Raw genomic sequence first — 67816 nt, forward strand, 5'->3', positions numbered from 1 at the left:
GTCCCGTATATAACTTGGAAGGGACTAAAGCCGGTAGAGGAATGAGGCGCATTGTTATACGCATATTCGGCAAATGGCAGCAGGTCGACCCAGTCGTCCTGGTGGAAATTTACATAGCAACGCAAATAACATTCTACCACCGCATTTACTCGTTCTGTTTGACCATCCGTTTGGGGGTGATAGGCGGAAGAAAGGCCCTGCTCTTCCACTCCCATTAACTTTAGGAAGGCCCGCCAGAATTTGGCAACAAACTGGACCCCCCGGTCGGAGAGGACCTTCCTCGGGATCGAGTGTAGCCTGAGGACGTGTGTGATGAACAGTTTAGCTAAGCCCTGGGCTGAAGGAAGGCCTGCACATGGAACGAAGTGAACCTGTTTGGAAAAGAGGTCTGTGATAACCCAAAGAACCGTTTTTCCCCGACTCGGAGGTAGGTCGGTGATAAAATCCATGGCGATGACTTCCCAGGGACGGGAGGGGCTCTCAAGCGGTTTGAGAAGCCCTGGGGGTTTTCCCATCCGTTTCTTGGCTGTGGCGCAGGTGGGGCAGCTGCGCACATACAACTCTACATCAGATCTCATACCGGGCCACCAGAATTGTCTTCGAACCAGGTGAAGCGTTTTTATGAAACCAAAATGACCCGCTAGCCTGGCACCATGTACAAGTCCCAATACTTCCTTGCGAAGAGAGGAGGGGACGTACAGTTTCCCCCCTTGCACCCACCAAGTGTTGGTACGTTCCAGACCAGTGGGGAGGAGATGATGCTCCTCCTCCTGCAAGGAGGCGTCCCGGAGTCGCTGTTGGAAGGCTTCCGGGATGCCTTTGAGTGTAGGGGGGGTCTCCGGTGGTCGGGCTTGGGACCGGGTGGTGACGGCTAAGCTAGGAACTTCCCCTCGCTGCTCGGGAGTGAACAGGGAGTCGACTGGGCGATCGAAATCGTTGCGATACTGGGGAAGTCGTGACAAAGCGTCGGCTAGGGCATTTTCTTTGCCAGGGACATGTCTGAGAGTGAACCGGAACTTAGCGAAGAATTGGGCCCACCGAACCTGTTTGGCATTGAGTTTTCTAGCCCCCTTGAGGGCCTCAAGATTCTTGTGATCGGTACACACTTCGAATGGCAGTTCGGCCCCTTCCAAGAAGTGTCGCCATATGGTAAGGGCATGTTTGACCGCTGCTGCCTCCTTCTCCCAAATGGCCCAGTTGATTTCAGACTGGGAAAACTTCTTGGAGAAATAGGCGCATGGTCTCAACCGTCCCCCCTCATCCCTCTGCAATAGGGCCCCGCCCATGGCTACATCCGAGGCATCCACTTGCACCACAAAAGGCTTGGTGCAATCTGGGTGAGCCAAAACGGGTTCGGATGAAAAAAGTAGCTTCAAACGTTCAAAAGCTAGCTGGCACTGGGGGGACCATTGCAAACGGGCTGAGGGAAGCGCGGCGCTAGCCCCCTTGTCCTTGGTACGCAACAGGGCAGTGAGGGGAAGCGCAACTTGGGCAAAGTTAGGAATGAAGTTCCGGTAAAAATTGGCAAACCCCAAAAACTGCTGAAGTTGGCGGCGGGTAGTGGGGGGTTCCCAGTCCCGCACTGCCTGGACCTTGGCGGGGTCCATTTCCAACCCTTGGTGGGAGATCACATACCCCAGAAATGTAATGGAGGGTTGGTGGAATTCACATTTGGACACCTTAGCATACAGTTTGTGCTCCCGCAGCCGCTGGAGCACCTCTCGCACTAGGCGCACATGGTCTTCCATGGTTTCAGAGTAAATAAGGATGTCATCGAGAAATACCACCACCCCCCGAAACAGCAAATCATGCAAAACCTCATTAATTAATTGCATAAAGACACTCGGAGCCCCCGAAAGTCCGAACGGCATGACTAGGTACTCAAACATCCCAAAACAACTGGAAAAGGCCGTTTTGGGTTCGTCTCCTTCTTTGATGCGAATGCGGTGGTAGGCTTCTACCAAGTCCAGTTTGGTGAAGATTCGGCCCTCCTTTAATTGTGCTAGAAGGTCAGGAATAAGAGGGAGGGGGTAAGCATTAGACTGGGTGACTGCGTTCAGTCTGCGAAAGTCAATACACAGTCTTAAATCTCCCGTCTTTTTCTTTACAAAGAAAGCTGGGGCTGAATAAGGAGCCTTGGAGGGGCGTATGAAACCCCTCGCCAGATTGACATCCAGATAGTCTCGCAACACTGTCTTTTCACTAGGGCTCATGGGGTAAACCTTTCCCTTAGACAGTTTGCCTTCCCCTACAATCTCGATGGCACAGTCCGTTTCTCTGTGGGGAGGCAGTTCGTCGCACTCTCTAACATCAAAAACATCAGTAAATTGCGAGTACTCAGAGGGTAATTGAGGAGAGACTGGGGCGGGGGACCCTACCAGTGCGGCGGCTGGAGTCCTGAGTACCCGTTCCTTGTCATGCAACCCACAGGGGTTTTCGGGGAAGGAAAGCACCCGTTTAACCCAATCAATGGAGGGATTGTGCCCCCTTAACCAGTTCATCCCTAACACCACAGGGGTTACAATAGGGGCGATAGTGAAATACAACCGTTCCCAATGTTCCCCCACGGACATAATCACGGCTGCAGTTCTGTGGGTCACCGGGCCCCGTTTAAAGTCACTCCCGTCCATTTGGGAAAAACGGAGGGGTCCCGGAAGCCGCTTGCGCCGGACACCCAACTTCTTGGCAGTTTCCTCATTTATCATGGTGCGGGCACACCCCGAGTCGACCAACGCGGGGACCTCTAACGGGGGACCCCCTTTGGGTAGGGACAGATGGACACGCACAAATACATTGTCCTCTTGGGCGCTTACCATCGGTGGAGCTCCTTGCACAACGATAGGGACGGTCTGCTGCGGAGCCCCCTCTACAGCAGACCGACGGCGTTTTTTGCCGGCTGTTCCCACTCTTCCTCCTCGCTGGAAGAGGGGGACGGGGTAGTGGCCTCCGGGGAGCCGTCCGAATCAAAGACGGTATTTGTAATCCGGGACCCCGATGGGACCGTAGAGTCGGATGCCCCATCCTGGGGACGTGCGTGGAGAGCGGAGGGTGCGCCGGAGCGCCGGCTCAGTGGTCCACTTCTGCGGCGAGGCTGGCTGTCGGCGGCCGGTTTCGTCGGCTCGGCCTGGGTTTGGCGGGGAGGGGTCGGACGGCCTGAGCGAGAGGGGCATTGCGATGCAAAGTGACCCTTTCCCCCGCAGATCAGGCAGACGCCGGCCTCGAACCGCTTGCGGCGTTCCGCGGCCGAGAGGACCCCGCCACCCCCTTGCCGGAGTTCCCGGCCACGGTCACCCCGGGGCCTGGGGTCTCGCCCAATCCGTTGCTTGGACAAGTTCAGGAGTTGTTTGCGATTCTCGATGTCAGCAGCATGGCGAACCCAACCTTCCACATCCGGGGGGTTCCCTTGCATGAAGGCCCAATGTTGGAGGTCTGGGTTGAGACCCTCCCTGAAACATTGTACCAAGGTAGCCTCACTCCAGTCCAGAATTCGGCTAGCCAGTGACTGGAACTCACTTGCATACTGCGCCACCGACTTAGTCCCTTGGCGCAGTTGCATCAGGGAGGCTTTAGCCCGCTCACCTAGAGTCGGGTCCTCAAAACGGTTTCGGAGTGCTACCATGAACTCGTCCAGGGTTCGCAGCACCGGCGAGCGGAGTTCATACTGCAACACCATCCAGGCAGCCGCCTCCCCTTGCAGTAAGGAAGCCACGTACTGCACCCGGGACTCCTCAGAAACGAAGGTTCGGCCTTGTTCCCGCATAAAAATGTCTACTTGGACCATAAAAAAGGTCAACTGGTCTCCCGACCCGTCATACGTGACTTTCAGGTCCCGACGGGCCGGGGGGGCAGGGGTTGCGGGCGGAACTACTGGCGCCCCGTCTGGGGGAGCACCGGCTGGAGGTTGCAATTTCAGCGCATCTAGGGTCGTGGCCATCTCACCCATTACGCGTTGCATGATCTCCATCTGTTCCTGCATAGCCCGGCGGTCTTCCTGCCACTGCTTTCGTTCTTCCTCCATGAGGGCCTCTTTGCGGGCCGGGTCCCCTTCGAGTCCCGTGCTGGGGAAGGCCAACCGGCGATCCTTCGCCGCAGTCCGCGAGAGCGACCAGCCCTTGGGAGAGTCCAGCCAATAAGTGAGCCCCCGGGGACGTCCGTCCCGATCTTGGTCGGGGGCGCGACCCTTCGGTTTCTTTGGCTTGGCTCCCTCCTCTTTAGGGTCCGGCTTCTCCGGCTCGTCCGGTTCCTTGGGGGCATCGGGGTTAGGGGTGGTGTCCTCGTCGGCTGACATTCTGTCCAAAGCGGTACAGCTGCAGTCCGAGAGGCAAGGACTTGCAACTTAATGTGAGAGATCCCCCTCTCTGAGTTTGCTTCTCCAAATCAGTTGCTCAGACGTTGATACAGAAACAATCGATTTATTGAAGCCTTCAGGAGATGAGACAGGCACAGGTAGAAAGTTGCAAGTGAGGGGCTATACGGGTTTACAGAATATATTGACTCCAGGGCACTGGGGCACTGGGGTTCACACTTATTGTTATGGGAAGTTACAAGCTTGGCATAATACAAAACATCAGACAGATCCCAGGAAGTCTGGGCGGCTATCACACTTCCAAGGCCGCATCGGCCTGAGGGAGTACTGGCAGGAAGAACAGCGGGGGGGGGGAAGATACATGGGCCATCAGGCCTGGCGCCTGAGACCAGAAGGTGTGAACTGCTTTTACGAGTTCACTGATAACACAGCAGGTGATGGAAAGCAGAGACACAAAGACAGAGACCCTCACAATATGTCTACGTTTTCCAGACATTAAAATCACATTCCTATTTATATATCTAATTCCCAACCGTGCCCCCTGCCTGCGGATACTTAAATCCTCAGAATGGGGGCATACTCACCCCAAACAGATGTTTCTTCAAACTTGGGGTACTCCCCAAGTTTGCAAGAAAATCTGAAAAGTAAAAAAAAGAAAACATAGTGCATGATATTAGCAGTGAATCCACTGTAGTCATTCATTCCCATCAATCAAAATCCCATGGACTAGGTTTTGTGATGTGTGCCCCTACTCTATGACACAAATGAACTAAAGGAACTGAACACATGAAGCTGCCTCCTACTGAATCAAACCCTCGGTCCATCAAAGTCAGTATTGTCTCCTCAGACCAGCAGCGGCTCTCCAGGGTCTCAGGCAGAGGTCTTCCACATCACCTACTGGCCTGGTCCCTTTAACTGGAGATGCTGGGGACTGAACCTGGGACCTTCTGCATGCCAAGCAGATGCTCTACCACTGAGCAAACTGCAAAAGCACAGCAAGCCAAAGAATTCAGATTCTGAAAAAAAGAGAATAATGTAGGATTCTTCGTGCAATGGTTCACTTTGGAAAGACGTGGTTCAGAATGCCAATTTCAGGGCAGACATTGGAATGAGAGTTATTTCAGAAGCATTGCCCCCCCTTTTTTTCCCAGCACAGCTGGCAGAAATGTGAATTTGACACTTCCTGAAGGGCTGAATTAATTTATGTTTCCCTTCCTGAACTCATTCTCAATTGAATGTGCTGGTCCTTCTTGGCATCAAATCTGATTGGCTTTGGGACACCAACCCGTTCGGTATACGACCCCCGATTGGATGGGGTCGCTCCCCTGACTAATTCCAGGCGCATAATATTTACCCTCTGTTCTCCCCACTTGCTCTCAGTGATGTCATCACAGAGCCCAATCTCATTGGCTGTTGAGAGTGGTAACTCATCCTACCCACTGCTTGGTTCCGGATTGGCTGGGGCCAATCATGTGAGCAATCCGGGAAGGAGAAAGATTCCGCAACTACGGGCAATAGGGGATAGGAAATACCAAACAGTGTATATGTGCATACAATGAAACATACAATGTTTCATTGTATGAACATCCATGATAGATAGATGATAGATAGATAGATAGATAGATAGATAGAGATAAAGATATAGATAGATAGACAGATAGATAGAGAGAGAGAGAGAGAGAGAGACAGAGAGATAGAGAGAGAGAGAGACAGACAGATAGATAGAGAGAGAGAGAGAGATAGAGAGATCGATAGATAGATAGATAGATAGATAGATAGATAGATAGAGATAGAGAGATAGAGAAATAGAGAGATAGATAGATATAGATATATAGATATAGATAGATCGATAGATAGATAGAGATATATAGATATAGATAGATATAGATAGACAGACAGATAGAGAGAGAGACAGTTAGATAATAGATAGATAGAGAGATCGATAGATAGATAGATAGAGAAATAGAGAAATAGATAGATATAGATATATAGATATAGATAGATTGATAGATAGAGATAGATATAGAGATAGATAGATAGATAGATAGATAGATAGATAGATAGATAGATAGATAGATAGATAGATAGACAGACAGATAGATAGAGATAGATATATAGATATAGATAGATATAGATAGACAGACAGATAGAGAGAGACAGTTAGATAATAGATGATAGATAGATAGATAGATAGATAGATAGATAGATAGATAGATAGATAGATAGATAGATAGATAGATAGATATAAATTGGATGTTCATACAATGAAAGCGATTACAGGAAATATTTCCACGCTACCAAAATCATGATTGTAGACCTGAAATTCAAATATTACCTTCAGTGATAGAATCTATTTAGTATTTTAATACCTTGGCTTGCTAACCTCTTGTGTGCAAATGAGTTTACCCAGCCACAGCTTCGGCAGTCCCCTGAGAAGCAAGGAAATTAGAGTCTCTCCAGTTTTAATAACGAACACAGCCTGCATATTCTTATTTTTATAGACGCCCTGGAGGAGAAAGGTGAGAGGAGTCGGCCCGGAATACTGATGAGTTGTACGGGAGCGTTCACAGTCGGAATGAGGAACTTTAATCTAATGTACTCCGCTAAGGAAGGGCAGTGTTACTCCAGGAACTAAATAAATGCACTGTATAAGTGAGTAAGGTGGACGAAGTAAAAGAAAACCCTTTGGCTAATCTGTTAATCAGATGGCAGACCTTTTAATGGTTTTGCTATAATAATTGGTGAGAAATGGGGGGGATATCTTTATCTAGCTATTCATACCCAGCCAGTTTTGATAAAGATTGTTTTTTGTTTTTTTAAGGGACTTGTTTAAATATCATTGAGATTTTTTATAACAATTACATTAATTTTTTTTAAATATCAGCTACATTGCAAAGACATTTAAAGACGTATTAACACAAGCTAAGCAGACCAAGGCCCATCAAGTCCAGCAGTCTGTTCACACAGGGGCCAACCAGGTGCCTCTAGGAAGCCCCCAAACAAGACGACTGCAGCAGCACCATCCTGCCTGTGTCCCACAGCACCTAATATAATAGGCATGCTCCTCTGATCCTGGAGAGAATAGGTATGCATCATGACTAGTATCCATTTTAACTATTAGCCATCGATAGCCCTATCCTCCATGGACATGTCCACTCCCCTCTTAGAGCCTTCCAAGTTGGCAGCCATCACCACATCCTGGGGCAGGGAGTTCCACAATGTAACTATGCATTGTGTGAAGAAATACTTCCTTTTATCAGTTTTGAATCTCTCACCCTCCAGCTTCAGCAGATGCCCCTGCATCCTAGTATTAGGAGAGAGGGAGAAAAGCTTTCCCCTGTCCACTCTCTCCATATCATGCATAATTTTATAGACCTCTATCGCAGTGGTTCTCAACCATTTTTGCTCCATTCCCTCCTTTCACCATTGTTCAGAATATAATTCCCCCCTTCCCAAGATATAAACTTTATTGAATGTCGCAGATTAAATTAAAAACAAACTACAATTTTACAGATTGTACATAATCTACAGGACATCACACTTGGCTGAATAGTGGTCCCAATTCATAGAATCATAGAATAGAATCATAGAATCATAGAGTTGGACGGGACCACCAGGGTTATCAAGTCCAACCCCCTGCACAATGCAGGAAATTCACAACTACCTCCCCCCACACCTAGCGACCAGAAGATGGCCAAGATGCCCTCCCTCTCATCATCTGCTTAAGGTCACAGAATCAGCATTGCTGACAGATGGCCATCTAACCTCTTCTTAAAAACCTCCAGGGAAGGAGAGGTTACCACCTCCTGAGGAAGCCTGTTCCACCGAGGAACCGCTCTGACTGTTAGAAAATTCTTCCTAATGTCTAGACGGAAACTCTTTTGATTTAATTTCAACCTGTTGGTTCTGGTCTGGCCTTCTTGGGCAACAGAAAACAACTTAGCACCATCCTCAATATGACAGCCCCTCAAGTACTTGAACATGGTTATCATATCCCCTCTCAGTCTTCTCCTCTTCAGGCTAAACATCCCCAGCTCCTTCAACCTTTCCTCATAGGACTTGGTCTCCAGGCCCCTCACCATCTTTGTTGCCCTCCTCTGGACACGTTCCAGCTTGTCTACATCTTTCTTAAATTTGCGGAGCCCAAAACTGAACACAGTACTCTAGGTGAGGTCTAACCAAAGCAGAGTAAAGAGTTACCGCGTGATCTGGACACTATCGCGTGATTCCCCCCCCCCGAACCCTAAAATCCCCTCCTTGTTGAGAACCCCTGCTCTATCGTGCCTCCCCTTGACTGCCTTCTACGTTGATTCTTTGTCATGTGGAAGAGGTGTTTTGCACAATGAAGAATTCTACTTCCATTTTCAGGCAGGCTAAAAAAATTAAATAAATCCCTGGCATTTCAAGGCAGCCTGTTGCCAAGTGTTCATTAGGCTTGGAGACATTTATCATGTTTGTTTGCAAACTGGCGATCTGCTGGCAAGCGAGACAAAAAAGACTCACTCCTTCCTGATACGCTGCAGCAGCATATGTCCTCCAGCCACGCAATCTGGAATCCAAGACGAAACTCAGCACTTTGAGGATTCCAGTCTTCACATTTTTTAAATGGATTTTTAATTAGGGGAGTTCACATAGAGGAAAATGTCAGATAAATGGTGTGTCGAGATGGGATCGAATGTTTTTCAAGGACAGGGTCACCATGCCATAGGGTCCACCCTCCAAAACATCCGTTTTCTCCAGGGGGACTGATCTCTGTAGTCTGGAGATGAGCTGTAATTTCGGAGGATTCTGTCCTCCCCAGGGTCCCTCCCCAAATCTCCAGGAGTTTCCCAACCTGGAGCTGGCAACCCTACCCCTCACCACCCCCACCAGGGGCCAGGGGGGACCTGGCAACCCTGCCCCAGACCTGATATGAGCTATTCTACTCTGCTAGACCAGCCTTACAATTAGTGCTGGGCTGGTAAGGAAGAATTATCCTTGGCCTTTTATGCATGGCTGTTTCTTTTGCGGTCACGCCAACCTCCAGAGGAGGAGGAGGAGGAGGAGGAGGAGGAGGAGGAGGAGAGTTAGTTTTTATATGCCAACTTTCTCTACCACTTAAGGGAGACTCAAACCAGCTTACAATCACCTTCCCTTCCCCTCCCCTCCCCACAACAGACACCTTGTGAGGTAGGTGGGACTGAGAGAGTTCGGAGAGAACTGTGACTAGCCCAAGGTCGCCCAGCTGGCTTTGTGTGTAGGAGGAAGCCCGAGGAAGCCCGTTCCACTGAGGAACCACTCTGTTAGAAAATTCTTCCTAATGTCTAGACGGAAACTCTTTGGATTTAATTTCAACCCGTTGGTTCTGTTCCGACCTTCTGGAGTAACAGGAAACAACTTGGCACCCTCCTCTATATGACACTTCAAGTACTTGAAGATGGTTATCATATCCCCTCTCATTCGTCTCCTCTCCAGGCTAAACATCCACAGCTCCTTCAACCTTTCCTCATAGGACTTGGTCTTGGGCAGAGACCAAGAGAAACTTGGGCAGAGAAGATGTGATAAGCATCTCTACATAATTTCCCTCCCAGTTTGCGCCATCCTTCTCAGAACAGTTTTTAAAAACCAGGCCCTCTCAAAGGGTCTGCGAACTATTCATTCCTAAAAATACATCCTCTGCCCTAGAGACCAATAAGGGTTTTGTTATCAAGATTTTTAAAAAAATAGAATGGGAGGTATTTTTATATGTGGGAAATTCAGAAAATATATGGAAATTAACAAGCTCTCGGAAAAGAAACGGTTCTCTAATTTGAAATGAAGATGCACGTTCTACTTTGCCAGATGTTTATAAAGCTTTGATTGAGGTCCTAATTGACAAGAGGTAATTGCTTAGTCTCCTGAATATACAGTGAAATGCATTCTTTCCCCAGCTTCGCACGTTTTGCTGATGAAAAGGCTCGGAGGCAAAAAAAACCAATTAAAAAAAATCTGATTGGTTTCAAGACAGGGTACAGATGAAGACACTTTCGAGTCCTGGATTGGTTATCTACTATAATTTAAAAGTACCACTCAAGAGAACTTCATGAAGAATCATACTGCAATATGAAGTAGATGATGATGGAGCTAGACTGGCGGGCTGTCCAGGAGCGTTCAATGAGATTTAGACGAGCGAGGGCGGAGCGGAATTGCATGCAAAAAATGCAATTCCTGCTGGAAATTGCACCTGAGTTTTTAGTTCCTTGGTTGATAACTATGACCTATCACCCCCATGTATTGTCTCTGCCCAGGGTTGCCAGCTCCAGGTTGGGAAATACCTGGATATTTTGGGGGGATGGAGCCTGAGGATGGCGGGGTCTGGAGAGGGGTGGGACTTCCTTGCCATAGAGTCCAGTGGCCAAAGTGGCCATTTTCTCCAGGGGAACTGATCTCTGTCACCTGGAGATCAGTTGTAATAGCGGGAGATCTCCAGCCACCTCCTGGAGGTTTATTAATTAAAGAAAAACCTTGTGTTAGACATAGCGGGCACCAAAAATTGTAGCACTGTGGCTAAATGAAGCTGACAAGTCTTATTTCATGTCCACAACATTGTTACATTTTGACACAGGAGAATAGCATATAATAACAACCAAGAGAATCCACCAACAGAAGGATTCCTACGTGTCCTGAGACAAATGTAGCCTATGGGATAGTCAAGTACAATATAAATCCTGTACAATAATATCACAAAGATAAACAGCGCAAAAATCCCAATTTGTGGGAAAGCGAATGGTGAGAAGGGCATCCGGTATAATGACCCATTTCATATCATGGTTTCTTCAGTCACCAATATATTCGCTCACCAGCCTTTAGCTGCAACCCTATCTCTGCCCCATTTCCACATCAGTGGATGCCATGAATAGGGTAAACTGCAGGGCAACACAGAATGCAGGAACATTAGAAAACAGGCAAGTTGTATTAGCTATTATGTGGGATACTAGAGAGCTACGGTTTCTGTTTTTGGCAGTAGGTCTTCTTTTAGGCATAACACCTTGTTGGTTTTTGTACTGTTGCGGCTGCTGCAGGAAATCAGTGGCAGCCTACTAGCTAGCTGGGGTGAAGAAAATATCCATGCTGTCTTTCTGGAAATGAAAACAGACCTTGCTCACCTGCGTGCATACCACAAGTGATGCCAAAAAGAAAGAAACAAAGCAATGCTGAAAATCTTACAACAAAGACTGTTACCGTATACGGAACGAGAAATGCCAGATGTTCATGCCGGATTCACAAAAGGAAGAGGCACTAGAGACCATCTTGCAAATTTATGTTGGTTACTGGAGCATAAGAGAGAATTTCAGAAGAAAATCAGCTTCACAGGTGTGGATCATGAAAAGCTATGGTTGACCATGTGGATCATGAAAAGCTATGGTTGGTGTTAAAAGAACTGGGTGGGTTACAACATCTTATTGTTTTGATGCGCAACCTATACTCTGGGCAAGAGGCTACTGTTAGGACAGGACATGGAGAATAAGAATGGTTTCCCATTGGTAAAGGTGTCAGACAAGGATGTATTTTATCCCCCTATCTCGTCAATCTATATGCAGAATATATAATAAGGAAAGCTGGATTAGATTTAGATGAAGGTGGAGTGAAAACTGGTGGGACATTAACAATTTGAGATATGCAGATGACACGACTTGAAGCGACTCCTGATGGTTAAAACAGAAAGTGCCAAAGCAGGACTACAACTGAACATCAAGAAGACCAAAGTAATGACTACTGATGAATTACACAACTTGAAGGTTGACAATGAAGTAACTGAAATTGTTCAAGATTTTCTATTCCTTGGCTCCATCATCAGCCAAAAAGGGAGACTGCAACCAAGAAATCAGAAGGAGATTGAGACTGGGAAGGGCAGCCATAAAGGAGCTAGAAAAGATTCTGAAGTGTAAGGATGTGTCACTGGTGACCAAGATGAAGATAATTCATGCCACTATATTCCCTATTACTATGTATGGGTGTAAAAATTGGACAGTGAAGCAAGCTGACAGGAAGAAAGTTGATGCCTTTGAAATGTGGTGTTGAAGGAGAGATTTACGGCAAAACCATGGACCACCAAAAAGACAAATTGGTAGATTAAATCAAGCCTGAACTCTCCCTAGAAGCTAAAAAGACTAAACTGAGGCTATCGTACTTTGGTCACATTATAGGAAGACAAGAGTAACTGGAGAAGACAATCATGCTAGGAAAAGTGGAAGGCAGCAGGAAAAGAGGAAGACCCAACATGGGATGGATTGACTCTATAAAGGAAGCCATGCCCCTCAGTTTGAAAGACTTGAGCAAGGCTGTTAATGATAGGACATTTTGGAGGTCATGAATTCATAGGGTCAACCTGAGTCGGAAGCGACCTGATGGCTCTTAACACACATACACACAAACAGACAACCTCACTTGCCTGCCCGAGTAGGCCCAGCCTACCAACTTGGCAACCGCCACCCGTGTGCTCTGAACTGGGTAATAAGCAACATAAGGGGATGGGAGAATGCCTCCTTCCTTTTCAGTCAGGGTGAATCTGAAGCACGGAGGCTCATTCCAGCCTGCTTCTTGGTTTTAAAAGAAGCTGACTAAAGCAGTATGTAAATACAGCGCTCCTCAGATAAGACAGAAATAAGTGGCAGAATCACGGCTAATCACACATATTGTTCCGCTCTCAATAAGGAAGGGAGCACAGTAGGTGCTGAGTAAATCAGAAGAGAAACCACAAATGCTATATGCTTACACTGAGTCTTATAAGATCATCCATTGCCTCAAGACAAAATATTAAATATATACTGTACTACACTAGACTTACTATAATAGCATATTCTTTACATAGCACCACCAGAGCGTGATATAGTGTGATCGGGCCTGTCAAACAATTAAAAACTTTCCAGCGGATGATTGCTCTGCTTTTCAGCCAATCGACAATGAAATTCACACACCTTTACGTAAGGAGGCGGGTTAGAAATTAAAATAATAAATAAATTAATGAACATAAGAAAAGCTTAGCTGGATCAGACCAAGGGCCATCAAGTCCAGCAGTCTGTTCACACAGTGGCCAACCAGGTGTTAAATTATAAATTAAAACTGGGATACAGATACCTTTTAAAAGATATTCCCCCCACAACAGCATGATACCCCTTATAGTAAATGGAGGACGAACCAGGTTGGTTTCCCCGCTCCTCCACATGAAGCCTGCTGGGTGACCTCGGGCTACTCACAGTTCTCTTCGAACTCTCTCAGCCCCACCCATGTCACAAGGTGTCAGTTGATTCAATGTGAGCAAGAGTATGAGATTCAATGTGAGCATGTGAAAAGTGATGCATATCGGGACAACCCCCCCCCCCCCAACTTCACATACGCACTGATGGGATCTGTGCTGGCAGCAACAGAACAAGAAAGGGATCTTAGGGTGGTAGTGGATCGCTCGATGAAGATGTCAACCCAGTGTGCGGCTGCTGTGAGAAAGGCAAACTCCATGCTGGCCATAATTAGACGAGGAATAGAGAATAAAACTGCTGATATCATACTGCCCTTGTACAAATGGTGAGACTAGACTTGGAATACTGTGTACAGTTCTGGTCACCACACCTAAAAAAGGATGTTGCAGAGCTTGAGAAGGTGCAGAAAAGGGCAACCAAAATGATCAGGGGACTAGAGCAACTGCCATATGAGGAGCGGTTAACACACTTAGGGCTGTTTAGCTTGGAAAGAAGGTGGTTAAGGGGAGACATGACAGAGGTGTATAAAATTATGCATGGTTTGGAGAAAGTGGACCGGGGGAAGCTTTTCCCCCTCTCTCATAATTCTAGGGGTCATCTGCTGAAGCTTGAGGGTGAGAGATTCAAACCAGATAAAAGGATGTTTTTCTTCACACAACGCATAGTTAAATTGTGGAACTCCCTGCCCCAGGATGTGGTGATGGCTAGCAACTTTGAAGGCTTGGACATGTTCATGGAGGAGAGGGCTATTCATGGCTACTAGTAAACATGGATACTAGTCATGATGCATACCTATTTTCTCCAGCATCAGAGGAGCATGCCTATTATATTAGGTGCTGTGGGACACAGGCAGGACAATGCTGCTGCAGTCGTCTTGTTTGGGGGCTTCCTAGAGTAACCTGGTTGGCCACTGTGTGGACAGACTGCTGGACTTGATGGGCCTTGGTCTGATCCAGCAGGGCTTTCCTTATGTTCTTATGTGGGGAGAGGAAGGCGATTGTAAGCCGCTTTGAGACTCCTTAAAAGTAGAGAAAAGCGGGGTATAAAAACCAACTCTTCTTCTACAATGCCATCATGTGCACGGACATAGCTGGCTTGGGAAGAGGAAATCCCCTAGTGAACTTCACTCCTGGGTTAGGGGAGGTTCACCAGGCAGGATGTCAGCTCGTCTCTGGCTTCGGCAACAGGATTAGCTGTGATGGACAGCTTCGATTTCCTCAAGCGCCTTGCTTGCTGGCCAAGCTGGTTTTCATTAATACTCCCATCCTGCTGGGAGGAGGAAGGAGGGGAGAATCCTTTCCCTTTCCCGGTGGAAATCTTTCCGAAGTCATTAAAAGGAATGTCAAAGGCACTGAACGATCTGAACCGAGATACTGCCTGCCAGCCTCCCTTATCTTTCCCAGCAGTGTCTACAAGGACTTGTTTAAGGTTTTACAGGGAGATTGCTTTCAGAACTAAGCATTTAAACAATCAAGGCGCCGAACAAGAAGCATTTGCATTGAGTAGAGATGGATTAATCCCCAAGCTGGCAAAATCCACTGGAGGGGGGGGGGTGTCTCCTTGGAGTCACCCCACACACCACAAATTGCATTAAGAATAATCGTTTGCATTGATATAGTCCAAAGCACCCCACAGATGATATCGGGCTGATTTGTTACAGATCGCTCCACAGTGGTTAGAGAGCTGCAAGACCAGCAAGTAGGCTTGCTAGTTGTGGGTTGGGAAATACCTGGAGACTGGGGGGGATGGGACCTCAGTGGGGTACAATGCCATACAGTCCACCCTCCAAAGCAGCCATTTTCTCCAGGGGAACTGATCTTGGTCATCCAGAGATCAACTGTAATTGCAGGAGTACTCCAGGTGCTGCCTGGAGGCTGGCAACCCTACCACTGTGCCATTTGTCCTTACCACATCAGAGGCTTGGTATTTCCTCCCAAAACACCCAGAGTGGAGAGCCAGCATGGTGTCGTGGTTAAGAGGCTGAGGAGTCTATTCTGGAGAACCAGGTTAGATTCCCCACTCCTCCACATGAGCAGCAGACTCTAATCTGGAGAACCGGGATGGGTTCCCCACTCCTCCACATGAAGCCTGCTGGGTGATCTTGGCCAGTCACAGTTCCCTCCGAACTCTCTCAGCCCCACCTACCTCACAAGGTGTGTGTTGTGAGGAAGGGAAGCTGCTTTGAGATTGGTTCTTGTAGGTTATCCGGGCTGTGTGACCGTGGTCTCGGTATTTTCTTTCCTGACGTTTCGCCAGCAGCTGTGGCAGGCATCTTCGGAGGAGTAACACTGAAGGAGAGTCTCTGAAGATGCCTGCCACAGCTGCTGGCGAAACGTCAGGAAAGAAAATCCTGAAGATGCCCGCCACAGCCCGGATAACCTACAAGAACCAATGAACTCTGACCGTGAAAGCCTTCAACAATATTTTGCTTTGAGATTCCTTAAAGGTAGAGAAAAGCAGGGTATAAAAACTACTACTACTACTACTACTACTACTACTACTACTACTTCCTCTTCTTCTTCTTCTCCTCCTCCTCCTCCTCCTCCTCCTCCTCCTCCTCCATCATCTCCAGCTCAAAGCTCACCTCATCCTTGAAGCTTCTAGCTTGACCCCATATTCTTCCTCACCCGCCTCAAAGCCTAACCCCATCTACCTCCGTCTCTTTTTTGTCCTCCCCCGCCAATGAGCTCCTCCCTACCTCTCAGCCTTAGGATTGTTAAATTTTCCAACCAAAGGTGCTCAAGGAACCATCCCAATGGTTCCCTTTGAACAACAAAAACTACTGAACTATGTCGCTCACGTAGCTCAGCCAAACACAATGTACACCAAAGGCCCTCCAGATCGAAGCTCGACGGCCATCGGCCGACTTCCTTCTCGCTGCATATCATTAACATTATTGATGGCGTTGATTGACTGCAAAGGTCGAGGGGAAGGGGCGAGCCCATTCCTATGGGATCGGGCTTTAATTACGAATCTGCATAGCCGAGTGGAAAATTAAAGGGCTGTCTTTGTCTTGGGTTTATTAAAAATGGAGCGGGTTTTTGTGTGTGTGTCAGATGCCGACTAGCAGGCAGAGGAGCTTAAGACGAATGATGGCGTTCGGGGAAGTTACGCAGGATAAGACCCGCTGATTAATGATGTGACACATTGTGCGCGACATTGCCGTGCGCGAGGAACAACTGGCAGCGAAGGGCTGTCATAACACTCAGATTAGTCGGCTGAGTTTTTAATTAACGCAAGCTGATTGCTACGAACGATGACTTGCTCCGACTCTATTTTTTTTAAGGATTATATTTATGTGGAAAATAGACAGTCCCGTTACATACTGAAGCTGCCCCATAATGCGACCTCACGCACACCCCTATTCCACCGGCCATTGCTTAGAGACGCATGATCAAAGAATGCGCAGAGCAGGACACTATTAGTGGTGGCCCCACATCTGGTGGAATAACTTCCCAAGAGAAGCCTGCCTGTCTTCCCTGCTCCCTACGTTTAATTGGAGGCAGCATGTGAAGATTTTTTATTTCAGAAAGTATGACCAGGTTGATGCAGTTGCCATTCTTCCCTCTTTTAAGCACTGATAACCCACGAGTGCCCGTTTAAATGCTGCACCCTCAGCAGCATTAAACGGAAGATATAGGGCAAAAACGCATGGTCACTTTAGCCTCCTTTATTCCCTGTTTCAGCCAGGATTCATCCAGGATCGAATGCAGGTTCGGCAAAAACGCATGCGTTCGATCCTGGCTGAATCCTGGCTGAAACAGGGAATAAAAGAGGCTAAAGTGACCGTGCGTTTTCTCCCATAGAAATCTACCATATTCTGACAGATTTTGCTCATGCAATTCAAAGAAAATGGACACATTATCTCATAAGATGATGGAATGCCCCCTCTTTAAACACCACCGAGATAAATGGATTACCCCCATATTGGCGAGAATTCTTGCCCCCATAACAAAAGACAAAAATAGTCCCCTTTTTGCTGATGGATGGAGATCCAAATATAACATTGGCTGCGGCCAAATCTCCATCATATTTTCCTCTAAGAAATAATTACTCAGGATCTATGGGTCATAGGAGAAAAGAAGGAAAGGATTACCCGCGAACGCCATTTTGGATTGCTGCTGTTCCCAAGAGGTTGCTTTTTGGTAGTGTGTTTTGATGATCCGGTTATTCCAATGGCTGGTTATAAATTGCTGGAAATATTTTGTAAGTCGCCCTGATGGGAGGGGCTGTGGCTCAGTGGCAGAGCATCTGCTCGACATGCAGAAGGTCCCAGGTTCAATCCCTGGCATCTCCAGTTAAAGGGACTGGGCAAGGAGGTGATGTGAAAGACCTCTGCCTGAGACTCTGGAGAGGTGATGTGAAAGACCTCTGCCTGAGACTCTGGAGAGCCACCGCCGGTCTGAGTAGACAATATTGACTTTGATGGACCAAGTATAAGGTAGCTTCATGTGTTCATGTGACCGGTTACTGAAAAAGATCCAGACAGTAAATAAAAGCGAAGCCGGCACCAGGATGTTTTGGAAATTAATGGCTAAAGTACGGAGCCGGCCAATGCCGAAAGTGCCCATCATTTTGGCACCCACCCTCTTGCATCTCTCATACCACTGTTGCAAAGCTCGCGAAAAGTAATAGTCAGCAATGCATCATTCCAACAGGAACCTCATGCGCCAGTTATATCGCTTCCCTGAACTCGGAGAAGCTTCATCGATCCGTGTAGAATTTAAAGTATGATTTACACATGGCGGTGCGGCAGATTTGAATGGAGAATTGGCGTGTGAGATTTCATGCTTCTGGTGCAAGATAAGTTATCTCTTGGACAGGTGGCAGAGTAGATAATTCATACCCTATATTTCTGATTCTGGAGCATTTATTAAAGCATTGTTTTTAACAGAATCCCAGGTGAGGTAGGTTCGATTCACCCCCTGTTGACACCTGGCAGTCACGCAGTAGCTGAGGAACAAAGAGACACGATCGATTTGTTGCTGGAGAAAGTGTAAGCCATGGTCAATTATTTACTATTTGGGGCCCCGCTTTTTGCCAAGTAAACATTTGGATGGGATCTAGACTAACACTTTCACGCATGCCGAATAATGCACTTTGAATCCACTTTCAATGCACTTTACAGCTGGATTTTACTGTGGGAAACGGACAAATCCACTTGCAAACGATCGTTAAAATGCATTGAAAGTGGATTCAAAGTGCATTATTCGGCATGTGTGAAAGTGCCCTAATAAAGTTTTCCATTAATGGAAGGTACTTCCGTCAACAGGACAGAACTCTCCTGCCTCCTGCTGCAGTCCACGGGTCGAACCAAAATGCTTGACGATGCTCCAGGGGGACAAATGCCCACAGAAAACTGAAGCCCTCAAGAATGGCATGACTGGCAAATTGGGGGTCTGCACTGGGAAGCGGAAATTGGTGGAAATGGTGCTCCGTTAGTGGAAAATTGAGTCTGGATCCAGTCCTTGGTTTGGGTTTTGAGAGTAAAAACAAGCAAACATTTTAATCTCTTGAGCAAGTTTGCAGGGAGGGAAGGCAGCGTGGTATAGCTTGATCTCGACAGATCTTGGAAGTTAAGCAGGGTCAGCCCTGGTTAGTATTTGGATGGGAGATCATCGAGGGATACCAGGGTTGCTGTGCAGAGGACGGCACTGGCAAACCACCTCTGTTAGTCTCTTGCCTTGAAAACCCCATAAGGGGTCACCATAAGTTGGCTGAGACTTGACGGCACTTTACACACACATCGAATTTGTACCCCATATCCCTGGCCAAAAGCCTTGAGGTGGAAAGCCAGCGTGGTGTAGTGGTTAAGGGGGGTGGTTTGGAGCAGTGGCCTCTGATCTGGAGAACCGGGTTTGATTCCCCACTCCTCCACGAGTGGAGGAGGCTAATCTGGTGAACTGGATTTGTTTCCCCACTCCTACACATGAAGCTAGCTGGGTGACCTTGGGCTAGTCACACTCTCTCAGCCCCACCTCACTCATAGGGTGTCTGTTGTGGGGAGGGGCAGGCGATTGTAAGCTGGTTTGATTCTTCCTTAAGTGGTAGAGAAAGTCGGCACACAAAAACCAACTCTTCCTCTTTTTCTGAGATTTGTATCTTGCTTTTCTATATAAATAAATAATATATAAAAATATACCATGCAGCTTACAGGAGAGCTGGATGGCTCCCGAGTAAGCACTGTGCAAATGGTGGCAATTTGGTCTCCATCATATTTCTGGCAGAAGACCAGAGTCAAACTGCCCATTCCTATTAGTCTGAAGAAACCGCAAATGGGCTTCCACTTTTGATCTAATTTGGGCGACTCATGTTATTCTAATGCATTTGTTCTTCTTGAATTCTTACAGCAATCAGTGGGGACAAATGCACATCCTCTTGCCCTCCCAGGAAAATGAGCTCCGTAAAAGGGATTATTGCACATTATTGGGGGGTGGGGAGGGGAACGGGACAAAACACCCTTCCAAACACTGGTTTGTCTCATCCGCTTTTACAACCGCAGGGGGTGGGGCAGAGAACGTACAAGAACAGAATGCTTTTTGAAACATCCCTGGACATGCTGTAGAATCACATTTGATGGTTGTCATTTACATGGTAGTCATTTAGATAGAAAGCCTACTGCGCAGAGTAACAGACAGGATGCAGGCAGCAGTAGGAATGCCACATTAATTTTTATTACAGTTATTACTGGGGAAGAGAGGAGGAAGGAAACCACAGGGCTGCTGCTTTCAGAGGAAGCCAACAAGTCAAGCACCATCCATTGGCCCATCAAGGTCAGTACTGTCTACTCAGATGAGCAGCGGCTCCTCAAAATCTCAGGCAGAGATCTTTCACGTCACCTACACCCTGATTCTTTTAACTGGAGAGGCCGGGGATTGAACCTGGGGCTTTCCGCATGCCGGCCATGAAATGGACGAACCTCAGCAGCAAAATAGACCTACACGAATACCGAACAGTAACACTTATTTAACAATGCTGTGTTGGGTAATCACCAAGACGGATTCATTTGCTCTCTGTTTATATGATTTGCTGCTCGGCAGTGGTTGGCAGGGAGACCTCCCAAGGACTACCAGGATCGTGATGCAGAGGCAGGCAATGGCAAACCATCTCTGAGCATCTCTTGCCTTGAAAACCCTATGGGGTTGCCATAAGTCAGCTGTGACTTGACGGCAAAAAATAAATAAATTACAACGCTCTACTCACTCTTTTCATAAAGTTGGCCTCTAAGTTTGAAGATGGCCCAGGCTAGCCCGATCTCATCAGATTGAGGGAGCTAAGTAGAGTTGGCAAGAGTTAGTACTTGGATGGGAAACCACCAAAGAAGTCCGGGGTTGCTACGCAGAGGCAGGGAATGGCAGGCCACCTCCGTTCCCCTTACTTTGGAAGAAGAGTTGGTTTTTGTAGGCCGACTTTCTCTACCACTTAAGGGAGACTCAAACTGGCTTACAATCACCTCCCCTTCCCCTCCCCACAACAGACACCCTGTGAGGTAGGTGAGGCTGAGAGAGCTCTAACAGAGCTGTGACTTGCCCAAGGTCACCCAGCTGGCTTCGTGTGTTGGAGCGGGGAAACATATCCAGTTCACCAGATTAGCCTCTGCTGCTCGTGTGGAGGAGTGGGGAATCAAACCCGGTTCTCCAGATCAGACTCCACCGCTCCAAACCACCGCCCTTAACCACTACGCTGGCTCTTAAGGGGTTGCCACAAATCAGCTGCAACTTGATGGGGCTTTCCACCGCCAAGTTTGAGGCTGGTCCTGTACCTCTTAGAATCATAGGGCGAAAACGCATGGTCCCTTTATCCTCCTTTAATCCCTGTTTCAGCCAGGATTCAGCCAGGATCGAACGCATGCGTTTCGCCTAATGTGCGTTCGATCCTGGCTAAAACAGGGATTAAAGGAGGATAAAGCGACCATGCGTTTTCGCCCATAGAATCATGGAAGGGACCACCAGGGTCATCTAGTTCAACCCCCTGCACAATGCAGGAATTTCCAAACTATCCCCCACACACCCCCAGTGACCAATACTCCATGCCCACATCTTGATTGATGTGAGTTGCTTTGGGAGAAGATTGTCTGAAAAGTGGGATAACAACATCTAAAACATACCCCAGACTTCCTATTCATATATATGTGTGTTTTCAAGGAGGCAAGAGCTGAAAATCTCAAAAATACTTCTTGATATAACGTCATTCTCCTACGAGTTTAATACCATTTGAATTACAACATGCTGACAAGCTATGTAATTGCCTCTCGTGCCAACTGAGACACATGCCTTAATTTGAGGGATCCTTTCATTTGGTTTTCCTTTGCAGCGTAAGGAGTCGGAGACACCCTCCCATACACAGCAAGGTTAAAAGTAATCGAAACACAAGGGCATAGCGAGAACCTGACGCAGCTCTGGAGATACGCAGGCCAAGTATTGCCTTCTCCATTTTAAAGATTCGCTTTAAAAAAAAATCAAAGTTTATTAAATCAAAGCATATTAACCAGGCAATTCAATCCAGCGGCTCATTTCATTTCCGGGAATAAGTGGATTATGTGGACGCTCTGTTTGCCACCTTGTGTAAGACAGGCGTTCTAAGAACCCAAAAAGTTGGCACGAAACTCCAGCACGGCCGTTCAAGTCCCTTGATGCTACTTCTCTGTCATATCTCAAGGTGCCTGCCTGGAAGTCAGAACGACTTCCATCAGAGCTCAGAACAGATGAACGAAAAATGCACGATGGTGGCATGTATTCACTAAGGACCCTACTAGATGTGATGACTGACGCCTGGCTTCCACTGAAAACAGCAGCCTTGTGGTTTTCTTCCTCCTCTCTTCCCCAGTAACAACTATAACAAAAACTCATGATAGCCACTGCACTGTGAGTAAGCGTGGTGTAGTGGTTAGGAATGGTGGACTATCATCTGGAGAACAGGGTTTGATTCCCCACTCCTCCGCATGAGTGGTGGGCTCTAATATGGTGAACCAGTCTGGTTTCCTCACTCCTCCACATGAAGCCAACTGGGTGACCTTGGGCTAGTCACAGTTCTCTTTGAGCTCTCTCAGCCCCACCTACCTCACAGGGTGTCTGACGTGGGGAGGGGAAGGCAATTGTAAGCCGGTTTGATTCTCCTTAAAAAGTAGAGAAAATCGGCATATAAAAACCATCTCCTCTTCTTCTTCAGTTCTCCTGCGTTGGCTACTGCATGGGGTTAGTCAAGGGGTTGCAACCTTTTACAATCAACAAGCCCAACGATGTAAAAAAATCACAGTAAGGTATCAACAAAAAGCCGGTAGAAGAAAATAAAACTGAAAATATACAAACTTAATATCAATAACAAACATGTTGATTAATGATCCACAGACTTTCTGCAGCCCAAACACTGGTTGTTGTCAGACCTTTGTTAGGAAGTGGCGCACATGAAGCCTCCACAAAAACTCATAAAACACACAGGAGTGCCCTGCATGATTGTTTTAACACACCAGCTTAAATATGTGCTTGGATCCCTGGCAATGATTCACCTCCATCATTTCCCTTTCTGTGAAGCATCCCTACTACTTCTAGAAAAATATTTTCCTGCCATTCCCTTCATGTACTGGTTACTCCAAAATCCTACCTTCCCTTTCAGTATGTGTGTGTGTGTAAAGTGCCGTCAAGTCGCAGCCGACTTATGGCGACCCTTTTTGGGGTTTTCATGGCAAGAGACTAACAGAGGTGGTTTGCCAGCGCCTTCCTCTGCACAGCAACCCTGGTATTCCTTGGTGGTCTCCCATCCAAATACTAACCAGGGCTGACCCTGCTTAGCTTCTGGGATCTGACGAGATCAGGCTAGCCTGGGCCATCCAGGTCAGGGCTCCCTTCCAGTATACCCTCACTTAAATATCTTATTTGAAGAAGACAAGGAGGAGTTGGTCTTTATATGCCGACTTTCTCGACCACTTAAGGAAGTATCAAACCGGCTTACAATTACCTTCCCTTTCCCTCCCCACAATGGACACCCTGTGAGGTAGATGGGGCTGAGAGAGTGTGACTAGCCCAGGGTCAACCAGCTGGCTTCGTGTGCAGGAGCGGGGAAACAAATCCAGTTCACCAAATTAGCCTCCGCTGCTCATGTGTAGGAGTGGGGAATCAAACCCGGTTCTCCAGATCAGAGTCCACCGCTCCAAAAAATATGTCAAGAGACATATTTGGTTCTGTAGTGAACGACATTTGGCTCTAGAGCCTTCTCCTCCTCTCCCCCCCCCATCAAAGCCAACTTAAGGTGACCCCTTATGGGGTTTTCAAGGCAAGAGGAGTTCAGAGGTAATTTGCCATTGCCTGCCTCTGCATAGTGACCCTGGACTTCCTTGGTGGTCTCCCATCTAAGGGCTAGCCAGGGTCGACTCTGCTTAGCTTCCGAGATCTGATGAGATCAGGCTAGCCGTGGGGTGGGATTTATTCAGTCTCCTTTTGGCTTTTGATCACAGGAAGACTCGAACCTGCCGAAAATGGGTCAGCAGCTTCCTCATCCGGCAAACTCTCCCAGTGGCACAGAAGTTTCCTGGATATAGTCACTCACTCCTAGACCCATGGCACGTTTTCCAGGAATAAGGGACAGGAATGAATATTTGCACCCATGCTGCGTTGCGTCCTAAAACGAGCGATTCTCCAGCTAAAGCAATAGCCCGCTTGGGATAAATCTCTCTTAAACATTTCCCATCCTCCCTTTGAATTAAGAGCTTCTTATATTCAAATCGAAGAAGAGCTTCTAAATCATTTTGGACACGCTGTAATTTTTTTGATTAAAAAAAAAAAGCTGAAAAAACTTAAGTCGAAAAGTAATAAACTGCTTTGTCATCCGGCCAGCGCATCCGTAGGAACAGAAGGCGGGTTGTTCATTTCTGTCAGATGTTATATTTGTTTTGATGTAGCACGTCATCCCCCGAATTTCCATGCTGCTCGGGCTTAATGGAACAAAACCATTTGAGGGGCTCGCCGTTCATCACACTCAGCAATCAACATTAAACGGGCCAAAATCGACAGCCTGGCGGTTGCCGCATGCGTTTTGCAAATTCACCGCGAGGTAGTTGTCAATAAACATTTGCTTCGGAAGAGGAAGGCACTCCAGAAGCCCGGGGGGGGGGGGGAAGAAGGGCTGAAATGCATGACCGTTGGGCTGCCGTCAGGATAAATTACACCGCGAGTAAAGAATAAATCCCGATTGGCAAATCAGCAGCCGTCTCTGACTGGTGACATATAAAGCAGCAAGATGCAGCGCAGTCCTTGGGAAATTACAGATTAAATTATTTACAGTTCTGTTGGGAAGAGTCTCAGTTGACACTGGTACAGGTAAAATCGATAGAGGGTCAGAGAACATCCTCTTGCCAGGAGGACTTTCATCTGCTGGACATTTGCGTGAAATGGAATTAATAATACCCCCGATGTCAGGACTGGGGTGTTGCTAATTAACACTCGCCAGGGTCAGGGCTGAAAGGATGTGACTGGCCCAAGGTCGCCCAGCAACCTTCCAGTGGGGATTCGAATCCGGGTCTCTCAGATCCTAGTCCGACGCTTTACCCCCTACACCACACTGGCTCATTTCTCAGACTAAACTCACCTGACAGGTTGTGGAGATAAAACAGTGGGGGAAGAAGAGAAGAATGAGAACCATTTTTGGGGGGAGAAAGGGGCGGAGGCTGAAAGTGATAAATAGAAACCACAGCAAGAATCTCCAACATGCCGCCAAATTGGTCCCCTTTAAACAGAAACCCCATCGCTAACATGATGCCATTTCTCTCCTTGGTTTACCAGGATTTATATCACATTTTACGAGCTTGTGTACCATCTCGAACAGATCCGTTTTCTGTATTCTATAATCATCTCTCCAGGGAATGGTGATTTCTTTTTTGCTGTGTTCCAGCTGCTCTTCAGAAAATGCTGCTATAATAAACAATAAAGCACCTCGGTCTCTATTGTACCGGTAAGAGACAACCCCTCATAACTCCCCCCCATTGTGTTTTAACTCTTATCACTATAAATTTTAAAAGGTGGCTTATTTAATGGATATCCGCCTTCTTGGAGTTAACCAAGTGGTTCACCCGCTTTAAAATAAAACCACCCAACGTTTTAAAAACCAAGAAAAACAGTATCCGGACATCTATCAGACCACATGGTAACAGAGTCTCGTCCTCGGCTCAAAATCGATGCCTGCTGATGTTGCTCCCTCAACTGTTGGTGGAGAGCGAACCATCACAGTACGGTTTGGAAATGCGCAAAAAAGCAAAACAAAAAAACCCCCCATCACTGCTCAGTTTCCCAAAGAAAGGGTGGTTTTCTCCGGCCCTGATGGACCGTCTCCACTTAGTAATTACGAAATAGAAATGTTGCCGCTGTCAAATGAGATAATGTGCCTCGTGCATCAGGACACATGCTGCTTAAAATCAAAAGGGGAAGGGGAGAGTGGCGGCAGAGAGAAGATGCGATGATTAAATTTGGAGGCATTAATCACTTTGAATCAAAGCCCGAATTCCGCCAAACTACTTTCCTTCCTACGGAAGTAATACTGCACTGAGGGAAGGCGGCACGGTATAGCCCAATTTCTTCAGATCTCGGAAGCTAAGCAGCCCTGGTTAGTAATTGGATGGGAGACCACCAAGGAGGACCAGGGTTGCTATGCAGAGGAAGGCCCTGGCGAACCACCTCTGTTAGTCTCTTGCCTTGATAACCCTATAAGCGGTCGCCATAAGTTGGCTGCGATTTGACATCACCTTACACACACACACACACACGCACCCAATACTGTACTACATGCACAGGGTGTCCAACAAGCTGCTATTATGCTGATATTACAGTCTCCCATCACACTTTTCAGTGTGGTGTAGTGGTTAAGAGCGGAGGTTTGGGGCAGTGGACTCTCCCAACCGGGTTCGATTCCCCACTCCTCATGAGCAGCAGGCTCTAATCTGGAGAACCGGGCTCAATTTCCTGCTCCTCCGAATGAATGGTGGACATTAGCTGGTGAACCGAGGTTGGTTACCCACTCCTCCGCATGAAGCCAGCTGGGTGACCTTGGGTAAGTCATAGTTCTGTTAGAGCTCTCTCAGCCCCACCTACCTCACAGGGTGTCTGTTGTGGGGAGGGGAAGGGAAGGTGCTTGTAAGCCAGTCTGATTCTTTCTTAAGTGGCAGAGAAAGTCGGCATATAAAAACCAACCCTTCTTCTTCTTTCCCTAATTTGCCTGACTCTACCTGGGGCCAAAATCCTGCTTGTTACTACTGCACTGTGTGTCCTCACAGGCACAGACATATCCTACAACTTGGTCAAGGTTCTCATCTTGGGCAACTCTTATCGCACTCTGGGCAAAGAGAAGGGCTTAAGTCAGCGCTGGCGTGACTCAGCTGGGCCTTCCCCCTCTGGGGAACATTCAAAGGGGTGGGAAGAGGTCTCTGGCTAGTCACAGCTCTCTTAGAGCTCTCTCAGCCCAACCTACCTCACAGGGTGTCTGTCGTGGGGAGGGGAAGGGAAGGCGGTTGTAAGCCGGTTTGATTCTTCTTTAAGTGGTGGAAAAAGTCGGCATATAAAAACCAACTCTTCTTCTTTGTCGTCCCCTTCCCTGGACTCTGGCATGTGACTTTTGCTTTTCAAAGGCTCCAGGACAAAGAAGTCTATGTAAACTAATGGGAAATATATTACATTCCCCCCATTGCCAGGCAAGAGTGACAAAGTGATCCCATTATTTTTCTTGGAAACTCATGTCTTGCACTCCCCGCGCGCACTTTCGCTGCATTCCTGAGCAAAATGGAATGATTTTATTACCCGTGTTCCGCATGAGCTCCGGGATCTCATCAGCTTCCGAAATGGTACCGCACGGCCTTCTCGGGCAACGTAGATTAACCTGTCTTGTGCTTCAAGGGGAACAATGAATACATTTCTTATGGCAACCGCAGAGTTTTAAGGCCATTTAGGGGGGGGGGGGGGGAAGACATATAAATGTAGAGCCTGGCTTTATTGATGCAAAACCTGGCGATCCTGGGGTCTGAAGGCTACTCCATGCATTACATGGTGGCAAACTCATATTTACACTCCCTAACAGGCAGTTTTGGCTCTCCAATGAAGTCTATCCACACAAAAGCATACATTCAGCGTGGTGTAGTGGTTAAGAGCAGCGGACTCTGATCTGGAGAACCAGGTTTGATCCCCACTCCTCCACATGAGTGGCAGACTCTAATCTGGAGAACCGGGTTGGTTTTCCCACTCCGACACACGAAGCCAGCTGGGGGATCTTGGGCTAGTCACAGTTCTCTCCGAACTCTCTCAGCCCCACCTACCTCACAGGGTGTCTGTTGTGGGGAGAGGAAGGGAAGGAGATTGTTGGCTGGTTTGATTCTTCTTAAACGGGAAAGTCGGCATATAAAACAAAACAAAAAGTTCTTCTACATTACATTTCTCAGGTTTGCTTTTAGAACAACAAAAAAATCTTAGGCATACTTCTAAAAAAACAAACGAATGCTATGGCATCATTTGGATGTTCTGGAGGAAAGCAGCCCAGGCAATAAAGGGCATTACAACCTGAATGGCCTATTTTTCCCCCCCCGTTCGGAGAATAGCACATGGTCATTCCTCTCCTGGAAGCAGGCTACCATATTGCCGGTGTCATTTCAGAATAATTAATCCCTCTCCTTTGCCAAACGTCTGGTCAGTCTCCCTCTGTCCTCTTAAAAATCCATAATAAAAGCCAAGCCACACCTCTGTGTTCTGCTACTATGTCCCAGAATGGCAAAAAAAAGAAAGAAAAAATCCCCAGCACCCCACATGGAAGAAACACTGGCAGTTTTAATTAGCACTGTGGTTCAGAGCAAGCCGTTACAGCGCAGATAATATTGTAATAACCCTTCCTCTTGTTAAATATAGCCACAATATTGTTCAATGCAGAGCAGGGCATTCGCACAGGTAATAATCGCTGCCTGGACAAGTCGGAGGAGAACTGTTATCTCAGGAAGAAGATTTAAATCACATTCATCTTTACCACGCAAGGAAAAAGAACAGGGAGACCAAACCGGGCCTAACAGGGCCGAGCGGAGAGGAGTCCCAAGCAAACACCTTCTGGCGCAAGACTGCTGAACGAGTCCTCCCCCACCGACAAAAGAAACACTTAGCCTGGTTCAGGCTGGATGCGCCCTACTTGGACGAGAGCGGAGCTGTGCCCCAAGACAAGGGCCAACGTCTGGGTCGCGGGAGCGAGTTCCACCCGAGCCGGTGAGCTCTGAAGAGACAGCAGTTCTGTTGCCAGGGTCGCAAAGAGGTGCCTCTCCTGCCAGAAGAGCCTGGATATCTTGTGGAGTTGCCTGAAACAACCTGCGAAAACCAGCCAGACCACAGGTTGAACAGGTGTCTAAGGAGAACATAAGAAAGGCCATGCTAAATCAGACCAAGGTCCATCAAATCCAGCAGTCTGTTCAACAGTGGCCTCTAGGAAGCCCACAAACAAGACGACTGCAGCAGCATCCTGCCTGTGTTCCACAGCACCCAAAATAATAGGTATACTCCTCTGATCGTGGAGATAATAGGTATGCATCATGACCAGTATCCATTTTGACTAGTAGCCATGGATAGCCCTCTCTTCCACGAACATGTCCACTCCCCTCTTAAAGCCTTCCAAGTTGGTGGCCATCACCACATCCTGGGGCAGGGAGTTCCACCATTTATGCCTGCAGGTTGACCGCAGCAAGTTAAAGGAGGAGGAGGATATAGGATGCCAGTAAACGCCCCCATTCAGACATTTCAGAGAGGGACTCCAGTCTTCCGAGGGAGCTGCCAGTTTGGGGCTACAGCCCTTGGCTGCTCTCTGGTGGACTGCAGGGGATTGTCGCGTTTTGCCAGCAAAACAGCATCCAGGGCTCTTCAAGACTGCCAGACCTCACAAACAAGACACTCAGGACTGATCATTAATACAAATGACATTCTCTGGGAAATCACACACACACCCCGTGGAGAAAGGGCTGTCGAGCCACAGTCGAGCTATGGAAACCCAGTAAGGTTTTCAAGGCAAGAGATGTTCAGAGGTGGTTTGCCAGTGCCTTCCTCTGCACAGCAACCCTGGTATTCCTTGGTGGTCTCCCATCCGAGTACTGACTAGGGCTGACCCTGCTTAGCTTCTGAGATCCGACGAGATCAAGCTAGGATGGGCCATCCAGGTCAGAGCATAAAGCAAAATGTGTGTGTGTGTGTGTGTGTGTGTGTGTGTGTGTAAAGTGCCATCAAGTCACAGGTGACTCATGGTGACCTCTTACTGGGTTTTCAAGGCAAGAGACTAGCTGAGGTGGTTTGCCATTGCCTTCCTCTGCATAGTGACCCTGGTATTCCTCGGTGGTCCTCCCATCCAATTACTAACCAGGGCCAACCCTGCTTAGCTTCCCAGATCTGACAAGCTCAGGCTTGCCTGGGCCATCCAGGTCAGGGCACCACCCAGTAGAGTTCATAAGAACATAAGAAATGCCCTGCTGGATCAGACCCAGGCCCATCAAGTCCAGGAGTCTGTCCATACAGTGGCCAACCAGGTGCCTCTAGGAAGCCCACAAACAAGACGACTGCAGCAGCACCATCCTGCCTGGCTGCCCTTGGTGCTATGTTTGAACGAAAACACCAACACCGGACTAAAGAATGGAACAATATGTAATGAAATAGACAAGAAACAAACACAAAATATTACAACGTATAGCAATCTATACAGGGTCTAAGCACGCATGTAAACAAACATTACAGTACAGCCTCACGTGGGGGTAAATAAGACAGAGAAATCCAACAAGATGTGAAGAACACTGGTGGTCAGGTTAAGTGTGGATGCTGAACACTCATCCAACATGGATCAAAAGGTCCAAGACGGTCGTTCCGGATACAAATTAGGAGTCTGTTTCTGCCAAAGGCGTCATCAGTCATTCGATCTCAGAAGAGACTGTGCATAGTATTCAATTCTTTCACGGGACATTTAAGCCTCTGGCCATATTAGACTCAAAGTATCGCCCTTGGTGCTAGGCAAAGGGACCACACCCCGACAGTCTCCCTCCGGGAATGGAGGTCTCACAGAAGTTTCCGCCTCTGCCCCCGTCACTTCTCCTGGTCCTTCTCTTGCAAGGTGGTTGCGTACTTCTGCAGCTGGGTCCAGCTTTCGGACATCTGCTGGCTGGTGGCTGACGGCTGCTGTAGGCTGGCAAAGAGACAAAGACAGTGACCACGCAAAGCTGCCTTCTACTGACTCAGACCCTCGGTCCATCAAAGTCAGTATTGTTTACTCAGACTGGCAGCGGCTCTCCAGGGTCTCAGGTTGAGGTCTTTCACATCACCCACTTGCCTGGTCCCTTTAACTGGAATGCCGGGGATGGAACCTGGGACCTTCTGATGCCAGGAAGATGCTCTACCACTGAGCCACAGCCCCTCCAAAATCTCCAAGCCACTCCCCTTCTGCTGGAGGATGCTAAAAGTATGTTTGCAAGGTATGTGTGTTAAGTGCCGTCAAGTCATCTACTTGCCTAGTCTGTTTAACTGGAGTAGGGGTTACTGGGGGTGTGGGGGAGGTAGTTGTGAAATTCCTGCATTGGGAAGGGGGTTGGGCTAGATGACCAACTCTATGATTCTAAGTTGCTTCTGACTCATGGCGACCCTATGAATCAAAGTCCTCCAAAACATCCTATCTTTGACAGTCTTGCTCAGATCTTGCAAACTGAGGGTCATGGCTTCCTTTATTGAGTCAATCCATCTCTTGTTGGGTTTTCCTCTTTTCCTGCTGCCCTCAACTTTTCCTAGCATGACTGTCTTTTCCAGTGACTCTTTTGTCTTCTCGTAATGTGACCAAAATACGATGGCCTCAGTTTGCAAGGACATACACACAAACCTTTGGGGTAGAAAAACTGCTGCAACGCATGCGTGTGATTTGATGTCCAAGAAAAACAGCTTCCAGGAAAAAGGTTAAACGCCAGGACACTGCCTGCTGTTCCTCTGCTTCTGGTGTGGTGGTTAAGAGAGCCAGCGCGGTGTAGTGGTCACGGACAGTGGTTTGGAGCAGTGGAGTCTGATCTGGAGAACCGGGTTTGATGCCCCACTCCTCCACATGAGCGGCGGAGGCTGATCTGGTGAACTGGATTTGCTTCCCCACTCCTACACACGAAGCCAGCTGGGCGACCTTGGGCTAGTTACACTCTCTCAGCCTCACCTACCTCACAGGGTGTCTGTTGTGGGGAGGGGAAGGGAAGGTGATTGTAAGCCGGTTTGATTCTCCCTTAAGTGGGATAGAAAGTCGGCATATAAAAACCAACTCTTCTTCTTCTTCCCATCTTCCTTTGATCAGAGGGGGAAGGATGAATTACACATGTTTCCTCTTTTTAACATTTGTTTGCGGGGGTGGTGGTTTAATGGTACAACACTTTTGACTACGTAAACAGGAAAGCATTTTGCAAAACAACAACAAGAAATTGATCATCTACGCAGTGGGCCTTCCAAGCGGCAAAGCTCATGTCACAGTGCCATCTAGTGATCGTATGGAGCAACTGCACCTACCCAGAACGAGCGGCTGGATAAACACAATATTAAAAGTATGACCTTCCCTGTAATTCAGGGTCAGAAGCCCATCCCATGGAGAAACCACCACAATCTCCCTGACTAGGTCTTCAACAGCATATCCATTTAACGGTATTACGCTGCTAAACAACCCCTAGGTGTGGCATGGTTGTTCTCTGGAACAGTGCTGAGGACATAAGGAAAGAACAGGTACTAATCTGCAGGAATCTGAACACATGAAGCTGTCTTAAACTGAATCAGGCCCTTGGTCCATCAAAGTCAGTATTGTCTACTCAGACCGGCAGTGGCTCTCCAGGGTCTCAGGCAGAGGTCTTTCACATCACCTACTTGCCTAGTCCCTTTATCTGGAGATGCCGGGGATTGAACCTGGGATCTTCTGCATGCCAAGCAGATGGTGAACACATGAAGCTGCCTTATACGGAATCAGACCCCAGGTCCATCAAAGTCAGTATTGTCCACTCAAGACTGGCAGAGGCTCTCCAGGGTCTCAGGCAGAGGTCTTTCACATCACCTACTTGCCTAGTCCTTTTAACTGGAGATGCGGGGGTTTAACCTGGGACCTTCTGCATGCCAAGCAGATGCTCTTCCACTGAGCCACAGCCCCTCCCCACATCCTTTCCTCTATGCTTCAACTTCAGCATGTCACTCTGTTGCCTGAAACAAGATCAGCAACTTTGCAACATCTTAGTAAGTATAATGTAGCCAGCTAGAATTTATTATTATCTTTGCCTATTTGACTATGTCACCTGCATTTTAGAAGAAGAGTTGGTTTTTATATGCCAACTTTCTCCACCACTTAAGGGAGGCTCAAACCGGCCTACACTCGCCTTCTTTTCCCTTCCCCTCAACCCTGTGAGGTAGGTGGGGCGGGAGAGTTGTGACTAGCCCAAGGTCACCCAGCTGGCTTCGTGTGGAGGAGTGGGGAAACCAACCCGGTTCACCAGATTAGCCTCCGCCGCTCATATGGAGGAGTGGGGAATCAAACCCGGTTCTCCACACTCCATTGCTCCAAACCACCGCTCTTAACCACTATACCACGCTGGCTCTCCAGTACAAAGAGTGCTTCGGTTTTTACTGTTAGCATGATGGAATACATTTCAGGCCTCAGGACTTCCAGGGTGTGCAGGGTCATCATCATCATCATTACCTTTATTAGGTATTTACATCAGTATACCATAAACAGAATTACAAAATCGGTTAAAACAGATTACATTAAAAGGACATTACTTAGAAGTACGTACAAACTGCTCGCGAATCCTTTGTGCAGACAGGAGAAAACCAGCTACTTGTTGGGTAACGGTAGGGTTTCTATCAGATAAAAGGGTCATGCAGCTAATAATGGCAACGCTTTCGCAGATCAGATTTTACGTCTTCCTTATGTGCCAACGAAAGGGTTTAGTTTAACGCCGGAAGACAGATGCTGCTGCAGATCTACTCAGGGAAAGAACGGTGACCGTAAGCAGCTCAGCTGGATAAGACCGCTGGCCCATAGAGCCCTGCTTCACATGGTGGCCAACCAGATGCCCTGGGGACAGCCTATGCGCACGACACGGGGTCCAGAGCTTCCCACTGTGGTCGTCCCTCCCCAGATGTTTCCAGATGATATTCCACATCACTTATCAGAAGGGCTCTGCAAGATCTGGATCCTCTCTCATCCAAGAAGCTTACCTGTTGCTCAGGAACGAATCGCATCGCTTGTCCCAGGGCAGGTGCTCCAAAGAGTCAGGCGGACGCTCATCTTCCTGCGAGGAAGTCTCCGGGCAGGATGTGATGTCAAACAGGAAGATGGTGCATCGGTCACTTCCGCTCTCTGCTTTAGTGCTTCCAGGTTGCTCATATCCTGAAGAGGGGGAGGGAAGAAGAGTTGGTTTTTATATGGCGGCTTTCTCTACCACTTAAGGAAGAATCAAACCAGCATACAATCACTTTCCCTTCCCCTCTCCACATCAGACACCCTGTGAGGTAGGTGGGGCTGAGAGAGCTCGAAGAGAGCTGTGACTAGCCCAAGATCACCCAGCTGGCTTCATGAGGAGGAGTGGGGAATCAAACCTGGTTCTCCAGATCAGAGTCCACCGCTCGAAACCACCGCTCTTAACCCCTACACCACACTGGGAGACATTCCAGATGTTTCCTTTCTACTCTGCCCGTTCCCTTTCACTTGGAATCAAGCCCCACCTAGGAGGATCAGGTGTTGGCCGCCAGTATTCACGGTAAAAGCGGGGTGCCAGGGTGCTGTCACTTTGTAAGGAGGTGGGAGGATGAAGTGGCAGACTGTCGCTTCTGTTGCGGTATCTGTCAGCCTGACGGTGCCGCCCCAAGAGAACGTCAGCACCTGGAATGGGAAAAGGGGGCTCTTGCATCATCTGCCGCGACAGTGGATCGCCGCTCCTACAGTGGCGATCAGCACTACCCTGGACATGCAAGAAAAGGCCATGAGAGCCAGGTCCCCGACTAGTCCCTTCCTGCCCTCCCTCTCATGATCGGCCTGAGGTCATAGAATCAGCATTGCTGACAGATGGCCATCTAGCCTCTTCTTGAAAACCTCCAGGGAAGCCATCTGAAACACTCACCGCATTGGTTAAGGATGGAATAGTTGCTATGGTGCTGATAGCCTGACTTGGATCCTCTGGCCTACAAAATAAGAACATAAGGAAAGCCCTGCTGGATCAGACCAAGGTTCATCAAGTCCAGCAGTCTGTTCACACAGTGGCCATCCTGGTGCCTCTAGGAAGCCCACAAGCAAGACAACTGCAGCAACATTGTCCTGCCTGTGTTCCACAGCACCTAATATAATAGGCATGCTCCTCTGATACTGGAGAGAATAGGTATGCATCATGACTAGTATTCATTTTGACCCGTAGCCATGGATAGCCTTCTCCTCCATGAACATGTCCACTCCCCTCTTAAAGCATTTAACAACATTTTGCCTTTTTGTTTTGCCTTTTCATTATACTTGTACTTTTCCTGCAGAACCTTACGGGGCGGAAGAGCAGGAGACAAAGACATACATGCATAATAAATGTAGTTCCCCAGTCACCTGGTAAGTAACAAGGTTAAAAGGTAAAGGTAGTCCCCTGTGCAAGCACTGGGTCATTACTGACCCATGGAGTGATGTCACATCCCGACGTTTACTAGGCAGACTTTGTTTATGGGGTGGTTTGCCAGTGCCTTCCCCAGTCATCTTCAGAGTTTCCTTGCGTGAGCAAGGGAAGGGCCATAGCTCAGTGGTAGAGGATCTGCTTGGCATGCAGAAGGTCCCAGGTTCAATCCCCGGCGTCTCCAGTTAAAGGGACTATGCAAGCAGGTGATGTGAAAGACCTCCGCCTGAGACCCTGGAGAACTGCCGCCAGTCTGAGTAGACAATACTGACTCTGATGGACCAAGGGTCTGATTCAGTATAAGGCAGCTTCATGTGAGCCCACCCACCCTAAAACACCTTCTTCGGGCATGCCTTACGTGTATACCAGAATCTTGGTGCTGAACTTCTTGGCCCTCGAGGTTATCAGGTGGAGAGACCCATCTGTACACAACACCAGAAGCCGCACTTTGGCAGGTGTGGTCTTGTTGCCGGGCAGCCGGGAGCGCGGCATGAACTGGATGCTGCGGATCACGTACCGAGCCGGAAGCCTGGTCACAAACAAGGAGACCCCTGGGGGAATGTTCCAGCATGGCACAGTGAGGACGGAAACGAACCAGAACCAACGGGTGAGATTAAATCAAAAGAGTTTCCGTCTAGACATTAGGAAGAACTTTCTCAGAAAATCACAGAAGGTTGTAAGAGACCACAAGGGCCATCCAGTCCAGCCCCCTGCCATGCAGGATCCCACGATCAAAGAGCTCCCGACAGATGGCCATCCAACCTCTGCTTAAAGGCCTCCAAAGATGGGGACTCCACCCCCACCCCCGAGGCAGCGCATTCCACAGTCAAACTGCCCTCACTGTCAGAAAGTTCTTCCTAACGTTTAGGTGGAATAGTTTTTCTCTTAGTTTAAATCCATTATGCCGTGTCCTAGTCTCTGGAGCAACAGAGAACAAGCTTGTTCCCTCATTAACATGGCATCCCTTCAAATATTTAAACATGGCTATCATGTCACCCCTTAACCTTCTCTTCCCCAGACTAAACAAACCCAGCTTTTTAAGCCTCTTCTCATAGGGCATGGATTCCAGACCTTTGACCATTCTGGTCACCCTCCTCTGGACACGCTCCAACTTGTCAACATCCTTCTTAAATTGTGGAGCCCAAAACTGGACACAGTATTCCAAGTGTGGTCTGACCAATGCAGAATACAGTGGCAGTATTACTTCTTGATCTAGACACAATACTCCTATTGATGCAGCCCAGAATTGCATTGGCCTTCTTAGCCGCCATATCACACTGTTGACTCATATTCAGTTTGTGGTCCACTAAGACTCCCAGATCTCTTTCACATGTACTGTTGTGAAGCCAACTAACAGTTAGAGCGGTTCCTCAGTGGAACGGGCTTCCTCAGGAGGTGGTAAGCTCTCCTTCCCTGGAGGTTTTTAAGCAGAGGCCGGATAGCCATCTGTCAGCAATGCTGATTCTATGACCTTAGGCAGATCATGAGAGGGAGGGCATCTTGGCCATCTTCTGGGCATGGAGTAGGGGGTCACTGTGTGTGTGTGGGGTGGGGAGGTAGTTGTGAGTTTCCTGAATTGTGCAGGGGGTTGGACTAGATGACCCTGGTGGTCCCTTCCAACCCTATGATTCTATGAAAGCGTCGCCCTCCTAAACAAAAGGCTAAGGCCAGAACTAGCTTGTTTGGCTGGCGGGAAGTGATTTGACAATTGTGTTACACTTTTAAAGTTGGTTGGATAAATATTGCCACGGCAGTGATTTCCATCCTCCGCTTACAAGGAACCCTTCTACCCTAGAATGTCCCCCCAACACCTCCTTGAGGCTGTTTACTGCAGCCTTGTCTGTAGAGGAGAGAAGAAGAGTTGGTGTTTATATGGAGATTTTCTCTACCGTTCAAGGACAATCAAACCTGGTTTACAATCTCCTTCCTCTCCTCTCCCCACAACTGACACCGTGTGATTTAGGTGGGGCTGAGAGAGCTCTAAGAGAACTGTGACTGGCCCAAGGTCACCCAGCTGGCTTCATGTGAAGGAGCAGGGAAACCAGCCCAGTTCACCAGGTTAGAGTCCTCCACTCATGTGGAAGAGTGGAGGATCAAACCCAGTTCTCCGGCTTAGAGTAAACAGCTCATGTGGAGGAGTGGGGGATCAAACCCAGTTCTGCAGATTAGAATCCGCCGCTCTTAACCACTACACCGTGCCGGCTTATGAGGCATCTTAAGAGCAGAATGAACCATTGATACAACACGGTTGGGTTATTTCTATGTTCCTTTGAGGCAACGGCCCCTTGTCAACCTCATGGAAGCTGGTAATCATGCGTCAGCTCACCTAGAGATTTGTCCCAAACAGTAATGGCCCAATCTTCACAAACAAACGCCAGGTGAGAAGAGCATGGGGTAACGGTGGACAACACAATTGGAGCAGCGCACGGCCAAACGATGTCAGGTTTCGGATCAGCGTCTAGAGGGAACAATCATCAAAAGGAGCACCTTTTCTATGAGGGAAAGCTGAAGAGTCTGGGGTTTTCCAGAAAGAAAATGAAAAAGGAGGAGAAGACGAAGAAGCCAACGATGAAGAAGACGAAGAACAAGATGAAGAGCTGGTTTTTTATATCCCAATTTTCTCTATCAAAAGGAGTATCAAACCAGCTTACAATCGCCTTCCTTTTCTCTCCCCACAACAGGACACCTTGTGAGGTAAGTGGGGCTGAGAGAATTCGGAGAGAACTGTGACTGGCCCAAGGTCACCCAGCAGGCTGTATGTGGAGGAATGGGGAATCAAACCTGGTTCTCCAGATCAGAGTCCGCCGCTCATGGACAGGAGTGGGGAATCAAACCCGGTTCTCCAGATCAGAGTCCGCCGCTCATGTGGAGGAGTGGGGAATCAAACCCGGTTCTCCAGATCAGAGTCCGCCGTTCATGAGGAGGAGTGGGGAATCAAACCCGGTTCTCCACATTAGAGTTCGCCACTCATGGGAGAAGTGGGGAATCAAACCCGGTTCTCCAGATCAGAGTCCGCCGCTCTTAACCACAACGTGTCATGTGCCCATTTAGAAGATTAAGCCTGGATTGGAAAGGAAACAGGAGGGAAGCCGGCCAAGATGGAAACCGTCACTGTCCTCAACCATTGAGCAAAGGTGCCCCGAGAGCCCTTCCTGAATGAGACCGCAGGGTGCCCATGAGTGAATGCTCGTCTTACCCACTTTCTCCTTTGGCGGACGACTCAGCAGATAGAAGCAGAGATTGTGGCTTGTGCTCCAGTGAACGCTGAGTGCCACGGGAATGTCTGGGAAGAGGAAGCAGAGGAAACAAGTAAAGGCAGGCTCGGGGGGGGGGAAGAGACATGGAGTTCCACAGTCACCTCCCCACCAAGATAGCGAGCAGAGCAAAACCAAAAGAAAGCCGGGGAGGGGGGGATAACTGAGGCCTGGCTGTTTCCCTCACCAGCATCCCTCCGATGACATCAGGTCTTCGTTTTGATTATGCGTGCCGTTTCCGACCATCAGAGGTCACCTCGCTCTCCCTGCCTTTCCCCCAGGTTTTCAGGGACCTGTTTTATCTCAAATTTAAAAATGTGGGCAAAATGCAGGGAAAGGCAGGGGGAAAGCAAGGTGACCTCTGACAGTCTGAAATGGCACGCATAATCAATTCAATTTAATAACCTTTAATAGGCATAGTACAAAAACAGCTCATACAGATTCTCATGAAAGAGAACAATTCACACAATTCACATAATCAAAACTGCAGACATCTAGGCCTCCTGAGAATATTCCCCTTTGAGTCAGTAGACCCCCCACCCAAGACAGGGGTCAAACTGGGGGGGGGCAGCAGTGAGAGGGGAGAAGGGGCAAAAACATCCCTCCCCTCTTCCGTGAGTAGAAAATCAGCTTAGAATACAGGTCTTAGTGCCTGCCCGGCCTTTATTTTCCTCCGCGGTTTTCAACACTCAAAACCACACGACGGCACAGGTGAGACCCCCAGGAAGGTGCCCCCCGCCGTCCAAAATTACCTGGCTCGGTTTTGTTTTCCGTTCCGCTGGGCAAGGTGCGGCCTGGACCGTGAAAATGGAACATGGCTAGGCTGACGGAAGAAGAAGAGTTGGTTTTTATATGCCGACTTTCTCTACCGCTTAAGGGAGAATCAAACCAGAAGGGCGAGATCGTCGTTAATGACAAGAGACACAAATCTGGCGATCAGCTAAGACGTTCTGCCCCTCAGCGTGCCCCGGCTTTCGGAGGGGAAGGGAGAGGGTGACCGGAGACAGAGACTTCTCTGCGGTGGCCCCTTCAGTACAGAATCCCCTGCCTGTTAATGGTTCTCCTAGCACCAAGCTTTGGGCACTGGTTAAGAACTTATTATTTTCCCAGTCATTCTGTTATTTTGTTTCCTTCATCGCCAGTGCTATTTAATCTGCTGCTTAAAAAAACAACAACAACTACTTTTAGTCATTGGCCTGGCTATATGACGTTTGAATCCTCTGCATATGGTGTTTTTTTAAACGATCATTGTGAACATACAGCTTCTCCACCAGGTGCCTTTTAAAAAAAAAAAACAGAAAGCGACTCAAAATTTGTAAAATTCATTAAATGCATGAGAGGCTGGTGGAAGCAAGACAAATCCATTGGTACAGGAACTGCTTGCAGAATAATAAGAAGAGTTGGTTTTTATATGCCAACTTTCTCTACCACTTAAGGGAGACTCAAACCGGCTTACAATCACCTTCCTTTCCCCTCCCCCACAATAGACACCCTGTGAGGTAGGTGAGGCTGAAAGAGCGTGACTAGCCCAAGGTCACCCAGCTGGCTTCGTGTGGAGGAGTGAGGAAACAAATCCAGTTCACCAGATTAGCGTCAGCTGCTCATGAGAAGGAGTGGGGAATCAAACCCAGTTCTCCAGATCAGATTCCGCTGCTCCAAACCACCGCTCTTAACAACTACACCACACTGTGCAATGGCACAGACTTGTGGAAAAGGGGTGGGGTGGGGAGAGAGAAGGGGGAGAGACCTTGTCAATTTTAATTCAGCAGCAGAAAAGAACTGGGGGGGGGGAGATAACCTTGCTGCATAGCTTTCCTCTGTGCTCCGTAGATGGAAACTGGAAGGAAGCGCCTAAAAAGAACCTTCCCTCCCCAATACTGTTTAACTTCAACATCGTGGTTAATAAGTATTATGCAGAATACTTATGATTTAAGCTGAGATTAATAGAATGATCACTGTTCAACTGTTGTCGTTATTATATCACATACTGCTTATAACTATTGTGTGTGTGTGTGTGTGAAGTGCCGTCAAGTCGCAGCCGACTTATGGCGACCCCTTTTGGGGTTTTCATGGCAAGAGACTAACAGAGGTGGTTTGCCAGCGCCTTCCTCTGCACAGCAACCCTGGTATTCCTTTGTCGTCTCCCATCCAAATACTAACCAGGGCTGACCCTGCATAGCTTCTGAGATCTGACAAGATTAAGCTAGCCTGGGCCATCCAGGTCAGGGCCTTTTAACTACTAATGATGTTTTATAGTATATGGCATATAACATTACTGCCAGTTATACTTTTATCTTGTCTTCAGATGTAATGGATGCAGTTGTAACTGCTGTCAAGTTATGGGTTTTTAATTCCTCCCCCTCCCTTTATTTTTTCTTTGTGTTCTGTTTTTATATGTGTGTGTGTCTTAACTGCTGTCAAGTCACTTCTGACTCATGGCGACCCTATGAATCAATGTCCTCCAAAATGTCCTATCTTTGACAGCCTTGCTCAGATCTTGCAAATTGCTGTGGCTTCCTTTATTGAGTCAATCCATCTCTTGTTGGGTCTTCTTCTTTTCCTGCTGCCCTCAACTTTTCCTAGCATGATTGTCTTTTCCAGTGACTCTTCTCATAATGTGACCAAAGTACGACAGCCTCAGTTTAGTCATTTTAGCTTCTAGGGTCAGTTCAGGCTTGATTTGATCTTTAACCCACTGATTTGTGTTTTTGGCGGTCCACGGTATCCATAACACTCTCCTCCAACACCACATTTCAAGGGAATCTACTTTCTTCCTATCAGCTTTCTTCAATATCCAGCTTTAACACCCAAACATAGTAATAGGGAATACGATGGCATGAATTAACTTAATCTTGGTGGCCACATCCTTACACTTCATATATCTATAAAAATAAATAAATATATTTGGACAGCTGGGGGGGCGGGGGGGGGAGAAGGTTCCCTCCCCTTCACCTGAGTTTCTCCTCCTTGATCTCAAGCTCATTCTTTGCCTCCAGATACTGCTGTAAAGACCTGTTGAACATCGCTTCCAGCCGTTCCCACTGGCAGTCCTTGATCACGTGGTTCTGTCCCAGGCCCACCGTGGCGCCGTCATCAATCTTCATTAAAGCGTCGTAAAGATTCTTAAATGGGCTGCCTGAGTTTGAAGACATGCAAGGCTGCGTTAAAAAATAAATAAACAACAGAACAAGATCAAGCATCTATTACGGCGTGTGCTTTTGTGAGACCGACCTCGCCTCTTTGGATATATTGGAAGAAGTGAGCTCTGAGTCATGGAAAGCTCGTGCTGACATAAATTCCATGGTTGGCCGCCTTTAAGCTACAACTTAAGTTGCACTTTAGCACTGAGGGGCTCCTAGCTTCTCTGAAGCATGACCCTTTTAACTCCTCAGGGGAAAAAATCTTAAATGAGAAACTGTCATTGTTGGGCTTCTCGCAGGATATGTTATTAGATCTCGGGAAAACTGAAGTTTCGCCACAATTAAAAAGCGCATTAAAGAGCTCGATTATAACAGCACTACTTTTTGTGCCCGCCACGTTTGTCTCAGTTTTTCGGAATACCACCACCACGCGGTTTGCCCGCTTACACTTACTATCTGACAACTCCTCATCTTTCTAGAGCCTTCTGTTTAACTAGACTGAATGCGAACCCCTCTATGGTTATGCAGGGCAGGATTGTGAATATACCATACCCAGACAGGACCTGTCCTTGCTCTTCTGGTTCCATCGATTCATTAGCTCATGCCCTTTTGGAATGCCGCTTTTATGAGGAACTTCGATCACATTATATCTCTCCCCGTTTAACATATAAATCTAATGCCTCTATCTCTGACATAATGCCTTTTGTATTAAGTGACAGGGATTTTAAGGCTTCATTGTCAGTGGCAAGAATTTATTTCAGTCCTTATATCCCTCAAACATTAGATTTACGCTCCTCCTGATCAATGGATCAAGGAGCTTCTAAGGGATAAAGGAAAGGAAATAAATTCTGTGTGCACGAAAGCGCCCGTCAAGTTGCAGCCGACCTCTGGTAGGTGGCGCTGAGAGAGCTCTAAGAGAACTGTGACTAGCTCAAGGTCACCCAGCTGGCATTATGTGGAGGAGTGGGGAAACCAACCCGGTTCACCAGATTAGCCTCCGCCGCCCATGTGGAGGAGAGGGGGAATCAAACCTGTTCTCCAGATCAGAGTTCACCTCTCCAAAAAACGTGAGGGAACGGGAAAGGTTAAACAGAGTTCTAACCTGCAGGAGGCTTGGGAGATCTGACTTTCATCACCAGAGCAGGAGGACTCAGCTTACAGTCTCGGTTTAGAAGCTGTTGCATATCCTGCAGTGGAACAGAGTCATTCTATGCAATCAGATTTCCAGGGTTCTTTGTCTGATCTCTACCGCCCTGTATGACCCACCAGGATTGCCAGAGCCAATACAGCTGTACTTAATGTACATGAATGAATGAATGAATGAATCTGCCTTGTACTGAATCAGACCCTTGGTCCATCGAAGTCAGTATTGTCTACTCAGACCAGCAGCAGCTCTCCAGGGTCTCAGGCAGAGGTCTTTCACATCACTTGCTTGCCTAGTCCCTTTAACTGGAGATGCCGGGGATTGAACCTGGGACCTTCAACGTGCCAAGCAGATGCTCTACCACTGAATTGTATAGGGCCATAGGCCATGACAAAACAAATATGACACGTTAGAACATAAATATGCATAACAAAAATCAAGCTATAAAATCAGAATTACAATAATATAAACGACCTTAAAATAATTAATTTTGATAGGACAATACAGACTACAACCGCAGGCAAAATCAGTTTTACATAACTGCTCTTGAAGAGACAGCCTTGGCCCTTATTTTCTTTGCTGCCAGGGCGTACGGGGCCATTCGGTAAGATGTATGAGCATCAACATCTGATGGCAGAAATATTATTTTCTCTTTGTCAGAATAAAGGCTTAGACTAGCTGATATTCCAGAGAGAAACCTGCTCCTGGGTTGGCACTTAATATACATGAAATTGCCTTATGCCGGGTCAGATCATCGCTCCATCTACATTGGAGGGTTTTGTTGCTGTTGTTGTTTGATCTACCCCTACTTGCTTGCATGATCTACCCCTGCTTGCTTGCATGACCGTAGGGAAGGGCCATAGCTCAGTGGTAGAGCGTTTGCTTGGCATACAGAAGGCCCCAGGTTCAATCCCCGGCATCTCCAGTTAAAGGGACTAGGCAAGGAGGTGATGCGAAAGATCTCTACCCTGAGACCCTGGAGAGCAGCTGCCAGTCTGAATAGACAATTCTGACTTTGATGGACCGAGGGTCTGATTCAGTAGAAGGCAGCTTCATGTGACCAACTCTATCAGGTGACGCTAAGGCCAAGGGACCTCCTCGGTGCTGCAATTAACAGGATGCCCAGCCCAAAACCATGTAAGTGCCCAGCGTTCCCAGAATTCCTCTCCAGCTCCAAAGCACAGAACACAGTAGGCGAACGAGGCAATTATATCGATCCACTCTGTGTAATCCGCTTGGAGTCCAAGTGGGAAAGGCGGACTATAAATAACGTAAATAAATAAAATAAATAAAAACAAACTAGGGATTGACAACTAGATCTGGTCCCTTGAGGGATGGTGAGCGCTAGGGCTGTCGATTTGGTTCGTCCAGAACCGAAAAACCACCGAATTTCCCCCGATTCGTCGGTTTCCGGTTCGGGACGAACCGAATTCAAAAAAGGTGGGAAACAGGGGGAGCCAAATTCCCTGACTTCGGGGTGTTCGGGAAATAAATTTGGCAAATTCGGGGTTCGGCTCCCCCCCGCGCGCCTTCACAGGGCTTCGCTGAAGCCGGGCGGGGGGGCCTTTAAACAGATCTGCGCCTCCCAGCTGGGAGGGCAGATCTGTTTAAAGAGCCCCCCGCCCGGCTTCAAGGGGCTTCCCTGAAGCCGGGCAGGGGGCTCTTTAAACAGATTTGTGCCTCCCGGCTGGGAGGCACAAATCTGTTTCCCCCTCCCCCGCGCGCCTTCAGGGGGCTTCCCTGAAGGCGCGCGGGGGGGCCTTTAAACAGATCTGCGCCTCCCAGCCGGGAGCTCCCAGCTGGGAGGCACAGATCTGTTTAAAGGGCCCCCCGCCCGGCTTCAGGGAAGCTCCCTGAAGGCCTGCGGGGGGGGGGGAATTTTCCTCCGAACTCTGGATCTCGGCCCAATTTCGGGGATCCGAAGCGGGGGAGTTCGGACAACAGCCCTAGTGAGCGCTACCCGCACCCCAATATTGCTATTGCACCTTTAGCAACCTTTATTGCAATATTGCTATTGCACCTTTAGCAACCTTTACTGCAATATTGCTATTTCACATTTAGCAACTTTTATTGCAATATTGCTATTGCACATTAGCAACCTTTATTGCAATATTGCTATTGCACCTTTACAACCTTTATTGCAATATTGCTATTGCACCTTTAGCAACAGGAAGACTCCTCTGGGGAATGTGAAGGAGCCTTGACCTATTGCTTTTCAATTCCTTCTCAAACTGGCCCTTTGGGGAAATTAGCTGTTGATCGAGGGGACTCTAGAGTTTCCAGAGGCTGTAAGCAGTTAAAATTTGGGTACCATGACTTGTTCTTCTGTGCTTTCTCCCGGGGGGTCCAGGCTTCGGAAATCCACATTCCTTTGCTAAGGAAATCAAGAAAGGCAACAATTAGTATCCCCAAACTACCGTATATACCTGTGTATAAGCCGACCCGCGTATAAGCCAAGGTGCCTAATTTCTCCCCAAAAATGGGGAAAAATTAGGCACCTGCGTATAAGCCGAGGGTCGGCTTATAACCCCTCCCCCCCCCACAGGCTTACCTGACCGGGCTCCTGGCGGCAGGAAGCGGCGGATTCGGCGGGGGCGGCCTTCCTGTAGCTGCAGGAGGCCCCCCCAGGCCGCTCCTGGCGGCGGGAAGTGGCGCGGGCCCGGCGGCACGGCCTCCCTGCGGCCGCAGGGGGCCTCTGGAGGCTGCTCCCGGCCGGGAGAAGGCGGTGGGGGCGGCTGAGCGGTCTCCCTGCGGCCGCAGGGGGCCTCTGGAGGCCGCTCCCGGCCAGGAAAAGGCGGTGGCGGTAAGTTCCCCCCTCCCTCCTCCCTCCCCTCCCCTCCCATATTGACCCGCATATAAACCGAGTTCGTCTTTGTCAGCCCTTTTTTGGGGCTGAAAAACTCGGCTTATATGCGAGTATATATGGTATGTTCTTGCCCATATACAAAGTGAACGCAGGGTACCCAGTTTCCATGTAAGACCATATTTTGAGAATCTGACCTGCTTTGGGAGGGATGCTTTCTGGGAAGAAGAAGAAGAGTTGGTTTTTATATGCCTATTTTCTCTGCCTTTTTAAGGAGAGTCAAACTGGCTTACAATCGCCTTCCCTTTCCCTCCGCACAACAGACATCTTGTGAGGTAGGTGAGGCTGAGAGAGTTCGGACAGAATTGTGAACGGAGCCTTGTTTACTCACCGTGACGGCTCCTTCTGTTCTGGGTTGAAGGGCATCTTGTCAATCGCGGGTATTACCATCACGTGCCCAGGGAGGCAGGACTAAATGTTTTTTCTTCAATTTCCTGTCTCCCTGGGAGGGAAACCCAGTTTTCGGACTCGCCGAGCTAAGGAGACAGGTAAGTGACCGCAAACAACAAGTAACACCAAGCACTTATACAAACTATGAACTCCTGAGAAAAAACATTAACATGTAAATCAGGAGCAGTAAAGGTTCCATAGTTAACTGTGGAAAGAAACAAGATGGCGGACATAGGGAGAAAACCTGTCGCACCGGTAAATGAGATAACCCCCAAACATCTAATTAACCTGATCAATAGATATCCTTAAGTCTTGGAAAATAATGGGCGGGCAAGATGCCCTTCAACCCAGAACAGAAGGAGCCGTTTACAGTAAGTAAACAAGGCTCCGTTCTCGGTTCTGGGTGGAAGGGCATCTTGTCAATCGTGGGATATCCAAGAGCTATAACGCTGGGTGGGATTAAGTCTCATCCAAGACCTGCTGCAGGACCCTCCTACCGAAAGCTGCGTCAGCAGAGGCGATGGAGTCAATTTTATAATGTTTAATGAACGTAGAGGCCGTCGACCAGGTGGCCGCCCTACATATCTCCTCTAGGGATGCTTGCCTATCAAAGGCGGCAGAGGTGGCTGCGCTATGCACAGAGTGTGCGGTGATTCCCATTGGAGGGGAAATTTTACATGCCTTATAGGCTTCAGTAATGCACTGTCTAACGCTGTGCTGATAGCGGAGCTGGACATTCCCCCCCCCCTTTAGATGGATTGGTTAATGATATAAACAGAGCTTCTGATTTTCTAATGGGGGCAGTGCTCTTAAGGTACACTTTTAGGACCCTTCTCAGATTTAGCTTGTGCCACTCCCTTTCTTTGGGATGGGAGGGATCCGGACAAAACGACGGGAGATGAATCTCTTGAGAACGATGAAACAGAGAATTCACCTTGGGGATGAAGGATGGGTCCGGTCTGAGGACCACTTTGTCTCTGTGAAACACACAGAGGCCTTCCCTCATGGAAAGCGCCCTCAGCTCAGAAACTCTACAGGCAGAGGTCACCACAATAAGAAAAATGGTCTTCATTCTCAACAACCTTAGGGGAATTTCCCTAAGTGGCTCGAATGGGGGGCGTGTCAAGGCATTGAGCACTACATTGAGACGCCATGTAGGGAAGCGATGGACCACAGGTGGACTAGTTTGAGCCACCCCTTTTAGAAAGGCTATAATGTGTGGATGTCTGGACAGTGATATTTCGTTAGACAGTGACAATACAGTGGAAAGAGCCGCCACCTGTCTGCGAAGGGTGGAGGCCTTGAGGCCCATTGCTACTCCTTCGTGTAGGAAATCAAGGACTACCGGTATCCCTGGAGAAAGAGGGTAAAAGTGCTTGCGCCTATACCACAGAACAAAGGCTTTCCAGGAGGTATTATAGATCCTCCTGGTGGAAGGTCTTCTGGCCTCTATCATGGTGTCCACTACTGCTGAAGAATAATCTTCCTCTAAAAGGGACTTCCTCTCAATTTCCACGCGGTTAAGAGCAGCCATTGAGGGTCTGGGTGAAATAGGGGACCCTGATGTAGTAGATCCGGTGTGACCGGAAGTTCCCATGGTGGATGGATTGACAATTCCCGTAGGCTGGGGAACCAGGGTCTTCTCACCAAAGAGGAGCAATGAGTATAACAGTTGCACCTTCCTTCCTTCCTTATCTTTCTTATAATCCTCGGGAGAATGGGAATTGGCGGAAATGCAAAGAGTGTCTCTTTGGGCCAGGGAGACATGAGAGCATCCATGCTCTCCGCTTCCGGGTGGAAGTAACGAGTCAGGAACCTTGGGAGAAGGTGGTTGCTCCCTGAAGCGAACAGATCTACTTTGGGTTGTCCGAAAGTCTGTACTATCTGTTCGAAAACCGGCCGGTTGAGTGACCATTCTCCCTCGTCCAACACTTGTCGACTCAGCCAGTCAGCCTGGAGGTTGAGGACCCCACAGATATGCTCCGCTGCCAGAGAGAGCAGGTTCGATTCGGCCCAAGCTAGAATGGCCACCGCTTCCTGGTGTAATTTGGAAGACCTCGACCCCCCCTGCTTGTTGAGGTAGGCCTTTGCTGAGGTGTTGTCCATTCGGACTAGAACATGTTTGTGATGTATGATGTGTTTGAAGTGTTTTAGGGCAAGTCGGATTGCCCTGAGTTCCAATAAATTTATGTGTAATTTCTTTTCGCCCACGGTCCAGAGCCCCTGGGTTATGAAGTTTTGGCAAGTGGCTCCCCACCCCTCTAGACGGGCATCCGTGTAAATTTGTATCTGGCTTTCCATGACAAAGTGCATCCCCCTGTTCAGATTGGTGCTCCGGCACCATCAGAGGAGTGACTGTCAGAATGTCCAGGGAAGCGGGATTGATTTGTCCCTGCTCTGAGTAATGAGGGCTTGATGAGGTTGTAAGAGACTCTGGAGTGGCCTGGAGTGAAATCTGGCCCATGGTACCGAGCTGAGGCAGGCTACCATTTTTCCTAATAACTTGGCCAGGCTCATGAGTCTGCCCTGACTGGATCTGATTGTGGCTTGGTACCATGGATCGGATCTCGGCAACTTTGTCCTAGGGCAAGATCACTAGATTCCTGTGGGTGTCCAGGATGACTCTCAGGTGTTCTAATCTTTGTGTTGGGACAAGATGGCTCTTCTCTGTGTTTAAGAGAAAGCCGTGGTGAGTGAGGACCTGAATCATTCTGGATGTGTGGACCAAGGCTTGTTCTCTGGTCTTTGACCAAATTAGTATGTCGTCTAGGTAAGGAAAAAGAGTTACTCCCTCCTGTCGTAGCAATGCCACCAGCGTCACCAAAATCTTGGTGAATACGCGGGGGACGGATGCCAGGCCAAACGGGAGGGCCCTGAACTGGTAATGCTTGTTGGAATAGCAAAACCTGAGAAATTTCCTGTGACTCTGGTGTATTGGGACATGTAGGTATGCTTCTTTGAAGTCTAATGAGGTCATGAAATGGTCTATTTGTAGGGCTTCCAGGATTGTTCGAAGGGTTTCCATGCGGAACTTTCTGTATCTGACCTTCTTGTTTAGATGTTTGAGGTCTAAAATAGCCCTCCAGTCCCCATTTCTCTTGGGGATTGTAAAGAAAATCAAATAAACCCCTTTGCCCAGATCTGCTAGGGGAACCGGTTCTATGGCCTGAATGCTCTGGAGGTGTAAAATAGCCTCCAGGGTTCTCTGGTGCTTTTCTTTTCGTACTGACCTTGGTGAATTTACAAATATTTCGATTGGGAGACTCGTGAATTCTATTAGGTATCCCGCGGATAAGACCTGAGATACCCAGGCATCCGTGTAAGACCTTTCCCACCTGGAGTGGAACAGCAGGAGCCTGCCCCCGACCTCCGGGAACCTGGTGTCACTGTTTATTGTTCTTGGAGAATTTGTCTCCTCTGTTATTTGAAAATTGTTGGTGTCCCTGGGGGGGATGAATTTTTTTGCCACCCCCTCTGCGAAAGGAGTTCCTGTTGCTGTTACTCCAAGAGCCCCTACGATTGTCCGGTCTAAAAGGTGGCAAAGTGTGAGAGGATCTGAAATTGGGAAATGACGACGAAGGTTTCCCCTCTTTCTTGAAAGACTTTGGGAGGACCTTCTTCTTGTCTTTATTTTTGACTAGAATCTTTTCTAGTCTGTCCCCGAATAGTTTCCCCCCCTGTAAAAGGGTATGATATTGGCCGAGAACTGCCTATTGGCCAGTGGTTTATCCAACTCGGCCTGTACCTGGTTCTCGAAGAACTCAGGGAAAGGAATTTCCCAGATGTGGGGTTTGATGCTAGGAAAAAATTCCTTAGTACCCTTCTTTCTAGATTTTGGTTTGGACTCAGCGATGGGGTCTGGGTTCTCATTGAGATCTAGTGCTATCAAGGCCTTATTTAATCAACCCTGAAAATCCTCTGCCAGAAAAAGGCGAGTATGCTGTTCTTCTAATAAGATGGGGTTGTCCTCATCAGAATCCACTTCGCCGTCCTCTTAGCTCTCCGGATCAGAAACTACAGAGGAGAAATCCTCCATAGGTTGGAGAGGTTGGGAACCAGGCTGTGCCTTTAAAGCCACCTTGGTGCGCCTATGTGAGGATTGTCCTTCCTGACCGCCCTGACCCTGTTGGAGGGGAGTGGGAGCAGAGTGGGAAGGACCTGGGTCGTTACCCTGAATGATTGGTGTAACAGACTCCCTGAGGGCGTTCATCATTTGTGCCTGTCGGTCTAGCACTCCATTAAATAAATCCAAAATTTCCCTCCTTGTAACAGGAGCATCGTGCTCTGATTGGAATACGTTACCCCCCTGCTATCCGTCTGTTAAAGGTGAAGCTCCTTCCATCAGTGGGCTCCTGGCGCCTTTTCGCGAACTTTGCCACCATATGCGCCATTTTGAGGTAGCTCGTCCGAGCGCGCCTTCTTTGCAGCCACCAGGCCCTTGGAGCCGCGTGCGGTGGAACCGCCGTTCCGTCCGCCGGCAATATCTTTGCGCCGTCGCCCTGTCGAAGCGAGGAGGGCCAGGTCATGATCCTCCTCGAATAGAAGATCTGAGTCAGAGTCCCTCCTGTCGTCCGCCATCTTGCTCAGCAGAGCGAAGTGGGGGGGGGGGCAGAGAAGAAAGTTGAGGAGATTGGGAAAGACGGAGGAAGGAGGGAGGGGGGATCGCGTACGCGATCGCAGATGTAAAAGGAGAAGGACAGATAAGCACACAGGAGGAACGGAGGATAAAGGCACAGGTCTAACACACAAAAGGATTTTAAGTAACGCGGAGTTCACTAACGAAGCTGCCACCCTAACCGAGGCAGGACGGAAACTGGGTTTCCCGCCATGGGAGACAGGAAATTGAAGAAAAAAATATTTAGTCCTGCTTCCCTGGGCACATGATAGTAATACCCGCGATTGACAAGATGCCCTTCCACCCAGAACCGAGAATGGCCCAAGGTCACCCAGCAGGCTTCATGTGGAGGAGCGGGGAAATCAAACCCGGTTCTCCAGATTAGAGTCCGCCACTCTTAACCACTACACCACGCTTCATGGTGTCCCACCAATTAGAAAGTTATTTAGGGCAGCCTGGGGGAGCATAGTATCTCCCAACTAGGGTTGCCAGCTCCAGGTTGGGAAATACCTGGAGATTTTGGGGGGTGGAGCCTGAGGAAGGCAGGGTTTGGGGCGGGACCTCAGCAGGTTATAATGCCATAGAGTCCACTTTCCAAAGGAGAACTTGATCTCTGTCGCCTGGAGATCAGTTGTAATAACGGGAGGTCTCCAGACACCACTTGGAGGTTGGCAACCTTATTCCCAATTCCAACACCAGCCCTGTGCAGCAACAATATACATGCAAGAGAAAAAAAATGATACAGAGAATGAGCTGGGGAGAATTCATACTCAGGGAACACAAGAACAAATGTACCGGGGTAAATATGCTGACTCTCCGGTCCCTGCTAGATGCCGGAGTTGAACCGGGAACCGGAGTTAAGAGGGCAACTGTTTGTACATGTTCTATCTCCTTCTGCCAGGAATCCTTGGGCAACCGGTAGATCTCCAGCCATGCCTCCAAGCTGCCTGCGTTGAGAAATCAGAAGGAGGCATGTTATGCAACTGGGAAGAAGAAAGGTCTCTTGTAGAGGGAATATCTTGCTACATGCTCCAAAATGCAAGAGCCAGCTTGCTGTTACCCACTCCTAGAGGGTAGATATTAATTGATTTGCAGTCAAAGACCAATTAACACACACTATATGTAACTATGTTACAACATTTCAAAAACAGGATATAAAAACATATCAAAATTAAAATGAGATGGTGTGTGTGTAAAGTGCCGTCAAGTCGCAGCCGATTTATGGCGACCCCTTTTGGGGTTTTCAAGGCAAGAGACTAACAGAGGTGGTTTGCCAGCGCCTTCCTCTGCACAGCAACCCTGGTATTCCTGGGTGGTCTCTCATCCAAATACTAACCAGGGCTGACCCTGCTTAGCTTCTGAGATCTGACGAGATCAGACTAGCCTGGGCCATCCAGGTCAGGGCAAAATGCCAGAGCCAGCCAAAGGCTTTTGGAACCATAGGCAAACGATGACTTTGCCCCCTTCCTTCAATAGAGAGAAAACTGAGCGGCGGAGGCTGATCTGGTGAACTGGATTTGTTTCCTCCCTCCTACACACGAAGCCAGCTGGGTGACCTTGGGCAAGTCACAGCTCTTAGAGGTATCTGTTGTGGGGAGGGAAAGGTGATTGCAAGCCGGTTTGAGTCTCCCTTAAGCGGTAGAGAAAGTCGGCATATAAAAGCCAACTCTTCTTCTCTCAAAAGATAAGCAGAGTCAGCCCTGGCTAGTACTTGGATGGGAGATCATCAAGGGAGACCAGGGTTGCTACGCAGAGGTAGGCAATAGCAAACCACCTCTGAAAGCCTCTTGCCTTGAAAACTCTACAAGGTCTCCGTAAGTCAGCTGGGACTTGATGGTAAAAAAAACCCTACAACCCTCTGCTTAGGGTTCCGCTGGGAGTTTGGCAGGAACTCCAGGCTTCTACCAATTCTAGGGAAAGCCGCTTCAAGCATTCAGGGACAGGGTTAGTGTACCCTAACATGCCACTACACCACGTCGGCTCTCTTTCGCTCGGAAGATTATAATGAGCAGTTGGAAAAGGCGTAGAGTCAGCAAAACGGAGGGGCTGTGGTGCCTTGCAATAGGAAGGGAGGTTCCTCCGTCAAACCTCACAGGTTTTTCGGGTTGAGCTTCTTCTTCTTTCTTTTGAAAGCAAGACTGCCCTAATAATTTCTACGGGTCTGAACAGGTCGAGTACGAACCGGCAGTTTCTGCTACAACTTGCCTTGCAATAGGAAACCGGCGTAATCACCCCTGGGAGAAAGCTCCAGTCCGCCACACGTGTTTCTCTTGCTGATGTCCTCCTGACAAGAAGTAAACAAAGAAGAAGAAGGGTTGGTTTTTATATGCCGATTATCTCTCACTTAAGGGAGGCTCAAACCGGCTTACAATCACCTTCCCTTTCCCTACCCCCACAACAGGCACCCTGTGAGGTAGGTGGGGCTGAGAGAGCTCTAAGAGAGCTATGACTAGCCCAAGGTCACCCAGCTGGCTTCATGTGGAGGAGTGGGGAAACCAGCCCGGTTCTCCAGATTAGAGTCCGCAGCTCATGTGGAGGAGCGGGAAATCAAACAACAGCAGAGGCCACTCAGAACCAGCCATTCGCACTGATGATGCACACTGGCAGGAGGAGGCAACAGGTGAACTGACACCGAACCTTGTTGCCGCTGAAGGGTGGGAGCTAAGTGATTCCTGCAGTGCTGGTGGAGGTGTTGGGGGTTAGCTCTGCTCATTCCTGGCCACTACAGGCCCTTTGGGGCAGCGGCCTTCCGGGGACATTCCCAGAAAGCTAAACGGCCGATCCGCTACTGGCTCAGGCCCTTAATACTTAAACTATTCCGGCTTTCCAGCTGTAGGCCAAACGAGACCAGGGAAATGAAAACAAAAAATGGAATAATCACATGTCCGGATAAATGAAAGTGTTGTGGGGTAGAGTGTAGTGTAGAGGTTAGTGGTAATGGTTAACAGCGTGGTGTAGTGGTTAACAGCAGTGGTTTGGACGGTGGACTCTGATCTGGAGAGCCTGGTTTGGTCCCCCACTCCTCCACATTGAGCAGCGGAGGCTAATCTGGTTGCCTGGATTTGTTTCCCCGCTCCTAGACACGAAGCCAGCTGGGTGACCTTGGGCTAGTCACAGCTCTCTCAGCCCCACCTACCTCACAGGGTGTCTGTTGTGGGGAGGGGAAGGGAAGGCGATTGTAAGCCAGTTTGATCCTTCCTTAAGTGGTAGAGAAAGTCGGCATATAAAAAACAACTCTTCTTCTTCCTTTTTAACATAGGATGACTACAGGTAGGGCTAACACAAAAAGAACGTCAGTAACCAGGCAAAAAGACAAGGTTTGGATATCGAGCAGTTGTGACGGAGAGGGTTTTGACTCAGTGCTGTGGGCCTAAAGAAAGCACTCACCGCTTCATTTATGGCTTTTACATGCAGGAGGTTCTCCTTGTAAAAATAAAAGAGATGGGCGACACCTGGAACGGAAGAAAAGAAGGATGACTGCAGTATGCTATCTCCCCCCTCGCTACATCCATTGGCGTAACATGCTCTTTTTCACTACGCAAAAGTTCAATTGTATATAAAAACAGTGACCATTCACAACAGCATTAACAGAATGGAACAGGATCTTCCAAGACACACTAATCCAGTGGTTCACAAACGTTTTGGGCCACTGCCCCCTTGGTTCCACAAACTCAACCCCAGCGCCCCCTACCCTATCCTATAAAAAGCACTAATCAAAACAGGGGTTTGTGTGACGCACTAAAGAAGATAAGAACTATAAAATTTCAAAACAGTGACAATTAACTGCACATCTATTCAAAATCAAATTAAAACTTTTAAGTTGAAATTTATTCAACAAAACTGATGAACTTGATCCAGTGGTACCAGCTTTTCAAAGTCTGGGAAAAAAACTCTGATCGTTTCCACCAGATTTGCCAACATGGTGCCAGAGCTTGATCTATTGTAAAGTAGTGAACGACACAGTCGAAGGGGCCCACCTCTAGCGCCCCCCTGCTGCCCCCTTGCCTCTTAGTGCCCCCCTAGGTAATCCCCCCCCGGGGGTGGAACTGCCCACTTTGGGAACCACTGCACTAAGCTAATCTAAAACTTGAGGAGCATTTAAGAGTGACACCTACCCATCTCATCCACTGTGCCAAGGACTTGGGAGTTACCGTCAATATCCGAGAGGTGGAGGGTACAAATTTCAAGCTTGGCCATCTCCCAAGCACAGAGCTTCTCATGGGTGGCGATGCTGAAGACAAAAAGTCCGGTAGGGAGTCCGATGAAGATGTATTCTCGGGAGGCTGCCAGGCAGTTTGCCCTCCCCACCAGCTGGGAAGATGAAAAAATTGAGACAAAACGATGACCGGCTCAGCAATTTCAACAAACTGGCCTGACCCCCTCCCCAAAAAATGCTACTTGCTGATGTCCTCTGGCTATGCACAATGATAAGCATTGGATCCCTCTGCAGAGAAAAACTGGAGGGGAAGGATACGGTGGCTGTACCCTTGTACAGTTTATTGCCTTTTAGACCTTCTAAGCCTGTGTCTATAAATATTTGCTGCATTTCACACATCAGATGAAAGCTTGTCTTATATTCAGTCTGTCAGACCTGAAAGTGTCACTATACTCCTCTTTGGATTTAGAAGAAGAAGAATTGGTTTTTATATGCCGACTTTCTCTACCTGTTACCATCCCTTCCCCTCCCCACAACAGACCCCCTGTGAGGCAGGTGGGGATGAGAGAGCTGTAAGAGAACTGTCACTAGCCCAAGGTCACCCAGATGGCTTCATGTGGAGGAGTGGGGAAACCAACCCGGTTCACCAGATTAGAGTCCGCCACTCATGTGGAGGATTGGGGAATCAAACCCAGTTCTCCAGATTAGAGTCTGCCACTCTTAACTGTAACAGGCCAATGCACAAATGCAGAAAGAATATAGAATTTTCCCATTTGAAATCCATATAGACTTCATATATAAGGAGAAAACAGGTTTTTCAGAAGCCTGACTCTCAAAGGAAATGACTCAGCTTAAATGTTTTTTGTCAAGGAGCTGCAGATCCGTCCTTGACTGATTGCCCTCTTAGAAAGGCACTTGTTTCTGAGGATATTCAGAGTGACCTTGAAGCCAGTAAGGAGGCTTCCAGGATGTTTTCCACTGAAACGCAGGCAGCATCAAGGTGTTTCTGACTTTTGCTCTGTATTCTGATAACATTTGCTGACTGAGAGCTACGATGTAATGAAATTACACAATGGGATATTACATGAAAGTTAAGAAGATCTTTTAAAGGTAAGACAAGAATCAAATAAGCCGTATTCTTAACAAGAAGAGAATGATGGAAAAAGCTATATTTAAAGAAATATCATAAAGCCATAAACTGACTGGTCATAAACATGGCCAGGTCAGCAAATGACCTAACAGGTAATCCTTATAAGGTGAGAGCAACAACGCTGCTGCTCGAAGTTCCAAAAGTGCTGATGCACTGGAACAATCTCAAGATCAGATCCTACCAAGTACTGTCAAGGGTAGGGAAGGATACTGATCTTGGAAGGTATAAAAGAAGGAATTTCCTAGCCAGGAGTTAGAGTTCCTAACAGGTTGATACCCGTTGGCCTCCATCCCTTACCTGGGATGTAAAAGCTTTGAACCTTAATTCTTGCGTGGATTGAGGCTCTCAGACCTTCCATATGGGTTAAAACTTTCTTGCCTAAAAATCTCTCTAAGGGTTTAGTCCTTGCGTGGACTGAATACTTACAGATTTCTCCAACATTTACAAATCTTCCTGTGAGACTGGAGAACTCCCTAAAAGGGGGATTCTTTTCGAGACAGCCAGCCCTTGCTAGGACTGGGTGTCTGAACTGAATGCATATAGACTTCTCCATCTTATAAATAAGATTGAGACTCTTAGAATCCATCAACCTTTGTGTGGAGTCTAAGAGTTTAGATCTTTCCATATTTGAAATGGAAACACTGAGAATTAATGAGATTAACACATTAATCTATCAGGGATTAATGAGTTTTCACTAAGATCTATCTAGCCTTATACAGGCCTCCCAGTCCTGACAGACAAGGAGACTGTAAAACCTATAGCCCCCTTCACATAGATCTCTTCAACCCTTCAAAGAGTTGAAGACACTAGGAGTTTATAATCTGAGCATGCGTCAGAGATTTCTCTAGCTAACAGAGAGAATTCTGAACATTCTCTGAGCATGAGTCAGAGATCTCTCTAGCTGAGAGAGAGACCTCTGCACTCAGTTCTTACACAGAACTCTGACACTCACATGGCTTTAAGCTTTGAATTGCTTTCTAGTTCTGACACAGCTAAAGATGGCATGCACATACATATAGAACTCCCTGATCTTAGCATAGATCAGAGGCCTTTCATAGGCTAAAAACACTTGGAGATTTCTCTGTGGTTTCATGAACCGTGTCCTGGCATGGACTGAAAATATGCGTTAAGGGCTCATGACTTCAGCTCTGACATGAACTCATGGAATCAGATTTCTCTAACCACTGCATTCACCAAAGACATTTAAACACTAAAATAACACATAGAGGACCCAGAAAGGTCTATTTTATCCTTAACATGCATTAGGAACTTTTTAGATCTCTCTAGGCCCTGCTGTGCTGGGGAGGTTCGCAAATGACATAACTAGGTGAAGTATGTCTTATATTTTATGATGTTCTAGGTACTTTGAATTAAGATGCTTTTAACTAAATTAAATCTTATTCATTGCACTAACCATTTTTTACAAGATTTCTGTAACTTATATTTCCTGAATGAAATATTATTACTGGTTTAAGGTTTGAACTCTCATATAGAGGAATAGAGATTGTTTAAGGTTGATTGCATACATGAACATGTTTAAGACTCATAATGTCTGAACTTTGTAACCATTTCTATGCACATATATTATGTAAAATAAACTGTATATACATTCACATCCTTTTCATAATTTATTGGAGCACTTCAAGAGAAAGCTTACTTCGGTAAGAAGCATTGAGTCCTGCTCAGTAGGTGTCTAACTGAATAAAATAACATACTTCTTCTCAGGAAGGGGTCCATTCTAAGAGTATAGGCACTGAAAAGCATAGACTCTCTTCATAACCACTACACCACGCTTTCTGTCCTTTTAAGGAGTCAAACCAGTTTCCAATCTCCTTCCCTTCCTCTCTCCACAACAGACACCTTGTGAGGTAGGTGAGGCTGAGAGCTCAAAGAGAGCTGTGACTAGCCCAAGGTCACCCAGCTGGCTTTATGTGGGGAAACCAACCCCAGTTCTCCAGATCAGAGTCCGCCGCTCCTGTGGAGGAGCGAGGAATCAAACCCAGTTCTCCAGATCAGAGTCCTTCGCTCATGTAGAGGAACGGGGAATCAAACCCAGTTCTCCAGATCAGAGTCCGCCACTCATGTGGAGGAGCGGGGAATCAAACTCGGTTCTCCAGCTCAGAATCCGCCCTTCATGTGGAGGAGCGGGGAATCAAACCCGGTTCTCCAGATTAGAGTCCAACCCTTCAACCCACTGCTCTTAACCACTACACCACTCTGGCTCTTTAGCTGCCACAACTAACACGGTGACCCCACTGGCACTTGCCACTCCCAAGTGGCATCTCCTGTCCCTGGCAAAACTACGACAGTCTGATGACCATTGGTCTGCGAGGGCTCTGACTACCTGGAACTCAGCCAAAGGTCGGCACCGAGTGGGTGGAGGATGCTGTTTCTTCATCACATGGCGGTGCTCCCTCCCCTCGATAATCTCCCAGGCCCGTTCGAACAAGACAGTCACAAGTTTGTTGATCATCCGGAAAGGCTGAGGCAAATAATCGACTATTTGGGCTGGATCTTTCAGGAAAAAAGCCTCTTCTTCATCTTTTTTAATCCACTCCTTTTCTGTGGGCAGAGGGATCTCCAGGGGCAGTTTCCGAAGGTAGAAAGGCATCTTGGGTGTTATTCTGCAAACACGGCAGATGAACCCGTTTGTAAACTGGGAATGAAAAAGACGTCCTGGAAGAAAAAAAGCAAATGGATTATTGACCACATTTTTAATAAAGGGGTTCTTGGGATTGTTAAAAGAGGCCCTTAGCTGCCTCACAAATATTAAGCTAACTCAATTTCTGGGGTCCCCATCTTCTTTAACTGCCCACCATGCAGGTGTGCTAGAGATAATTGGAGCATAGCTACAGGTAAAAGTGTATAGGCTTTAAAGTCATATATTCAGAACAGGTTGTTTTTGTTTTTGTTCTGTTCCAGCAGCCTGCCAAAAGAGTAAGGAATCTAGAGCCCCATTTTCAATCTGGGAGGAGAAATGCTGAAAGCCACAATTTAATCTCCGAAGGTGTTTACATCCCTCTCTCCATTTTACCCTCACAATAACCCTTTGATGTAGGTGAAGCGGAGAGCTGGTTTCTCTTCAGATCATATAAATCTTTTGCCTTTTACTACAATCAAACAATTTGATTGAAGAATACCATATGTGTATTGTTAATTATTTGCTAGACTTTATAGCAGTTGATATAGTAGCTGACATAATTCAAAGTATTAAAAATGAAATGTCCCATGGATAATTTTGTATGAGGGGGGATATATTACAGAATGTAGTATTTTTGCTCTTAGGGATGCAAAGGAAGATCTTGTTTTAGTTAGGTTAGGGATAATGTGCCACGCGTATGATTATGAAGTGTATAGTATAATGTCGCGTGTGTGTTATGTTTGAAATAATAAAAATTTAATTTAAAAAAATACAATCCATCCAAAAAGACAATGCAGTAGAAATTGGATTGCAGAAATCTGGAACCAGCCAAAAGTCTATACAAAACCGAAGCAAATCATAAGTATTAACACGACGTTTTCAACAATGCAAAACAATGCAAAAGTTGCATAATAGAATCCTACCCTCTGTTATTTATTTATTTACTGTATTTATAGTTTGCCTTCCTCACTGAAATTTGAAACACAGCAAAAAGTATTGGACATGGTGTGCTAAACGATGCAGAAAGGGGAATTGTGTAAATTGGAGACAATGGGAGCCAGACAAAACAAACAGCAAACGTATTATGCATTCTATACACAGTATCCTAGTCCACAGTCTCATTCTTTGTAAAAGCACCTTCCTGAACCATTTCATAGTAATATAACCTACTGCCTTTATAAAAATGCCCTCCTGACAATTTCTTCTGTAGTTTGCAGAATGACAGAAGACAAATATAGGTCTGTTTTATGGGATGGGGAATGGGAGAATAATATACACCAACCCTACTAATAATAACACCAGGCCTGGCCAACCTCAAAGGGTTGTTGGGAGATGATCTATTAATTAACATATATTCGGTTGTTTTTAGATGGTTTTAACTATATTCATATTATGTATACCTATATTTAATTAGCTGCCCCGAGCCCAGTTGGCAGCTTACTTTAGGTTGCTTTTAGAGTATTTTAACTGTATTTATATTACGTATAAATAAACCTAACATAATAACAAATTTTATCTATGGCTAATATGCCAGATAAAACAAATAATAAACCTATCATATAAACCTAACGTATGCTGTGAACCCGGCTCAGGGTGGCTAACAACAATAGATATACATAATATAAATACATAATATAGATGGTTTTAACTGTATTCATATTATATATACCTACATGTTGTTAGCCACCCTGAGCCCAGTTTACCGGGGGAGGGCAGGGTATAAATAAAATGTATTATTACTACTACTACTACTATTTTTATTGTTTAAATGGGTCTGTTTTATAGGAAAGGCACACTATTACTGGAGCTCACTCATCACAACCTCAACCCAAGCCACTAATCTCTCAGTCTGGCCTACCTCACCAGGTTGTCGTGAAGACAAAAGGAGGAGGGATAATATCCAGCAGGCCTCCTAGTGATAATTTCAGGCCAATTCACTTCTCTCTCAACTTGCCAGATTGTTGTGAAAATAAAACTGGGGGCAGCTCCTTAGGGAAGGAACGCTCTGCGCCCACCACCGCCCTGCCAGGCACCCATCTCTCGGCCTGGCCCACTCCACAGAGTTGTTGCGAAGCTAAACACTCCAGCCTGAGAATAATCACATTAATATAGAATTTCAGGCCAATTCTCTCTCAACTTGCCCGGATTTGTTGTGAGAATAAAACTGGGGGCAGCTCCTTAGGGAAGGAACGCTCTAAAAACCACCACCGCCCTGCCAGCCACCCATCTCTCGGCCTGGCCCACTCCGCAGGGCTGTTGTGAAGCCAAAAACGCAGGAGATGGCTACGACACTCCAGATTGCTGTGAGAATAAAACTGGGGGCAGCTCCTTAGGGAAGGAACGCTCTGCGCCCACCACCACCCTGCCAGCCACCCATCTCTCGGCCTGGCCCACTCCGCAGGGTTGTTGTGAAGCCAAAAACGCAGGAGACAGATATGACACTCCAGATTGCTGCGAGAATAAAACTGGGGGCAGCTCCTTAGGGAAGGAAAACTCTAAAAACCATCACCGCCCTGCCAGCCACCCATCTCTCGGCCTGGCCCACTCCCCAGGGTTGTTGTGAAGCCAAAAACGCAGGAGACGGCTACGACACTCCAGATTGCTGTGAGAATAAAACTGGGGGCAGCTCCTTAGGGAAGGAACGCTCTGCGCCCACCACCGCCCTGCCAGCCACCCATCTCTCGGCCTGGCCCACTCCGCAGGGTTCTTGTGAAGCCCAAAACGCAGGAGACAGATATGACACTCCAGATTGCTGCGGGAATAAAACTGGGGGCAGCTCCTTAGGGAAGGAACGCTCTAAAAACCACCACCACCGCCCTGCCAGGCACCCATCTCTCGGCCTGGCCCACTCCGCAGGGTTGTTGCGAAGCCAAACACTCCAGCGTGAGAACCATCACGTGAATACAGAATTTCAGGCCAATTCTCTCTCAACATGCCCAGATTTGTTGTGAGAATAAAACTGGGGGCAGCTCCTTAGGGAAGGAACGCCCTAAGCCCATCACCGCCCTGCCAGCCACCCATGGCCTGGCCCACTCCGCAGGGTTGTTGTGAAGCCCAAAACGCGGGGAGTCGGCGATGACACTCCAGCCTGAGAATAACGCCCCCCCCTCAATAAAGAAACCCCCTCCCCGTCAGCACATTGCAGCGAATTAAGCCGCCCCCGAAGCCGCCCTTACAGGCGTCGCAGGCCCGGCTCCGGAGTCGCGCCCGTTGCCACGGCAACCCCGGCCCGGAAGCGGGCGCGGCCGGAGGGGGCGTGGCCGCCGCGCGCCCTCGCCCCCTCGGCCGGGCAGCCGCCCCCGGGGAGTCGGCGCGCGCATGCGCGGGCCCGGGCGTTCCACCCGACAGGTGGGGGAATCAGCTGGCCATGGAAGCCTTTGTGAGCTTCACCAACCAGACGCGGGGCCGGGAGCCGGGGGCTCTATCGGTGAGGGGCTTTTCTTTGCAAGGGGGGGGGGGAAGGAAAGGGTTCGGGGGCTCCCCCTCCTGCCCCAGCAGTCATTGGCCATTTATGCCTGGGAGGTTTCGCCTTGGATTCGCCTCTCTCTCGATGCACATTTCCCCCATCTGAGTTCTCAGAACTCCAAAAATAAGCCCCCGTGCAGAGTTTTGAGAATTTGGGTGGGGGGAACGTGCATCTGCAGAGCAGCAAATCCGAGGCAAAGCCTCCCATGAATAAATGGCCATGGCCAGGCTGGGATCTTGCTTCGCTTCGCTTGCAAAACTGGCTCTCTTGTGCGCCCCCCCCCGACCTCCGCTCTGGGGGGCGATCCTGCAAAATAAAGCACAAACCCAGTGGGTGAAATAATGGCGGGGCAAACTCTGCAGGGCGAAATAAAACGGGTGGGGGTTCTGCAATGCTGATTCGATGCCCTTGGGCAGATGATGAGAGGGAGGGCATCTTGGCCATCTTCTGGGCATGGAGTAGGGGTCACTGGGGGTGTGGGGGTGTGTGGGGGGGAGGTAGTTGTGAATTTCCTGCATTGTGCAGGGGGTTGGACTAGATGACCTTGGCGGTCCCTTCCAACTCTATGATTCTATTAACTCAGTGGTAGAGCCTCTGCTTGGGATGCGAAAGGTCCCCGTTTCAATCCCCGGCATCTCCAGTTACAGGGACTAGGCAAGTAAGTGATGTGAAAGACCCCTGCCTGAGACCCTGGAGAACCATGGAGAGGGGCTGTGGCTCAGTGGTAGAGCATCTGCTTGGCATGCAGAAGGTCCCAGGTTCAATCCCCAGCATCTCCAGTTAAAGGAACCATGGAGAGGGGCTGAGGCTCAATGGTAGAGCATCTGTTTGGCATGCAGAAGGTCCCAGGTTCAATCCCCAGCATCTCCAGTTAAAGGAACCATGGAGAGGGGCTGAGGCTCAGTGGTAGAGCATCTGCTTGGCATGCAGAAGGTCCCAGGTTCAATCCCCGGCATCTCCAGTTAAAGGAACCAGAAAAGGAGGGGATGTGAATGACCTCTGCCTGAGACCCTGGAGAGCCGCTGCCAGTCAGAGTAGACAATACTGACTTTGATGGACCATGGGTCTGATTCAGTATGAGGCAGCTCCACGTGTTCCTTACGTGGTAGAGAAAGTCAGCATATGAAACTCAAGAGGGGCCCCAATGCAACTCTGCGTGAGTCGCTGCTCTGGAATGGGCGCTTCTTCAGCAGACGCTTCAGGGAGTGGTTCGTTCTGCCCCTCCACCCCTGTTGTGTGTGACTGGGGTGTTTCTTGACCCCTGCCAGCCACTTTTGAAGGGAGTTACTTAATAGATGAATTGCTGCCCTGAAGCGGCCGCTGTCCAGCGAAGAGTCATGCCAGGCAGCGTACAGAAATGCTAGCCGTGGGTCCTTTTTCTGCTGTGACTCTCTTTCACACTTGAATCTGTTTGGATGTAAACAAAGTGTGCTTTTATTTTTAAAATTTCCAGCGTGGTATAGTGGTTAAGAGTGGCAGACTCTAATCTGGAGAACCAGGTTCGATTCCCCACTCCTCCACATGAGCGGTGGAATCTAATCTGGTGAACTGGATTTGTTTCCCCTCTCGGACTCTAATCTGGAGAACCGGGTTCGATTCCCCACTCCTCCACATGAGCGGCGGAATCTAATCCGGTGAACTGGATTTGTTTCCCCTCTTCTCCACATGAAGCCAGCTGGGTGACCTTGGGCTAGTCACAGCTCTCTTTGAGCTCTCTCAGCCCCATACTTCACAAGGTGTCGGTTGTGGGGAGGGGAAGGGAAGGACATTGTAAACCAGTTTGGTTCTCCTTAAAAGGGAGAGAAAGCCGGCATATAAAAACCAACTCTTCTTAAATTGGGCAGAGGGAAGTGTACCCCAGCAATCGGGAGTTTGGGTGCGCTGCTCGATGACTGGAATCCTCTCTTCTTGCACCCAGAGGTGGGCTGTTTCACGTACGCATGTGCGGCAGCATTCGAATTCTTGCATGCGAACGGGCTCCATTGAAACGCTTGGTGTTTGGGATGCTGTTACGGGGTGTGAATGTTCCACCTTTGGTGTCATATATACATGCACCACCCTGGAAGAACCTGCATAGATACACCTGCATAGACCATCAACCTGCATAGATACACCTGGCGTCCTCCTGCATAGATACACCTGGCGTCTTCCTCAGTGGATTTGCATACCGTTTAGATATGCAAGAGCCGTTAATCTCAGTTACCCATCATGTTGAAATGATCGTGTGATATCCTGGGCATGTGAACCAGCCCAATGTTTTCTTAGTGGAATAGGCTGAAGCTCAGAAAATCACTTAAACAACGACCGAGAAAAGAGAGGCTGGCAGGATTTGCCTGCTGCTGAGCGTAGGGTTGCCAGGTGCCTCTTCACCGCCAGCAGGAAGTTTTTGGGGCGGAGCCTGAGGAGGGCGGGGTTTGGGGAGGGGAGGGACTTCAGTGCCGTAGAGTCCTATTGGCCAAGCGGCCAGAAAACAACTGTTAGACTCTTTTACACTTTTATATTTTTAGCAATCTTAAATTGGCATGTCACTTTTGTGTCATGCACTAATTTTGTATATCTTATTATTGCCAGGTTTTTAAATCAATTTTTGTAATTTGTAACAGTTGTATCAAGTTGGACAATATGATAAACTAAAATATTGTCGAAGGCTTTCACGGTCAGAGTTCATTGGTTCTTGTAGGTTATCCGGGCTGTGTGACCGTGGTCTTGGTATTTTCCTTCCTGACGTTTCACCAGCAGCTGTGGCCGGCATCTTCAGAGGAGTAACACTGAAGGACAGGCTCCTAGGTACAACTTTTACAGTCACCAGTATTAAGTAGTAAAGCTTCAGTGTCCTTCAGTGTGACTCCTCTGAAGATGCCGGCCACAGCTGCTGGCGAAACGTCAGGAAAGAAAATACCAAGACCACGGTCACACAGCCCGGATAACCCACAAGAACCAATGATAAACTATCTTCCGGCTGGAAGATGGTTATTTTCGTACTGTTGTGGGGCTCACTGGGTAATTGCCATAGCTTCCCAGGGTTTCCTCAGTGAGAAGGATTTGGTGTTTCAGATTAGTGTCATCCTATCCTAGCCCTATTACTAGGGTTGTCAACCTCCAGGTACTAGCTGGAGATCTCCCGCTATTGCAACCGATCTCCAGCCGATAGAGATCAGTTCCAGCATGGTGTAGTGGTTAAGAGCGGTGGTTTGGAACGGTGGACTCTGATCTGGAGAACGGGGTTTGATTCCCCTCTCCTCCACGTGAGCGGCGGAGGCTAATCTGGTGAACTGGATTTGTTTCCCCACTCCTACACATGAAGGCAGCTGGGTGACCTTGGGCTAGTCACAGCTCTCTTGGCCCCACCTCCCTCTCAGGGTGTCTGTGGTGGGGAGGGGAAGGGAAGGTGATTGTAAGCCTGTTTGAGTCTCCCTTAAGTGGTAGAGAAAGTCGGCATATAAAAACCAACTCTTCTTCTTTCAAAACAGCCTGCAAAAAAGGTGCGATAAAATTCAGTTTAAAGCTTGGGGAAAATAAGTTTCTTTTAACCTGCTGCCTAAATGCCAACAAAATAGGCACCCAGCTAACTTCTTGGGGGGGGGGAAGGCACTGCAAAGATGGGGCCCCACCACCGAGAAAGCCCTGGGCTGGCTTAAACACCGTGGGGTGCTACGTGACGGGATAGGTTATTAAACCGACTGAACTGTAGGTCTATATCTAGCCCACGTCTCCCATGCCCAGAGCCAGCTCTGAGGGTGGAAGAGAAGGAGAGCAACCTCCATAGCTCAAGCCTCGGGCAAAATCTGGCAGCAGGATTGGCTTTTCCAGTTCTTCAGACAGAGCAATTTATAGCTTCGGCAGACGGCTTCGGCAGACGTTTGGTTCATCAGATAAGCCAAGGGGGTGCATTAACGCTCCCCCTGGCTGTGGGTTGTTCCCTTCCCTCCCAAAAGCCCCAAATCCCTCCTGGCTTCTATTATCTCTGGACCCAGCAGGAGAAAAATGGGTCACTCGCAAATGACCCCAAGAGGACCTTTTTAATGGGAAAACTGGAAATGTTGGATCAACGCCCTCTCATGTACCTTCCAATTATCCTCTGCAACCACCCGTCTTTGCACCCGTGTTACAAAGTAAACGTAAGGTTAACAACTCTCTTTGTAATACGCGCTTCCCGTTTTGAACCCAGTAACTCGGTCAGCATAGAAGGTGAAATAAGAAACGGTGCAGTACTGGTAGGATTGCTGGCTGGGACATACCTGGAGATTTTGGAAATACCAGGCTGGGAAATACCTGGAGATTTTGGGGGCGGAGCCTGTGGAGGGCGGGGTTTGGGGAGGGGAGGGACTTCAGTGCCATAGAGTCTAATTGCCAAAGTGGCCATTTTCTCCAGGGGAACTGATCTCTACTGGCTGGAGATCAGTTGTAATAGCGGGAGATCTCCAGCAACTACCTGGAGGTTGGCAACCCTAAGTACTGGGTTAGATCTTGAAGGGCGGGGGGGATTCTCTCAGATTTTAGTCTATCCACGTGCCTGGGTGCCTTTGGGCTTGTGTGTGTGTGTTAAGTGCCGTCAAGTCGCTTCCGACTCATGGCGACCCTATGAATGAAAATCCTCCAAAATGTCCTATCTTTGACAGCCTTGCTCAGATCTTGCAAATTGAAGGCTGTGGCTTCTTCTTTGGGCTTGGAGTCCCCCAATACGGCCAAGCAAAGATTTGAACCTGGCTGTCCTAGTCCAATACCTTGACCACTTATTTCAGGGGTGTCAAACATAAGGTCCGCGGGCCGGATCCGGCACCTTGAAAGCTGTTTAGCTTGGAAAGAAGGCGGCTAAGGGGAGACATGATAGAGGTCTATAAAATTATGCATGGTTTGGAGAGAGTCGACAGGGAGACGTTTTTCTCCCTCTCCCATAATACTAGAACACGGGGTCATCTGCTGAAGCTGGAGGGCGAGAGATTCAAAACACATAGTTTCACACAACGTATAGTTAAATGGTGGAACTCCCTGCCCCAGGATGTGGTGATGGCTGCCAGCTTGGAGGGCTTTAAGAGGGGAGTGGACATATTCATGGAGGAAAGGGGTGTTCAAGGCTATTAGTTAGAATGAATGCTAGTCATGATGCATACCTATTCTCTCCAGGATCAGAGGAGCAGGCCTATTATATTGGGTTCGGTGGAACACAGGCAGGATAATGCTGCCGCAATCGTCTTGTTTGTGGGCTTCCTAAAGGTTGGCCACTGTGAGAACAGACTGCTGGACTTGATGGGCCTCTGTCTGATCCAGCAGGGCTTTTCTTATGTTCTTATGTTATCTGGCCCATGCGCCAGCCGAGGCAGCCTCCCCCTCCCTCGCCCCAACTCTCGATCTGGGCTGGCGAGGCATGGCCCGGACCCACCAAGTGACATTTATGTCCTATCTGGCCCTCGTAACAATTGAGTTCGACACCCCCTGACGTATTTATTTACCAACTTTTTATCTCTCCTATGGAGCTCAGGGTGGCTGCACTCTTCCACTCCTCCATTTTATCCTCACAACGGCCCTGCGAGGTCGGCGAGGCTGAGAGACTGGCCCACGGTCAACCGTTAACTTTGGGGGCAAGCGGAGGTTTTTTGAGGCCGGGTCTTCTGGTCCAGCACTCGAATTACTACACCACCCGGGCTTCTATCGCCTGTGGAGTGGTAACCCGTGGAGAGAAACACACAGTTATCTCACCCCCTACTTGGGTGGCGCGGGCTAGCCTGATCTTGTCAGATCTTGGAAGATAAGCAGGGCTGGCCCAGGTTAATACTTGGCTGGGAGACCACCAAGGAATTCCAGGGTCACTATGCAGAAGAAGGCGACGGCAAACCATCTCTTAACA

General features: G+C 48.2%; 1 protein-coding gene across 1 annotated transcript; it reads right to left on the minus strand.

Moving 5' to 3' along the window:
* Positions 1-30587: 30587 nt before the first annotated feature.
* Positions 30588-58475, minus strand: WDR93 (WD repeat domain 93). Its single transcript, XM_056866088.1, is given in 17 exon segments — positions 30588-30687; positions 33723-33894; positions 34230-34386; positions 34625-34685; positions 35511-35703; positions 37479-37610; positions 38349-38435; positions 39159-39229; positions 41359-41542; positions 42649-42733; positions 50315-50521; positions 51354-51501; positions 52760-52842; positions 53946-54010; positions 54674-54872; positions 54874-55002; positions 58209-58475. Coding segments are annotated over 17 exon segments (2340 nt in total).
* Positions 58476-67816: the final 9341 nt, after the last annotated feature.

The sequence above is a fragment of the Euleptes europaea genome, chromosome 20 (genome assembly GCF_029931775.1).
Source record: "Euleptes europaea isolate rEulEur1 chromosome 20, rEulEur1.hap1, whole genome shotgun sequence".
NCBI classification, from domain to species: Eukaryota; Metazoa; Chordata; class Lepidosauria; order Squamata; family Sphaerodactylidae; genus Euleptes; species Euleptes europaea.